At 33.4% G+C, this 70,748-nt stretch overlaps 7 protein-coding genes across 17 annotated transcripts; 4 read left to right on the top strand and 3 right to left on the bottom strand.

Annotated features, from left to right (window-relative positions):
- Positions 1-10,709: 10,709 nt before the first annotated feature.
- Positions 10,710-16,896, top strand: LOC120085889 (TOM1-like protein 9). Of its 2 annotated transcripts, XM_039042155.1 has the most exons (9): positions 10,710-11,181; positions 12,441-12,519; positions 12,668-12,766; positions 13,086-13,199; positions 13,357-13,517; positions 14,069-14,150; positions 14,499-14,584; positions 14,992-15,177; positions 15,759-16,896. In XM_039042155.1, exons 1-9 carry the CDS (start codon positions 11,081-11,083, stop codon positions 16,669-16,671), a joined length of 1,821 nt encoding a protein of 606 aa, XP_038898083.1. In that variant the 5' UTR covers positions 10,710-11,080; the 3' UTR covers positions 16,672-16,896. The 2 variants fall into 2 exon arrangements, with proteins under 2 accessions (XP_038898083.1, XP_038898084.1); XM_039042156.1 differs by lacking the exon at positions 13,086-13,199.
- A 178-nt stretch (positions 16,897-17,074) lies between these two features.
- On the bottom strand, positions 17,075-21,185 carry LOC120085890 (putative esterase YitV). Its single transcript, XM_039042157.1, has 13 exons — positions 20,847-21,185; positions 20,428-20,504; positions 20,264-20,344; positions 19,908-20,036; positions 19,738-19,824; positions 19,289-19,342; positions 19,081-19,171; positions 18,919-18,989; positions 18,749-18,818; positions 18,464-18,516; positions 18,126-18,219; positions 17,686-17,783; positions 17,075-17,375 (listed from the first exon to the last, which is right to left on the bottom strand). Exons 1-13 carry the CDS (start codon positions 21,076-21,078, stop codon positions 17,274-17,276), a joined length of 1,239 nt encoding a protein of 412 aa, XP_038898085.1. The 5' UTR covers positions 21,079-21,185; the 3' UTR covers positions 17,075-17,273.
- Positions 21,186-35,616: 14,431 nt separating this feature from the next.
- LOC120086183 (protein EMBRYONIC FLOWER 1) lies at positions 35,617-43,393 on the top strand. Of its 7 annotated transcripts, none has more exons than XM_039042698.1 (9): positions 35,618-35,950; positions 36,285-36,336; positions 36,948-37,125; positions 37,730-37,893; positions 37,987-38,112; positions 38,190-38,300; positions 38,510-39,909; positions 40,926-42,669; positions 42,790-43,393. In XM_039042698.1, the coding sequence occupies exons 3-8, from the start codon at positions 36,980-36,982 to the stop codon at positions 42,642-42,644; spliced, it is 3,666 nt and encodes a 1,221-aa protein (XP_038898626.1). In that variant the 5' UTR covers positions 35,618-35,950; positions 36,285-36,336; positions 36,948-36,979; the 3' UTR covers positions 42,645-42,669; positions 42,790-43,393. The 7 variants fall into 7 exon arrangements, with proteins under 7 accessions (XP_038898630.1, XP_038898626.1, XP_038898627.1 ...); XM_039042699.1 differs by having other exon boundaries at positions 36,208-36,336; XM_039042702.1 differs by lacking the exon at positions 36,285-36,336 and having other exon boundaries at positions 35,617-35,950; positions 37,987-38,088; positions 38,525-39,909.
- A 7,835-nt stretch (positions 43,394-51,228) lies between these two features.
- Positions 51,229-52,552, bottom strand: LOC120085309 (U-box domain-containing protein 26). The gene has a single exon (XM_039041232.1). The coding sequence runs from the start codon at positions 52,399-52,401 to the stop codon at positions 51,424-51,426; it is 978 nt and encodes a 325-aa protein (XP_038897160.1). The 5' UTR covers positions 52,402-52,552; the 3' UTR covers positions 51,229-51,423.
- An 852-nt stretch (positions 52,553-53,404) lies between these two features.
- Positions 53,405-57,236, top strand: LOC120086169 (probable beta-1,4-xylosyltransferase IRX9H). Of its 4 annotated transcripts, none has more exons than XM_039042676.1 (5): positions 53,405-53,563; positions 53,708-53,803; positions 54,086-55,083; positions 55,815-56,064; positions 57,045-57,236. In XM_039042676.1, exons 3-5 carry the CDS (start codon positions 54,197-54,199, stop codon positions 57,213-57,215), a joined length of 1,308 nt encoding a protein of 435 aa, XP_038898604.1. In that variant the 5' UTR covers positions 53,405-53,563; positions 53,708-53,803; positions 54,086-54,196; the 3' UTR covers positions 57,216-57,236. The 4 variants fall into 4 exon arrangements, with proteins under 4 accessions (XP_038898604.1, XP_038898601.1, XP_038898603.1 ...); XM_039042675.1 differs by having other exon boundaries at positions 53,407-53,580; XM_039042674.1 differs by having other exon boundaries at positions 53,407-53,597.
- Positions 57,237-60,338: 3,102 nt separating this feature from the next.
- Positions 60,339-63,654, top strand: LOC120085390 (VAN3-binding protein). The gene is made up of 10 exons (XM_039041344.1): positions 60,339-60,524; positions 61,266-61,353; positions 61,475-61,743; positions 61,901-61,966; positions 62,130-62,198; positions 62,295-62,667; positions 62,755-62,922; positions 63,031-63,080; positions 63,251-63,308; positions 63,394-63,654. The coding sequence occupies exons 2-10, from the start codon at positions 61,323-61,325 to the stop codon at positions 63,591-63,593; spliced, it is 1,284 nt and encodes a 427-aa protein (XP_038897272.1). The 5' UTR covers positions 60,339-60,524; positions 61,266-61,322; the 3' UTR covers positions 63,594-63,654.
- A 55-nt stretch (positions 63,655-63,709) lies between these two features.
- LOC120085391 (protein JINGUBANG-like) lies at positions 63,710-64,784 on the bottom strand. The gene has a single exon (XM_039041345.1). It carries the CDS (start codon positions 64,765-64,767, stop codon positions 63,748-63,750), a length of 1,020 nt encoding a protein of 339 aa, XP_038897273.1. The 5' UTR covers positions 64,768-64,784; the 3' UTR covers positions 63,710-63,747.
- Between the last annotated feature and the right edge of the window lie 5,964 nt (positions 64,785-70,748).

Genomic DNA, 70,748 nt, shown 5'->3' with positions numbered 1-70,748 from the left:
CCTTCTCGAGCCAGTGAGAGGGTGGGGCCCCTTGTTCAAGATCTAGAATTAACACTTAAGGGAACAACATCTCTACTATCCCTAAAAGCGGGTAGGAGTGAATTCCATCTTGTACCCTATGTCCCCATCTATCTATCCGATCTTACCCCTGAAATGGGAGGTTATTGAGCCGGCACTGTTGAGCCAATCCTCACCTATGAAAATCTAAGGATAATCCTGAATAAACAGGAGTTCATAGTTAGCTCAAGATTAAGGTCAAGTTACCTAGGTCATCGCTTTGAAATAGTCAATCTTAAACAGTAAACAACGTTATAAATTAAGAGTGACCGATTTCATAGTTCGATCTTGTACAAACTCTTTTGCACGAGGACACCCCCACTCCTCATGTCCCAACATGAACGAATTATGATCACTTCGTTTGTAGCACTTTACAACTTTTTGTAACAACTACAGAGTAAGCCACATCCAATAGTATTACTAGAATAAGGTGTCCAACCTTATTCATATACTATAGATCATTTTGACTATTTACTCGAACCTCATTTACTTTTATGTCTCCACATAAAGTATAAGTACTCATCCAATAGTTAAGGGACTCTTAGGTTTATTGGATTTCTATTAAGCAAAACATCTATTCAATAACACCTTATTGAATTTTCAGAATAAGTTCCATTGTTTACATACCACGAGTTTTAGGACATAAAACTCAATAGGCTCATCGTATGACGACCTCATCATAATACCTCATGACTGACTGAATGACGGGGATATAAAAGTCGATCAGATTTTCTTTCAAAATATGACTTGTCAATTAAATTGTCAATACTTGTAATAAAAAAAGAACTTTGACTACTGTGTTAAGAAGCCAATGAATAGCTTGCTAACTATATGGTGTTCAGTGGAGGATTGCAAATGGAAGGTCTGTGCAAGAAATTGAAAGAAAGTGATTCCTTCAAAGTGATGAAAAATCCAAGTTAACATACATGTTCTATTGAAATGAGAATGGTAATCATCGACAAGCAAAAAGTGGGGTTATTAGACACTTAATCAAGTCCAAATACGAATAAGTTGGTCGAACATACCACCCGGGGGATATCATTGAGAACTTCCAATGAGATTTTGAGTGAATATAAGTTACAGACGGTTTATTGTGCTAGAGAGTATGGATTGGTGTTTGCACGAAGGTCACCGGAAGGATTATATGCTATTATTAGAGCATATGATGAGACACTTAAGCTTGCAGATCTGGGTACGATATTTGAGGTTGAAGTAGAGGACGAACAATACTTTAAGTATGTCTTCATGACATTTGGTCCATGTATTAGGGGTTTTTTGAATGCATCTGTCCAGCAATTGTTGTTGATGGGACCCATCTGCATGAGAAATATAAAGGTATGTTGTTAATAGCAACTTGTATTGATGACAATAACAACATATATCTTATCACCTTCAGTATTGTAGATGGTGAGAATGATGCATCATGGAATTGGTTCATGACTCATTTGAAGGCTTCAATTGGAGATATTTCGAATTTAGTGATTATATCAGATCGTCACATTGCAATTGTAAAGACTACCTCAAGTATATTCCTTGATGTATTTCATGTCCTATGTATATACCATATCTTTTGGGGTTGATGCCCTAAATCTCGTGGTCTTGTAGTTTGTATGTGTAATGTATACATAATTTTATTTATTTAATAAAATATGAGATATTTTATTCGACATTTAGTAGCTAACCCAAAAACTAATAAATTAACATCCAAGGTTATCAATTGTAGCTTAAACATGTATGTAGAGACATACATGTGGATCATGTTTAAATGATAACCTAAATGGTCTATAGTGGATGGATAAGATTGGGTACCTTATCATGGTGACACTATGAATACAAACCAATTTGTAGATATTACAATTGTTGCAAAGTGCTACAAATGATCTAATCTTGATCATTCATATGGAGATATGTGAGCGGGTGTATTCTATACAAAGGCATTTGTATAAGACCAGACCATGAAATGAATAATCTCATTATATAACGTTGTTCATAATAGAGACTTACATTTCACTAGGATGACCATATGTGGCATGACCTGAATCTTGAGTGAGTCGTGAACTCCTGCCTATGAAGGCAGTCCTTTAATATGTATGGGTGAGAGTGGCCATATCGCCGACTCAATAAGCCAACCATTTTAAGATTTTCCTTATAAGGGAGTTGGGAACACAACTACATAAGACAAAATTCATTCTTTCCCTAACGTCTGGGTAAGTAGATAAATTGCTCCCTTGAGGGTTGATTCCGAGACTTGAACAATGTGACGCCACATCCTCTCTTGGCCTGAGAGGGGTTTATTCATAGTTGGACTATGACTTATCGTTCATTAGAGAGATCAATGGTACTTAAGAAGTTAGATGTAACTACAGGGCCAAAACAGTAATTATAGCTCAGCTGTACTTACGAGCAATTTGTGAAAGGTCATCGCATTATTGACTGGTTAATTTCTGTATTGTGAAGAGTGCAGTTGGCGGTCTTTAATGGAGTGACTAGTAGTTAATGGATGTTGAATAATTTAATTAAAGATTTTAATTAATTATTTAAGTACCATTGAAGCTTCAATCTATAGGTTCATAAGGTCCCCTATGTAATTCAACATGGATTATTGAGAATTAATTTTGGATTAATTTGAATTGTTCAAATTAATTGAGGGAATTAATTACATGTGATATAATTAATATAATGTATTTGATACATTAAAATATAAAGTTTATTTAAGAGGAATTAAGTATTTGAATATGATTTAAATATTAATTATATGGATGCGATTCATATAATTAAATTTAATATAAATGTAATTTATATTAAATGTCATGCATTATTGAGAGAAATAAAAAAGTATAGGTTATATTGCATTTGATACAATATAAAAACTATAAGTTATGTATTTATTTGATATAACATATAGTTTAATATATATTATATGATAAGGTGGTTATCATATATATATAATAATAATAATTATTGGATAATTTGTTATTTAGTAAATTATTTTTATATTATTAAATTAATTTTTTTAATTAATTAATTTGAGAGGAGTTGTGGGTTCTGGCTATTTTGGATTGAGGAATTAAATTTGAGTCGAGGGGGGAGGAAGGTTTGAAATTGTTCACCAACAACTCAAACTCGCACACAGAACTCATCTGTTGTTTTCCATAAAAAAATTGATGAATAGATTATGGAAGAAGGAGACTCTCTCCTGTCTTTCAAAAAAACCAAATACCACAACCACCCACATTACGTGGGTGGAGAGAAAAGACAACTCCCTCCCTCATTTTTATCTAAAATAAATAAAAATGATATTTAGTATATATAAATATAAATATGATAACTAACTTATCATATATATATATATATATTAAATTATATGTTATATCAAATATAACATATAACCTATAGATTTAATATTGTATCACATACAATATAATCTATGTTTTTTTTTTTTTCTCTGTTATATGACATTTAATATAAATCATATTTTATTAAATTTAACAACTATGAATCTAATTCATATTAATAATATTTGAATCTTATTCAAATATTTATATCCTCTCAATTAATCATATATGTATCAAATACATTATAATAATTATATCACATATAATTATAAATAATTTAATTATATCATATATAATTAATTCCATCTACTAATTTAAACAGTTCAAATTAATCCAAAAACTGATTCTCAATTAAACCTATTGAGCTACCAAGGAACCTCATAGACTTGTAGCTTGAAGCTCAATAGTACATGAATAATTAATCAAACTCTTTAATTAAATTATTCACTATCCGTTAACTGTTATGCACTCTACTAAAAATCAAAATTGCATTCTTCGCACTATAGATATATTTCTGTGTCCATTAAATATAACCAAACAATAGTACAATGACCCTTCACAAATTGCTCGTAAGTACAGGTAGGCCAAAATTATCGTTTTGCCCCTATAATTACATCTAACTCCTTAAGTACCACTGATCTCTCTAATGAACAATAGATCATAGTCCAACTATGATTAAACCCCTCTTGGGCCAGGAGAGGGGGTGGCGCCACATTTTTCAAGTCTTGGAATCAGTCCTTCAGGGAGCAATTTATCTACTTACCTCGACCTCGGGGAAGGAGTGAATTCCTTCTTGTATAGTTGTGTTCCCAACTCCCCAATTAGACGAATCCCCAAAATGGTAGGCTTGTTGAGTCGGCGATCTAACCACTCTCACCAATACAAATTAAAGGACCACCCTCATAGGTATTAGTTCACAACTCCCTCAGGATTCAGGTCATGTTACCTATCGTCATCCTGGTGAAATGTAAGTCTCTATTATGAACAGTGTTATATAATGAGACTAAACATTTCGTGTTTTGATCTTATACAAACTTCTTTGTATAGAATATCCCCACTCACATGTCTATACATGAATGATCAGGATAATATCATTTGTAGCACTTTACAAAAATTATAACCTACAAAGCAGGTCATACTTGTAGTGTCACCAGGATAAGGTACCTAGCCTTATCCATCTACTATAGACCATTTAGGTTATCATTTAAATATGATCAACCTGTATATCTCTACATACATGTTTAAGTTACAAGATAACTTTGGATGATAACTTATTGGTTTGTGGTTAATGCAACAAAAATATGGAATAAAATATCATATATTTTATTAAATAGACAATGGGTCAAACACTACCTTCCTTGAGGAGGGTCATATAAGGGAGAATAGTCCACGAAGTAAAATTGTGTTGCGTGAAATTTCCAATGAAACTACTGAAACTTCAGCAAGAGTTGTTGAAGGGCCTGCTACATCAACAAGAGTTGTTGATGGTAGTTCATCTAGTAGGTCAAATCCACCTCAAGAGTTGAAGGAATTTCGACGTAGTGGGAGGGTTGTGAACCTACCTATTCGCTATGTGGGTTTCACTGAAATCCTGGCTATGGTAGGCGATGGCGAGGTTGAGGATTCGTTGTCTTATAAAAAAGCTTATAAAAAAGCAATGGAGGATGTTGATCGGGATGAATGGGTCAAAGCCATGGATCTCGAGATGGAGTCTATGTACTTCAACTCAGTATGGAATCTTGTAGATCAACCTAATGGGGTTAAACCTATAGGTTGTAAATGGATCTATAAGAGGAAACGGGGTACTGATAGGAAGGTGGAAACCTTCAAGGCTAGACTTGTGGCAAAGGGTTATACCTAAGAAGAGGGAGTTGACTATAAGGAGATTTTCTCACTTGTTGCCATGCTTAAGTCTATTTGCATCCTCTTATCCATCGCCTCATATTATGACTATGAGATATGGCAAATAGATGTCAAGACTGCCTTTCTGAATGGTAATCTTAAGGAGACCATTTATATGGTATAGCCTGCGGGATTCATTGCCCAAGGTCAGCAAAATATTTGCAAACTGAATCGGTCCATTTATGGGCTGAAACAGGCGTCTCGGTCGTGGAACATAAGGTTTGATGTTGCGATCAAATCTTACGACTTTGACCAAAACGTTGAAGAGCCTTGTGTCTACAAGAAAATCATCAACAGTTCAGTAGTTTTCCTAGTATTGTATGTAGACGATATCTTACTCATTGGAAATGATGTAGGTTTACTAACTTTAGTTAAGAATTGGCTAGGTACCCAATTCCAAATGAAAGATTTGGGAGAGACTTAGTTTGTTCTTAGTATTCAGATCTTTCGAGATCGAAAGAACAAAGTGCTAGCATTGTCTCAAGCATCGTACATTGACAAGATGTTGATCAAGTTCTCGATGCAGCTCCAAAAGGGGCCTACTGCCTTTCCGGCATGGAGTTACATTATCTAAGGAACAGTGTCCTAAGAAACCTCAATGGGTTGAGGAAATGAGACGGGTCCTCTATGCATCTGTCGTTGGCAGTTTGATATATGTGATATTATGTACTAGACCTGACATCTGTTACGTTGTAAGGATAGTCAGTAGATATCAGTCTAATCCAGGACAGGGTCACTGGACTGCTGTCAAGAATATCCCCAAGTATCTTTGGAGAATGAGGGACTACATGCTGGTGTATGGATTTAAGAATTTGATTCTTATTGGAAATCTACTTCAGGATCAGTGTTCACTCTTAACAGAGGGGCTGTAGTATGGCGAAGTACTAAGCAGGGGTGCATTGCTGACTCCACGATAGAGGCTACGTATGTAGTGGCTTGTGAAGCTGCTAAGGAGGCTGTTTGGCTCAAGAAGTTCCTAACTGATCTGGAAGTTGCTTCAGACGTCTAGGCCCATCACCTTTTATTGTGATAATAGTGTTATTGTGGCAAACTCCAGGGAGTCTAGGAGTCACAAGCACGACAAACATATGGAGCAGAAGTATCATCTCATCCGCGAGATTATACATCGAGGGGACATGATAGTCACGAAGATAGCTTCGGAGCACAAAGTTGCTGACCCGTTTACGAAGGCTCTCACATCTACAGTTTTTTAGGGTCACCTACAGAGCATAGATCTACAGGACCACCCGCAGCTGAACTAGGGCAAGTGGGAGATTTTGTACTGGGCCTTAGTGCCCTAATTTATTGTTTTGTACTTGTTTTTATCTTGTACATCCACTCGCTTTAAGACAAGTGGAAGATTGTTAGGGTTGATGCCCTAAATCTCGTAGGGTTCTTGTAAACACGTGTATGAATAAACATTTGTGATGTAATAATATAAGATATTTTCTTCACTATTGTCTATGAAATATGGGATATTTTAATTGCATTAACCACAAACCAATAAACTAAGACTCTTGGTTATCGTTGTAACTTAAGCATGTATGTGGAGACATACAAGTGGATCATACCTTAAGTTATAACTTAAATGGTTTGTAGTATATAGATAAAGTAGGGAAACCTTATCCTAGTGACACTTTGGATACGACCCACTTTGTAGATGTTACAAATGTTGTAAAGTGCTACAGATGGTCTAATCCTGATAATTCACATAGAGACATGCGAGCGGGGTATCATATATAAAGGAGTTTGTATAAGATTGGACCACGAAATGTTTAGTCTCGTTATATAACGCCGTTCATGATAGAGACTTTAATTTCACTAGGATGACCATAAGTAACATGACCTTAATCCTGAGTGAGTGGGAACTTCTGCCTATGAGGGCAGTCCTTTGATTTGCATGGGTGCGAGTAGACAGATTGCCGAATCAAACCTACCACTTTGGAGATTCATCTGATAGGGGCGCTGGGAACTCAGCTACACAAGAAGAAGTTCACTCCTTCTCCGAAGCAGAGGTAAGTAGATAGATTGCTCCCTTAAGGGTTGATTCTGGGGCTTAAACAATATAATGTCACACACTTTCTCATGGTCCGAGAAGTGTTAACTCATAGTAGGACTATGATGTACTGTTCATTAGAGGAATCAGTGGTACTTAAGGAGTTAGATGTAAGTGGTACTTAAGGGTTATCGTATTGTTGATTGGTTATATCCAATGGACACAGAAATATATCTGTAATGCGAAGAGTGCAATTGTCGATCTTTAATGGAATGCCCGACAGTTAACGGATGGTGGATATCATGATTAAAGAGTTTAGTCAGTTATTCACGTACTGTTGGAGCTTCAAGCTACAGGTCCATAAGGTTCCATTGGTAACTCAATGGATTCAAGTTGAGAATCGGTTTTTGGATTAGTTTGAAGTGTTCAAATTAACAAGAGAGAATTTGATTATATATGATATAATTAAATTGGTTCAATTATATGTGATATAATTGATTTGATATATTAGATACATTAATTGGAGAAATTTATATAAATATGATTTATATTAAATAAAGGAGAAAAGAACTATGGTCTAAATATGACATATGATGTGATATTAAAACTATAGATTATACATATAATATGATAAGTTAGTTATTATATTTATTTATAATAAAAACAATTATGAGATAATTGTTTTAGTTGGTTATTCCTTTTCTCCATTAACCGCAAGTGGGAGGTTAGTTTCAATTTTTAATAACTGAAGAATAAAATGAAAAAAAAAAATCATTTTTTGACTAATCGCTTCATAATCGCATTACTAATCGATCGAGCGAAAGAAAGCTATACGATAGCTCTTTCGAGAGATAAAACGATCGAGCGAGAGGTTACTAGACGAGAGCGAGAGATTGCTAGACAATTGCTCACGAGATTGCTAGACGATTGCTCACAAGATTGTTAGACGATTGCTTACGAGAGTGAGAGATTGCTAGACGATTGCTCACGAGAATGAGAGATTGCTAGACGATTGCTCACGAGAATGAGAGATTGCTAGACGATCTAGTACCCACTATCTATACGATAGACTAAACCTTTCTCTCACTTACTCGATCGTGTACTTAGATTGTACACATCCTCCTTTCCTCTACCAAATTCACATAGAGCCCATACCTCCTGGATTTTCACTCCGAGAATACCAAGGTTACCGAGTGGTAGTGTCGAGGGTTGTCATTTGAGGATCAGACAGTTCGTGATTGTGACGAGAGCAAGATTTTGCTAGACAATTGCGACGAGAACGAGAGTTTGCCAGATGATTGCTCCTCGTTTCTTTGCATTTGTGATCGTTGAGACTTTGCTGGGATACCTGACCAATGTAGATCGAGGGAATACATGAAGAATAGTTCTTCAATGGTATGTCTCTCGATTATCTTTGTTTTAGTAAGAAAGCATGCTATAATTTTCTCTATAATGCATAACTATTCTTGTATGTTTGTGAATGCATTTATTCTTTCACAATGGGCTTGGAAAGATCTTGCTTCCACTCACTGGTTCTCTTGAATAAGAGATCCTTCACTTCCCTTTTTTCTTCTTTTAAATGCATGCTAATCTTGATTGTTTATCCATTATGTTATTATTTTTATATCGTATTTTATTTATGTAAAATCGAAAACAAAATTGCAACACAATTACACGCTTCCGCTTGAGATTTTATTTCTTCTCTCTTTTCCTCTCTTAATGGAAAAGTTGCCCATTAAATACAAGATCTACGTCCAACAATGGACCAAAGGTAGTTGTCCTATATATTCTCATATGCTCTTTTGTCAATTTATTCTTAATAACCAGCGTAGTTTTGTTGACTTGGTAAGAAATTGTAGCAGGGAAATATTTCTCAGCAGCGAAGACCATTTAGCAACCTGTAACAAATGTATACATTACCATAGTAAGTAAACAATCGCCTAAAACAACTAAATAATCACATAATAAAAACTAAATGATCGCATAACAAAGAACTAAACAATTGCGCAACTGAAAATTAAACGATCGCATAACAAACAACTAAACGATCGTATAACAAATAACTAAACGATCGCATTATAAATACCTAAATGATTGCATAATAAATAACTATCAATCGCATTACAAAGAACTAAACAATCGTGTAAAGAAAACTAAACAATCGCACATCTTTGTCTAAACAATCGTTTACGTTTCTCTAACCGATCGTTTAAAAAATACTAAACGCTCACCTAGGATTATCTAAATGATTGATTAAGAACGAATTCACAATCATTTAACAAAAGTTGATAGATCGTTTAACAAAAGGTATGCGCAAACCCTAAACAACCGGCGAGAACCCTAAATGAATATCAGCATGCATTCAAGGAGAAGAGTCACATTTCTTTCAGAGATCGTCGATGGTGAAAAATGTGTAGAAATGACTGATGAAAAGTTGGCCAAACGCTCAGATAATGATAAGAGATGATGAGAGAAACTTGAGATCAAAATTGCACAGTGAGAGATGTAAGCAAAATGTGGGGTGAATGGTCCTTTGTAAAGTATTTGTAAAGGCAGTTTGAAGAGTTTTTTAAATTGGGGATAAAATTGATATTTCACATGGACAAAAAAAGTTAGTCATAAATAAGTTTTTAGGAAAAGGTTATTCATAAAAAAGTTTTTGAGATTTGGGTTATTTTGTGAAATTTTCCTTCAATCTCATATAATATTTGTCATGAAAATATTCTGATTTAGTCGATTCTATTTTTTTTTAATAAAAAAAGACCACAGTTGATTTTCAAAAGGAAATTTCATTAAGGATCTTCAAATTCATCCTAAGAAAATTATATTATTAAAAATTTGGTAACTATTTGTTTGTTGAGGAAGGGAAACAGTCAACAAATACATTTCTTTCATTCTTTCTTTCGGCATTTCTCTTTCTTAATGGTAGAAACAATAACGGTAATTAGTAGTAAATTAATATCAACAGGTCCAGGCAACCTCGAATTTCCAAAAACATCAGAATAATTAAGGTCGTAAATGTGTCGAAGTGTGAAAGACTAATAATAATAATAATAAAAGCAATCAAGAAAAATACTCAGGTATACCCATCTTTTTGCAATCTATCAATCAATATTTTTCCAACCACAATTTATCACGTAAAATTGTTGCAATCCCATCCAATCACATAGAAGAAAAAAATAAAAAAACGATTTTTTTTACTATGTAGACAAATTATAATTAATCTATTGAGTGGTCAAAATAAGTATCATAGCGTACGAGTAAGTTAATAATAACTACCAGGTTTATAATTCGAGACTTTTACTTTTAATTGTATTTAAAAAAAATTGAATTATTTGGTGGATTGTACAAAAAATAGATGTTTTCAAAATATTCTAAATATATTTTTGAGTTCAATATAGGTGCAGCGTACAAAAATTTGTGTGCAAACCAAAAAAAGTTATAGAAAATGTATGAATATAAAAAGGGGTGGCGGGTGATCAAAGTACGGCGGACTGCTCGGGCCGTTACAGAAGTAAATGCCAAAGAGCAGTTGATTAGTCGGCGTTGTATGAATCAGCAGAAGAAGAATAATCGCGGCACCGTCCATCTCCAAATCCAACAGTGACAGATAGTTACGAAGAGTGAGAGTTGGGACTTTGAAAGAACGATACTGATACGATACTATTCCACAATTTGAATATTTTTGGGAACTTGCAGAAGAACGAGTTTACGATTTATTGCCTTTTGGAGTAGAAATTTTTCTCTTCAATACAGGTGGATCGTTTTTGGGGTTGTCGTGGTCGTGAAGATGGTGAATCCGATGGTTGAACGTGCCACGAGCGATATGTTGATCGGTCCAGACTGGGCTGCGAACATGGAGATATGTGATATGATCAACAGAGATATTGGGTAGGCTTTGATTTCTTTACTCGATTACACTCCCTCTCTCCCCTGTTTTCAGTGTTTTTCTTCTTTTGTTGTCGTTTTGTAAATTCTTCTCGTATGTTGATGATTTCTTATGGATTTTTGAAGGATTTTATTGATTGGTTTCAAGCAGTTGTTGGAGTTTGTTTGCTGTGTCGGTAACTTGGGTAGAAATTATTAAATTTATTTTATTTTGGCTTTCTTAATTTTGAATTTGTCTCTGTTTATTTTATCGGGCTCTTCATATCCTAAAGTGGACAATATCATACGATTGTAGAAATAGATGAAGGTTCTATTAGAGTCATGCTCTAAACCTAGTTGTATGGGTGCGATTGTCACCGTTTTCAAAGAAAAGTAGTGAGTCTTGTGGATGAATTCCCTGATCAGACAAAAAGTGCTTGGAACGGCAAGCAAGTAATAACTCTGACGAGATTAAAGATGCAAGAGGTGGTCTATTCCAAAAAAAAAATTACTCATGGTTGTGCCCTATCTGACTTCGCAAATGGGTCTTGATAGAATAAGCTCTTGTAGATGATTGAGAGTGGATGAATGAGGAAAGACTCAACTCAAGGTGGTACTTTGTTTGAAGGTAGAATTGTTAGTCGTGCAAACAAAGTTCCACATTAGTTAGGAAAAAGAATGATCATGGATATATAAATGAGGACAACTATCTCTATTGGTGTGGGACTTTTTGGATGAAACCAAAAAAACCCGATGAAGATTTATGTTCAAAGTGGACAATATCATATTACTATAGAGATAGGTAGAGGATTTGTTGTCCTTATTAGAATTCATAATAAATATGTTACCGATGATTAAGATTGTTCTTATGCAACGGCTGACCCAGTCTGTATACGCTATTTTGAAGTTTTCTTGAATATGCTCCTAAATGGAAGCTTCAATTGATGGAAGAAGCTCCCACATTGGTGAGTTCTATGAAAAGCCTTTCTTCAGTTCAGTGAACGTACTAATAATAACGGTTTAGAAAAACTGAAGCAGAAGCACCCTTATGCAGAACGATCACCCAATTTAGTTGTTGAAATTTCTGCAAATATTTTCTCGATACGGTCATTTCATTTTGCTTCTATAATCAGACAATCATTTGTCTCTTGGAACATTGCGTATTGAAGTTTGGTACTTAGAGAAGTCTATATCTGTTGAAGGACCAAGGAAATTTATGTTGAAGCAGTATTCTTTTCATTATCGTTTAGTGTAAACTATTCAGTTTGTTGATGATTGACCAGGCAAACAAAAGGTGTTGTTAAAAGAATAAAGAAGCGCCTTGGAAGTAAGCACCCCAAAGTTCAGCTTCTTGTTTTAACAGTAAGAGAACACCCCTATCATTTTAATCACCAACATTTTTAATTAATTTATTGACATGATATGTTGGCACTACTTACCTTGCTCACAATCTGTCTTTGGGACAGCAAGTCTTGAATACATTTCACCTTTTGTATCTGCTTATATGCAGCTCTTGGAGACCATATTCAAGAATTGTGGAAACATTAGTCATGCACTTGTCGCCGAGAAGGAAATTCCCCATGATATGGTCAAAATTGTAAAGAAGAAGGTAAGAGAGGTGTAGTTTTACCTTATTTTTTGTTCTTTAGGGTGTGTTTGACCCAAGGAGTTGGGAAGTAGGACTAGGGAAGTAAGAGTTTGTGAACTCTACTCCTTGTTTGGTCCAGGGACTGGGTGGATCCCACTACTAAAAAACATCAATTTTATATCTTATCAACTACTTATACGGTGAGCCCAAGGAGTTCACAGCTCCCTAGATTTCACAACTCCTTGTTCCTCACTATTTTACTCCTTGTCCTGAAAATCCCCTTAGGGGTGAAAGAAAAGCGTTTAGCTTGGTTTCATGGTGTATATGATGCATGGTGTAGCCTGACCTTCGTGTCAAAGAGAAGATATTATTCCTGATAAATGCCTGGCAAGAGGCTTTAGGAGGACCAACAGGACGATATCCACAATATTATGCTGCTTATCAAGAACTATTGGTACGATTAATCAATGTTATCCATGATATTGTGTTGCGTATTGTTATGTGATAGTCCTTGGATTCTTGTTAATTTCATTGTTAAACCATAGAATCTGATTGATAAGGAGATAATCTTAATAAAAATTGACATTTTCTGAAAATTTGGTCCCTTACAGCGTGCTGGGGCAGTTTTCCCCCATAAATCTGAAAGGCCAGCGCCTGTACTCACATCTCCAGAAAGACAACAGGTGGAATTGTATAATCAGAATGCGGACAATCCTGATTATCAGCAAGATGCTCCAGGATCCTCAAGGGATGTTAAATTATCAGCCTTGAGGTACACTTTTTTAGATTGACTGTATGTCTGAACGGACTTCACTAGAAACTATTGAATGCTCTCATTCCCTTCCCTCTCGTTTGTTTAGCTACTTTCTCATAGTTAGTTACACAAGCTTCCCCTTGAATTCTCAGCTTAAAACTAACTCTCTTCATTACAACTTACAATTTCCCCACTTTGCCCCTTTTCACTTTCCTTACATAAGTTCAAAGTTTTAAGATGTATTGAAAAACGACAGTGGAATGAAAAGTGGATAGTTCGCTTCTACACTTACAGTTTTCTTGCTCCGGTGGAACTGTTTTCTAGGATTCTGAAACGGAGGCTTGATGATCTACTAGTTTTCATGTGTTAGAAATTTGAGTGGGTCATTGTTCTAATGTGTTGATTTGAGTGGGTCATTGTACTAATGTGTTCAATCTTGTTCTGGAGAAACTTGTAGTTACACCATTAAACTTTTGTTTAACATGATAGTTTACTTCGTTCTTTTGACATTTTCTCCCTATGCCTAGAATACTGTTTTGGGATCTTCTGTGACATGAATTCGTTTTCAGCTTGAGTGAGATCCAACTTGCACGGGGAGTAGTGGTTGTCCTTGCAGAAATGCTAAATGCATTAGATCCAGGAAACAAGGAGGTAAGTTATTGATTTGACAAAACGTTAGATTAATGTTGTAATGAAACCGTGTGCTAATGGTGGTTTTGAGTAATAATACGATAATGTAATTTCCCGGTTATAGGGAGCGAAGCTCCAACTGCCGGTTATTAAAAAAAAAAAAATCATAATGTAATTTGTGAATAATAAAGTTTCTAATGTTACCCTTGATAATAAACGATTCCCATATGTATATATTCAGCTTTTTATGCATTATAATTCCTTAATTGTTATGCCCCTTCGGGGACATCCGTAATTCCTTCCTTTATCAATTTTATTTTTTTGATGAATACTTATAACCAATTTGATTTGTGACTTCATTTCGTGTAGGATATTAAGCAGGATGTTGTTGTTGACTTGGTAGAGCAATGCCATGGTTACAAGCAGAGAGTAGTTCAACTCGTGAATTCAACTTCGTAAGACCCTTTTTGTTGGGTTTTATATCATGGTTTTTTCAGCTATATTATTGTATTGTCATTTTATTGTGGGCATATATTGGAACCGAAAGGTTGGTGTAGTTAGGTACCGTATTGGATGTGTGCTTGTTATGAGAATTCCTTGTATATTATGCTTTTGGCTTTGATGGCAAAAGTTGCTGGAAGTTAATATCACTGAAACCGTAGGTGAAAAAAAGGACTTCAGTATTGTTACTTTTTCTTTGTTTCTGGTGATATAGATTGTCCCTTGAAAATTATGGTTGTGTTATTTTCGTGTTCGTTAGAGGGGATACCCATATACAGAGCTCCTCTGTGTCATGAAATATGGTTCCCTTTCAATATATAGGTCATATGACGGTATATACTAATTTCATTTCTATATTTAGGGATGAATCATTGCTCTGCCAAGGATTGTCACTTAATGATGATTTACAACGTGTACTTTCCAAGCATGAAGCCATGGCTTCAAGAATGTCTGTTCAGAAAGGGGAACCCAAGCCCGAATTGGTTGGAGCACGTCATGATGATCATATTCCTCTTAATGACACTGGAAACCAACAACCTGAGAGGAAGTAATTATATTCTTTGATTTCTTAGCGTTGGTTCAGTATACATGCTGTTTGATTCTATTATTGTTTTTGAAGATTGCATGAAAGTTCTGAGTTATTTAAGATTGTTAGCTAGAGACTATCATGTTATTTTAAAATATAGGAAAGTAAGTCGAAAGCTTTAAGATGCTTCTATATTTGAAGCTATTTAAAATAAATAACCACTATCAATTAATAATACTATTAAGGAGGTATTTGGTCCAAGAAGTTGGGAGAGAGAGAGTTGAAGAGAATGCACTTCTGAACTTCACTCCTTGTTTGACTCAAGAAGTTTGTGGATCCCAATACTAAAAAAAAATTATCGATTTTATATCTTGTTAACTCTTTACATTGTACACCCTAGAAATCCATGACTCCATGGAATTCATAACTCCACTCATTTGAAAGTTTTCATCTTTTTCTTTTGAAAGTTCTCTGGACACATATTTTCAGATTAGTATTATTAGTTTAGAATCAAATTCATTTTAAGTTTAGACATTAAAACTGTTGAGCATATACTTCCGTACTATTTTATATATGACTTGCAACCAATGAATTTATTGCAGGTTGGCTTCCAATGCTACCGGCTCAAGCACACAAACAGTAAATCAGTCAATGAATGCATCTCCCACCATTGGTGGTACAGCTTCTCCAGCTAAGTTTGATCCCAAATTGGACCTACTGAGTGGTGACGACTACATTCCTCCTGTGGCGAACACTTCACTGGCTCTTGTTCCTTTGACCGAGCAGCAGCCAACTACTCCTTTATCTGAACAGAACGCCCTCGTCCCATTCGACCTGCATTATGATAGCAACCAAGCAACTAATGTTGCTGATACCCTGTCCGGCAATCCTGGAGACCAAAGCCATGCTTCTGTCTCAAACTTCCACCAGCACCATAACTTTCAAGGTTCTCAAAACAACGAGTCATTTCCACCACCACCTTGGGAAGCTCAGCCTGTGGATGATAATGGTTCGGTAGCAGGTGATGAGTATCCCCATCCGATGAAGGTGACTCAGGTTGTTTTCACGCATGTGCAGAATGGTCTGTATCCGCAAGGACTTCAACCAATCGCAAATAACCAAGTTGTAGGTGTGTATATCCAGCCAATTGTAGGCAGCCAGATTTCAGCACTTAATAGCCAGTTTACTATTAGCAATCAGCTGGATTCGGCCACTCGGACATTCGACGGAGGGCCTTACGGAGCAATGCTTTCGCAGCAGTATCCTTTGCAAATGTTTGGCAACCAATTCTCTGGCTATGGCCACATCCAGCCACAGGGGGCACAGTATCTGGAACAGCGTATGTATATTAGTAATGATAATGGCATAACAAATTCATCCTACCAGATTTCTGCCTTGTCTAGTATGACTCCCAACAGGCCTTCTAAGCCAGAGGACAATCTGTTTGGTGATCTCGTTGACTTGGCAAAGTTCAAGTCCATGAAACCTACTCCTGCAGCTGCTGGTAGCGACTGAATATTTATTTCACTTCCACTAAATCTCTTTGGCATTCTTTTTCCTTGGTTTCTCTCGATACAATTCTTTTCCTCATTGTTTGGTGCCAGGGGACGCCTGTATATATTGATGAACCTTTGGGCTTTCTTTGCGTTATGTTTAGGCCGTGTAAGAATTTTGTCATTGGAATTCAGTATGTTACGTTAATTTAAATTTTGGAATAAATGCTATGTTTTCCTTCTTTTCTTTCCTTTTTTTTTTCCCCTCGTGAAATTCATATCTACTTGTATAGTAGGTAGTAGGAATGTCGGACGAATACCTCCAATTCAAAAAAATTGATCAAACCCCTTTAGAACATTTACCATTGCAATTCAAACTCCCACTGAGTTTCGACCCAACTAGAGCATGACATGTCAGGAACTTGTTTGGTACCAAGTAAAATAACAGATTTTTCAAGTTAAGAAATAGAATAGTTACTCGTACAGGAAGAACATTATCTTTACAAATGCATCATAGATCCAATGGGATGAGGGGTGAGAAAAGTCAACTATTCTTACTTGAACAGAATTTGTTCAATAGATCGTACAACTGTCTCTTTGAGTTCTGCGGGGCGAGAAAAGACATTACTCTTTGATATTCTGGCATAAGAACCTATCAAACCAATCACTTGCTTCTTTTACCATCTCTGATGTCATTTGGTGGCCAATCTCAGGTTGTGGGATGAACTACACAACATTAAATATTATAAGTCAGATAAAATAAAAGTCCACTCTGTTAGGAAGTCCCTTGGGGGAGAAACACTTATTTTTCTTAAAGATAATTTGCTAACAAATGATCCCGCAACTATCTTTTAAAAGTTGTCTGTATACTTATTTTTTTAATTGATATCACCAATAACCAATTTTCCTTGATAAATTAAATTGTTCTTCCTTATAAGTTACTTGTAAGCGACAATTTTAAATGCATAATAACCATTCTCTTAAAGGATTCTAAAATTAATTAAACAAATAAAAGAAGGTAGAAAGTTATATGTACCTTGAAATTTTCTGGACAACCAAACTTCTGATAAGCTGTCTGGGTTCTTGATACGGGAGCATCCAAACCGGCAATTGGACATCGAGGATCCTCTGCACCTATTGTTTTTCAAATCCAAACTGCATATTAACTATATTCGAACACCAAACTGCACATTAACTATATTTGAACAGACTACTAGGATGCAATTCAATGTTAAACTTCAAGGTTTTGGCGTATCAATCTCTAGAAAATTAAAGATAGCCACCTATTTTATAAGTGAATTTCAGCATCTATAAGGAGATAGCCTCCTGTTTACTGACATGATGCCATTACTGGATCCTTACAAATACAGCATAAGTGTTATGTTTGAACTGCATATCCGAATCTTTCAATTCCTCTAAATTTGAGTTTGGTTTGTGATTAAAATCATGTAAGTATAGGCAGTATATGAACATTACCATTTAATAACAACAAAGGACGTGGTGCAATAGCTGGAACTGAATAAATTGAGTCAAATTGGGAATCTAAACCAGGAGCAATCCTATTCCAGACCTGAATAAAACAGTAGGAAATAATTACGGTAATTCAACTTCCAATGTGCGTTAAAAAGCTGGTTATTGGCAGATAAAGTAAGTATAAGTTCAAGCCTTCAGAAAAAGAAAGGAAGAAAAGAAACAAATAGTTGGTAATAAGCACAATATAGAAGTCGGTTTGAATTGATCATAATTCATAAATTGCATTCAGAACACCGAATTCTAGATCAAAAGTTACTAAACCAAGAACTTGGAAAACAAACCTTCTTCACCACTTCTTTATTGATTTCATTCATGCCTAATTCAATTCGTGCTTCTGCAGACAAGATACAAAGACTGGTCATGTGTATTTATGAAGTTGTTCATGTTTTCAAATTATCTCAACTTAAAAAATGCTCACACAAGAGGTTACAGCTATATAATGATCTTGCTAGTATCATTCAACAATAATTAATTACTTGTCTTTAAATTATTTAATGTTTTCTTCTTTCTAGCTTCTGTTTCATGTGTAACAACTACTTGTCACCTAATCGCCACATCCACCTTACCCTCAAAAACAGGCTTTATACTCTCAACTCGTGCCTGCCACTTATCATTATCCACGGCCCATCGAAAACACTGCAATCATATCACAATATATCAATTGGCCCCCCTTTCTCCTTTCCAAAATGGAATGTACTAACACAAGATCCAGCGTGACATCATTTGGATTAACTACCTGCACACCAATTATGGGGACAACCACAGAATAGCGAGTATCAGCAGCAGCAGCAAACCATGCATGCATTCCTGCAATGAAAATGTTAAGATCAGGTAAGTCTTATATAACAAAGAAAAAGCATGTTCCAATTTGGTCCTTATTATTTTACTTTTAACTGACCTCCAAGTGATTCTCCAGTAATTCCTATTCTACATGGGTCAATGTCCTCCCTTTTCGTCAGATAATCTGCCAATTTTATCAAGTCCCATACCTGCAAGTGATATAATCTATTAGTTATTTGTAAACCAAAGTCACTCAGTTAGTCTAACTGAAGTTATATTCATTCATGATCCAAACAATTCAGCTGCCAAATGAAATGAGGAGCTACCGTGTCAAATATGAATGGCATGGTATCACCTCTTTTCCATGAAGAAATAAGAGCCTGCACCAAATTATGACATCAGGTTAGGATTTAACTCTGCAAAAGAAAAGGGAACTTTGCTGTAGGACTAGAGAAGAGCTAAAATGCCATGTACATTTTTTTTTTCCTGCAAATGGCAAAATATTATGGGTTGATTGACAATCTCAAAAGCACAGGTATATTTTTCTCAAGAGAATAAACATCTTTTAAATAAACATAATTATTGGTGTATCACTTCCTTGGCAACCAGATTGACTTGAGATTCCGGTAAATTTAAGACCTTGGGTTCACAGTTCCACTAATTGGTGATAACTGATAAGCCAGTCAAGTGGCGTGCACATTTTTAATTTTTAGGTCAGAGAAAAAAGACAGCTCAATTGGCTAAATGGGAGAAACTTAAACAATAATCAGCATACATCACGGTAGGTGGTTTTGTTCTTGGCCCTTTCACCATGGTAACGAGAATCAATGGCAATAGCTACATATCCCCTCGATGCATAAGCCTGAAAGAAGCAAGAATATATTGTAAGATCTAGTTCTCAACTTGGTGACAACAACAAAAGCCAGGAGCAAAGAAACCCAATACCTCAAGCAATGGTCTCAACCACTCTTTGCACTTGTTTGTACTGTGCAGAAAAACAATTGCCGGTCTTTTTTGCTGTCTGCTATCCTTCATGCTTATAATCAATACGGGCAACTGCCCTTGCTCTCCTTCCTATAAATGATTAGTGGAAAACTACATTATTTGTTTTGTCCAAAAAAAGTACATGTGGACTAAAAAGCAAGAAATTGTTCTTTTTGCAAGATATGCCAGCAGATCTTTTGCTGAATACATGTTTTGCATAGTAGAAAAGTTATGGGTCTGATTCAACTTCTCCTAATATACCGTTAAATCATGTCCTGCACATAAGTTAATGTGAAAAGTATAAAAGCATAGCTTGCCTCCGTCGTCAGATGAAGATTTTCCTCGTGAAGCAAGTCCTTCAAATTGCTAAAAGTTGCCTTTGGACAAGAAGCCATCGCCTTTAAACAGGTAAAACAAATCAAAATGGGTAGACTACTACTTAAACAAAGATAAAAGAACGAAGAAATAATACTACGTCGACCTCACTGAAGGTTGGCGGGTTGGCCTCCTGAATCAGAGGGTTAAGAACAGGCTTCGCATGCTTCACATTCAGCGGAACTGAGAAATTCAATTAGACATCATATATTCATAATTTCAGTTGTACTGGCTACCAAGTATCACGACAAGAAAAGACAATACACCCACTGACTGAAAAGATGAACTAGACAAACAGAAAAATGGTACTGGAATGAAAACTTGCTAATTTTCACGAAAAGGCATAACTTTTGAAAAGATGTCAAAAGCAAGAAATATGTCAGCAAATAGACGGCGACCATTGAAATCAAGCAAGAATTTCAGAAACAAATTCACAAACTTCTGAGCTACCAAGAACAGACATCAAAATTTTCGAAGTAACTAAAACGGAGAATAGAGAAATGGCGTTCGAATTCAATTTCGGACCTTCTCCAGATCGTCTGCTACGCAGAACGCTGAGGAATTCGGCCCGAAACTTGTCGGCGTCAACGATAGCTTCTTCCATTTGATTAGCTTCCTTTTGGTAGCTTCCCCTGGCTGCAACCCGGTACGAGGATTTAAAGGCATAGGAATTTCTCCGGTTCCATGGCACAGTTGCTGTGTGGCAAAGGCATGTGAGGGAAGGTCGGAGTAGCACGTGAGATCTAAGAATTGCCATTAATAATATAGTTGGGAATTGAAGTGGAGGCAAGCCAAGACGGCCCACATCGTTTTTCCGAAGGCTGACGCAGAATTGCCGCTTTTCCTAGTTTCCGTTTCCTTTTTCTTTTCTAAGCCAAGACGGCCCATATCGACCTTTTTTAATCATGCCTCAATTGCATTACTTATTATTATTATTATTATTATTTGAGCCTAGAAAGTATCGATTTTAAGTCTTATTAATTAAAAAAATGTGAATTCACAATTCAATTTCATAATTCTTTGCAGTTTACAAGTCGTAGACTTGTCTCAAATATTCATGAGAAATGACTCTTGACTTATTTTTGACTTAAAATTCTCTTTTATCCCTCCTCCACGCTTCATCACCAACTAACGAAGGAATCTAATGATTCACATATAATCAAGGAAACTTGTTTAAAGTGGCCGACATATAATTTTTTTAAAAAAAAATTATTAATCCTTATTTACAGTTAATACATATGTAAAACAGATTAATTATTATATTATAGGTATAATTTTTTTTTTATTTCAAGGTGTAAAATATTTAGGTATTGCCTTGTTGCCCAACACAAACCTTTGGGTTGCATATGCAGGGGAGAGATAACAGATGGCTCTGGACAGGAACTGTGTGATTTGACTACCTCAGATCAAAACCTGTAACAATTGAATAAGTTTTAGGTGAAAGTGATCAAGATCCACAAATTGAGCTGTAGGCCGAATTTTCTGAACATAGTAAAAGAAGAGAAGTAGTTCAATAGACAAATTCAAACACTTGAAAAGACGTGTAGAGATTGAAGAGGGCGCATAAACCATAAAGTACTTAATTGTTCTGTCTTTTAGTAAATAGACGCATAAAGCACACTTTGGAGCATAAAGTAAGTAATGCCTTTTGAAAAAGGGTGGAGGGGATTTTATTTGGTTTTATAAGGCTGGGACACAGGACCCAACCTCCCCAAGTAAATTGGCTGCATTAGCTGCCTTTTAAATGTAACATGCATGCCACCATGATCTTTATAAGCCCTGGTATCTGGATATTGTCCACGAGTAAAAGCAGACTGTCAAATATCTATAGTAAACTGTGCAAAAGTTAAGCAGAAATCACTTATTACTAAAAGGAAAAATCGGTACCGTACACCTCGAATCTTGTGATTCACGGAACTGCATGCTGACAATCTTTAATTTGGTACAAATGCATATTACGTTCTAGGGTTGTACGAGCTGCGTCATATCATGTCTAGCAGCTTCATTGTCAACATTTTTGGGAAGAAAGCAATTCCCTAGCAAATTAAAATTCCGGAACCAATCAACTCCAGTACCTAAGTCTAACACCAAAATATATATATACACACACATATATATCAGTTTTCACAATATGCCTATTTCACCAAGTTAAATCTGATAAAAGTGACTCTTAAAACTTCAAAGAAGTGTGAAAGCAATACAGTTTAGTACTTATGGTAAAGGTTCTGCATGACTACAACACCCTAACTCTGTTAGGGCCAATATGTTGGGAATGCAACCAAAATTACATATTTGTTAAATAAGGAGATGATTGTGAGTTTATAAAAAATGACAACTATCTTTAATAGTTTGAGGCTTTTTGGGATGAAACTAAAGGTAAAGTCACGAGGGTTTATGTGATCATACCATTGTGAAGATAGTTGAAAGGTTGTTATTCCTAACATAATGAACCATCTAATAGTATGATATTGTTTACTTTGGATATAGTCGAATAATCCCACATGACCATGTTACTTTGGTTTCTCAACGTGAGACTTCATACCCCATAGAAATAATATACAGTTGTTCTCATTAATAGAATGATTCTCAAAATATATGAGCAAAGAAAAAGTGTGGAGTAACGGTACCACTAACTTGGTTCCTCTAATCAGACACGGTCAAATGTAAGGGTATCTTGTCCAAGTCGTTCGCTTCCAGAGAACCTTTTTTCTTTCCTCTAAGATTAAATGATGTAGTAGCACCTAATTTAGACACCGCAAGCCTATACAGTTTTAGGTGTTTTTTTCTTTCTTCTTTTCCTTTCTTTTTTTTTTTAAAGTCGGTTTTAGGCGCTTGAATTAGGGTCTTTGGTGACAATCATCGACGGTCTTCTACATAAGGCACAAATGGGGTACTCCTCCTGAGAGTCCGAGGCCGCTTGTGCTCCACATGGGCCACATTAAAAGCATTACTTCATAGATCTTCTACGGTACATGATTAAGTTTTACTCAGAGGGCACAGCTTCTGAGCTCTGATATCATGAACTTTTGGGAGATGATATTATTATTATTACAGAAAAAAGACAAAAGGAGGACAAAACTTCCTTGGACCAGTAATAGGGTAATGGTATTCTCTAGAAGATAACGAGTCCTATAATTACAATGGGCCTTAAAAAGTTATATTCTCTTCGTTTCTTTCTTTTTAGTCTTTGTTGAGGGCAGGATATATATGCTGTTGGTTAGATTGTGCTCTTGTTCTTAAGGTTTCAATTTTACCATCAATATAATCTTTTCTTTAAAAAAATCCCATAAAACCTCTTCATTAACAATCTGCATTAAAATGTCTAATTGAAAGTAAAAGATTGGAGTTAAATTTTCAATTTTCACAACACTAGGGACAAAATTGAACCCAACTACATAATGGGCAATTTTTTTATAATTCATTTGGTCTCAGTTTTTCCAAACAATTCAAAAGTTCCATCATAATGATAAGTACTCTCACATGTCCAAAGGCCAACTATTTAAATCTCAAATTTTTACATTTGTTGAAAAGATAAAAATAAAATAAAAAGAGAGATCAGAGAGAATCAGCTTAATTCTCCTAGGATTAACAGATGGGTAGAGGGGAAAAGGGTTGACTTCAAAAATCTAAATGAAAAAAGCAAAGATCATTTGATGCTTTAAACTATTTCCAATATTCCTTAAATAAAGTTGGTTTATGTCTGGCCCCTGCTTATTTTTTAAAAAAATCTAATGCTATATAAATGTAAATCAGATTAATTATCACACCCCACTGTAGAAAAAATGTCAAAATTTTAACATAATTTTGACCATGTAGTAGCTATATTTTTTTCCCATTGTTATTATTGTTATTGTTTTTTTTTTCTTACTGAGGAAGAAGGGAAGCAAACTTACTGGGCCATATGAGTGAATCAGATATTGAATCGCTTTCAGTCCTCATAATTTATTTTACTCCTCGGCGACCATATTTAATATATACTACATATAGAAACCCGAACCAGCTGTGAAAAGAAACAAATTAAATTGAGTTGATAGTCGATACATAAACATAATGTTAAATTATACTCGAAAGAAAATCCCTTGTACACATCCACCTTTATTTGAACAGTTTGTGTTTAATAATTCTTCCAACTTAATTTTATGTTTCATAGTTTCTTCACATTTTCCCTACTAATTCACCCATCTAGTGTTTACAAAATTGAAACTTCTAAATTTATCTTACTCGATTTTTTTTTTTTTTTTACCATATGTGAGATTGGGGATCACACCTCAAATCTCACGATTGGTAATACAAGTTCGTATCAATTGAATTAGGTTCATGTTGATAGTCACAATTCAGATTTTTTTACTAATAAATCCATTAAATTATAAGATAATTGCAATAGGTAACACTTTTATGGTTAATAATTAAATGTATAACGACATTTTTAAAGAATTGTAAATATATTAAAATCCATCAGCGATAAACTTTATCGTCAATACAATGATAGATTCTATCGCAAATAAACTCCTAACAGTGATATAACTTATTACTAATAAACTCAAAGACCTAGATCTAAATTATCTACGAATTCTTTTTATTGTGTTATATCGGCTAATATTTTGGATCTAGTTGTCATTTATAATTGTCCGTAAATTATATATCACTAAAGTGATATGATATTGTCCACCTTAAACATGAATTCTCATGACTACATTTTCAAACAAGGTAAAATTACTATACTGCCCTTGAGATTTCAAAATCACAATCCATTCTCTTCACTATCTCCATTCCAGTCGTTTGGCTCTTTCCATTTCCGTTCAATTTCTACCATTTCTTACTTTTCCTTTCCATTTGTAGATAATTTTGGATATTCAATCAGAGTTGGATTTACCACCCCCCCCCCCCCCCCTTTTTTCCTCATTGTTAGTTTATTCGAGATGTTGAAAAATGATTGTTTTAAATCAATGTTTGAGATCTGCCATATTTAGCATGTAAGCGTATTTTTTAGGTTTTGAGATATGTGATTTGTGTGATATTTCATCTATTTGAGAAACCTTTTTGCATTAGAACATCATTTTCGATATTATTTGAACGATTTTGACCCAAAAAGTTAATTTTTTTCCAAAAAAATCGAACCTTTATTTTATGGAAAACGATTCCTACCTGACTGGGCTTCATGCGAGCCTAATCGGGGCTTGGATCGGGAACTGAGCATAAGGGCGGGACCGAGAGCAGGACTGGGAAAGGGCATAGGGGTAGGACTGGGAAAGGGCGTAGGCGTCAATTCCCGGGCGGGTCATGTAAACTTTTTTCATGCAAAATATATGTAATTCTTGATCGGGTCCATGCATGTAGGCACCAATTCCCTGCCAAACCGGATTCATGAACATTCAAGATACACGTAATTCCCAGGCGAGCCCATGCATGTAGGCACCAATTCCCAGTCGGCTCATGCAAACTTTTTTCATGCAAAATACACGTAATTCTCGATCGGGTCCATGCATGTAGCCTTCCGATTCCCGGTCAGACCGAGTTCATGAACATTCAAGATACATGTAATTCTCGCTCGGGTCCATGCATGTAGGCACCAATTCCCAGCCGGGTCATGTAAACTTTTTTTCATGCAAAATACACATAATACTTGTCCGGGCTCTGACCGGGTCGCCCCACAACCCCATACCCAGTTCTATCCCATGAAGCCCGCCCAGGTATTTTCAAACTCATTTCAAATATACTCAGTAAAGATTCGGTGAAGCTTGGCCGGGTATCTTAAAAAAATAGTTTTTCTGTCCTTTTTTTTTTTCAAATACCCTCGTTCGCTTCTGGTTCCTATCCTATGAAGCCCATCCAGGTAATTTCAACCTATTTTCTTCGTACCCGATGAGGACTCGGTGAATCCTGACCTGGTATCTTAAAAAAAAGGTTTTTTTTTTGTCTTTTTTATCTTTTTTTTTAAAAAAAAAAATTCAAATATGCTTCTATATGACATTAGAAAAAAAGAAACAAGCAAGCAAATATCAATATAAGCAAATGAATTCTAACATGAAAGAAATTATTGGACTATTGAATATAAAATGAAATATATACCTTCTCACGGAGTACAAAATCACAATTTCGTGAAATACAAGTTTTGGACTTGACAAAAAACTTTTCGTTCTAGAGATGATTTGGTGAAGAGAACTTTTTGTGAATCACAATTACATGAAGATAATTTTTTGTGAATAGAATTCTTTTTTGTTGGTTGTAAAACAATTTGGTGAATTGATTTTGGTGGAGAATTTTTTGTGAACTAATTTTAGTTGTACAACAATTTTTTTTTTTTTTTTTGTAGGTTGGTTGTTGAATTTAAAATTAATTTAGTAAGTTGATTGTTGAAATTTAAGAGTGATAATTTAATAAAGGGACATAAGAGTAATTGTACATAAAAAATTTCTCATATTTGCATCATTTTCATCATCAAGATAAAAAAAACTTGTTTTTAAAAAGGTCAAATATACAAAGTGAAACCCCAAAAGGATCATTTTTGTCCTTTTTTTACACAAAGTCAAATATCCCTCATTTTTTTTTTACAATATGTAAGGTGGGGGAATTGAATCTCAAACTTCAAGTTTGATAATACAAACACTATGCTAATTTAGTTATGTTGACTTTATTCATAATTTTTCTTCATCTAATTATTGTGAGACTTTTATCACATTTTTTTTTCAATAATGTACCACTCAATCAACGTCATTTGATTCGCCCAGCTCCTACCTAGTCAATTACTCTTTTCTAAATTAGATTGTATCTAACGGTACTTTCTAGGTAGTTCCTAATAAATCTCCACCAGGACTATATTTTTAATTACATATTTTCAGAGTAGTGTAGTTGGCATTATGGAACCAAAAAAAAAAGTCGTTCTATTAGACACTTTGATAATTCACAATTTAAGCTCTTCATACCGACAATGAACTTGATTAATTAGCATGTCAACCTACTAAAAGATATCATAAAGAAAAGGAAATTACTAGAGGAAAAACTATCCCCCATGCAACGGCAGCCATCAAGAATCTTATTTCAAGGGTGGGGAATTGATGAAAGGGCCGCAACATTATGAATGCTCTTCCGATTGAGCTACACTACAACCGACAACCGAATAAAAACAATTTGAAGCCTCACTCATTGTGTGGCCAGAAATGCCAAAGTCGTTCTTGTGCTTCCAAATGAGATTGCAACTGATTACGCCACACGGATGTGATATTTTGTTTGATAATCCGTCCTGGATTGCAGCTGGAGAAAAAACAGATGGCGAATGCCGACCGCTCTGTTTGAAATATAACTAGTACCCTAATTCGTCGTTATGCAATCTACTTCTTTCACCAAGTTTGGGGAAAATTATGGAAATCGTTTATTAGTCTTACGAACTGATTCTAGAAAGCCAAATATTATGGAATTAATTTTCAAAACGACGATTAATCTTAACACCAGAACTCCAGCCCTAAAAAGAAATCAAGATTCAATAAGCTACAAAGACGCTCTCTGAGAGCTGATTGTAAACAAAACAATGGTAATTTGTACGGACAAGGAGAAAGTGGTGAAGATTATAAGAGTAGAGAGATCGTACCTCCGGAATACTGAACTCGTAAGGGGGAGCAAAGTCGACGAAGATTGAGAGCGCTTCGTCTTTGACGCGCTCTGTGTCGGTGCATTTGAAAATTGAATTCCCCAACTGCGATATGTGATGATTGACACAAACCCCACCGATCTATCTCTATCCGACGGCGCGATCGATATGAGAATGATCGGACGGGTGAAATTGAAAATCGAAGTGATCTAGGGAATTGAGTGAATCGGAGAGCATGGGCCAGGTACCGTCTGATGCGGATGGGTTTTAGGTTTCGTCCATCAAGCGGTGATTTGGGGCTCCAATTTGGCGCGAATGGGGTCGGACAAGTATCGGCGGTTCGCGCCAGCCAGACACAGACATACGTGGGAATATCTCATTACCTAACTCATTTTTTTCTTTTCTTTTTTCTTAAGTATGTGAAAAAATTAAATTGTCGGGTAAAGCTAATTTCTGAAAAAGAAAAAAATAATAAAAGAAATAAAAGAAGGAGAAGAAAGCTAATTAATTTAGCAAACAAACGGTCAATTCGCTGTACAATATGGGAAAGAGAGAAAGAGATCGTAATGCCTTCCTCCATGGTTCGTAACATAAAAAAGAAAATTAAAAATTAAAAATTATGTGTAACATGTGAAATAAAATAATATATAATATAATGACATGTTAAAGTATTAAATAAAAATAAAACAATCGTAAAAATTCGCAAAATAATAATTTGTTGCGATAAAATATGAAGTTAAATTATAAAATTAGTTCTAAATTTGTCTCAAGTTGGTCAATAAACTTTTAAAATGATCTAATAGATCTATAAAATTTTAATTTTTTGTCATAGTAGATTCATTATTTTTTTAAATAATGTCTAATAAACTTTATTAAACTTTTAAATTTGAGTCAAATTGATATTAATTTTATTTTGTGTCAAAAAACAGGTCATCGTATTGTTTTTCAATGAAACACATTACCATATAGGAAACAATAAATCACAATATATAATTAGAAAATCATAAAGAGAAATAGAATAAAGTAATAGAATGCTGAAATTTCTCATGTCAATGGCAAAGTGAAGGCACTAGTAGAAATCAAAATGGGCAGCAGCATTAAGCACAATACTAAAAAGGGAGTGTTCTGTCAAAGACAGTTTTGAGCTAAGCAAGACAGCGTTTCTTGGCATTTGCGAACTCCCAAATGGGGCAAAATCCCACCATCTTTTTTTAGAAAAATATTAGGTACATCATCTTTTCTTATAGTTCGTCCAATCGGTGTAACTATAGTCTACGAGTTGCCATGTGAGTTTTTTCTTTTATTTTAACTATTTTTTAATTAAAATTTATTGCAAAGAGATAAATACAGTCAATAATATATCAAACTATTTCTCTTTTTCAATATATACGATTTTTTTCTTACTTCATCCTAGATTTTTGTAATGAAATTTTCTCATCATCGTCGAAAGTTGAAATTTTTCACCATGATGTTATCTTCCTAACTCAACCCCATTTGGTACAAACATAATCTTTGAGTAAGATTGACATTGAATTGTCACCGAACTAGGACCAAATAGTTCCTACATATTGTAATTTATTCAAGTGTTGTCGTATCATTACTTTCACCGTTATAACCATAAAATTTGTTAAATCACTTAACCTAAAAAAGCTCCAACTAATAAATTGTAGTAAATATTATATCAATATTTCACCACTCTCTTTATTTATGGGTTATAAAATTTGTAAAAGTAAATGAGATTAAAACATTTTACAATACATAAACTACTCTAAAACAAGCCAAATTACAATCAACCTAAAGTGTTTAAGCTTATGGCTTATATATTCTGTTGGTTTTATTTAGTTTTTGAATTTGACTTATAGCTGATTTTTGAAGTATTGCATTTTAATTTACATTTCTAGAATTATTAACGACGACCGAGAATAGAGTAACAGAAGCAACGTTGAAAAGTAAGTGCTATCGTACTTTTGTTAGATCTACGTGATATACTGACATCACATATTTTAAATTTTCAACGCATTTAACAAGGAACAAAGAGAACTTTTTTTGTGTTGTTTAATTGACTGACCACTACTCAAAAGTCATATCTTTTTTAGAAAGAAAGACTAAGACTGTTTCACTGAAAATTATATAGTATTACTTTGTGTATTAAGGTAATGTTTTTATTTTTATTTTTTTTCTGGAAAATGGGTCTATCCGTTAATATAATATTGGTTAAACTATTAATTTAATCCATGACTTTTAAATGTGTCTAATTTGATCCCAAAATTTTAAAATCTATTTACAATATTTTTAATTAATATCTCATTTGATAACCATATGATATTATATTTTTTGTGTTTTAAAATTGAACCTAATTCCCTTTAGTTCCTTACAATGATTTCCATATTTAAAAAAAAAAAAAAATGAGTTCTTAATCAAATTCCAAATGTCAAAAACTATTTTTTTTTTTTTTTTTTTTAAGTTTTCAAACTGACTTGGTTTTTTAAAATATAGGTCAAAAGTAGATGGCAAAATAATAAATTTAGAAGTGAAATGTATGTTATAAGCTTAATTTTCAAAAATTCAAAACTAAAATATGGAAAATAAAGGGTTATTAAATAAGGCATAAACTTTCCATTTTGTGCAATGATTGACTTCTTGGTATTTTTAAAAGTGTCTAAAATTTTAAACTTTCAATATCACAGATAATAAATAGTTAATTTTTCAATTGTATAGCACCTAATAGGGTCATTTGCTTATTTGGTGTATTTTTAGAAAATTTACAAATTTATTTGATGTAAAATTTAAAATTTAAAAATTCATTAGATATAGAATCGATGTCTAATAAATCAAATTCGTTTTTAAAAATTTTATTATGTGAGGGAACTACTAAATAATTTTAAATTAAGTTTGAAGATTTATTAAACATATTAAAATTTCAAAGACTAGATATATGCAAATTTCAAAATTCATGAAAATCTTGTAATTTCTTTTAATATTGTGTTTTGATCCACCTGTGTCTATTGATAATTTTTTTATTTCTTCTTTTTACTTTAAAGAAACAAATTAAAATATTAGTTTTTCTTTTACTATAACTAACATTATTTAAAGAAAGTACGATATTGAAAAGAAAAATAAACTTTAATTTGAAAAAAAAAAAGGACTAAAAACTAAATAGTCATGCATGAGGAGGACTTAAAAAGGTGGTTTCTCGGAAAACGAGTTTTTATTTTCAAAATTTGGTTAAAACTTGAAAAAGCGTAAGTATTTTCTAAAATGTAAAATAAAACAAATAAACTATTGGTATAAATTCTTATTTGCATTAAAATACAATTTCATCCCATCTACTTCCTGTTGTGTTTTTCTTTTGTCCAACGTAATCTTTTCTCTTTTCAGTATGATTGGATCTCTAACATACATTTATTTGCAACATAATGTGAGGGAGATTGACACATGAAAAACATATCTCCATACAAGTCAGTTTACACTCAAGTCAATCTTATACAAACATAATTTAATACGATATTTGTTAACCATCACGAGATTTATGACAACTTCTCCACTTCTATTATACCAAAATGAATTATAAAAGTTGTCAAAATTTATTTATTCATAAGCTCAACTCTTATTTCCAAAATTTCATGAATGAAAATTGATTATCCTAAAGCTTTAACTTAGCTTAAAATTTATACTCAAATTAATCATGTGGAATTCTTTTCCTTTTTTTTTCTTTTTTTTTTAGTGAGTACCTGTGGAAATCTTTATGCATATGATCAATTGTGAGATTGACATGGCCATTGGGGCCACATGGCGAAAATTGATTCCAAAATTGTTGGAAGATTTGTTTTAGTTTCATTATATTTTGGAAATTAAATTGAACTCGTAATATTTGTTTCAACCATTATTATAGTTAATATAAATAAAATTTAATTACCAAACAAAGCCTAAATAAATCGAATGAAATATATATCCTACCCAAATTCGAATTGATTTATCTAACAAAGGCGTGGATTGAAGAGATACTATATTGAATAGAGACAATATAATGCGATGCAAATAAAAACGTCTTTCATTTTTAAGGGAGGTACTATGTTTATAGTTGGAACTTGAAGTATAGTTTTTATTTTACTTTATTTTATTTTCAAGTTATTTTTTTAGTATAACAATTGTGAAGATGGAGGATCAAACCTCTCACCTCTAAACGAAAGGTCACAAACAATCACTGAGTTAAGCTCATTTTCGCATTTTACTTTAAAATTTGTTTGTTAGAAATAAGCTTAACTTATGCTATAAAAACGTAACTTTTATAAGTTTTAAATAAAACTATCATCAAATAGTTGTCTATTCTTCCATGTGATCTCAAAATGTGGCTGTTAATAGCTTAGTTTGTTGGGTTATGGATAGGTCTCAATCTCATGAAATTTAGTGGGATGATTTTCTTAATTGACTATGTCTTTTAGCAGAGACAAATTTATTATCGTAATTATTTGGATATTTGTGCTTCTCAAAAGGTAAATTTTTTCCATACATTACACCTAGGATATGTTCAACCTCCAACTTTAAGAATAAAATACATATCAATAATCGTTCGATTAATGATCTCTTAGGCTTTTAATACACTCTTTAAACGTCCCATTATTAATCTTTTCTACTCTAATTTGCAAGCTCCGACCAAAAGGGTACATTTGCCCTCTTAATGTCTTCAAAAAGTCGTATTCAATCAATTTAACGATTTTAACCGTTTAATGATTGTGTGAAGAAAAAAATCGCACCTAATTACATATCCCATAATCTTACCAATAAAATTATGTAAAATAATTCGTCCGCGAACGTGTTTAATAGAAATTTATTTTCTTGTGTGTGCTTCCACAAAAAAAAAAAAAAAAAAGAAAAAAAGAAAAAAAGAAAAAAAAATCCAGTTATATAAATAATTTGTGTTGATACAAATATATAAAATATTGTATGAGTTAGGTTTATTATTATTTTGAAAAAAAATCAATTTGATTTTGAACTAAATTAAATTGGTAATAATGGGTCTAAATAATTGGAGTATTGTTTGTATTTTCAAGCAAGAGGCTAATATATCTAATTTAGTACTCATCTTTTTACCTATTTCCACATCATTAAAAAAAAAATTTACAAAACTTAAAACACGTTTACGTAGATATTAGACATTGGATAGATTGAATCCATCCCACCTAACTAATATTTATTTAAGTTTGACAAATTTGATACCTCAAATATTTAGGTTTTAGTACGTTAAACAAAGTATCGATATTGTACCTAACTCATCTTAATTATCTTTGAACTCATAAATACAAAAAAATTATGTTAACTCTAAACACACCGTCCATACGAATTTTAATTTTTCTTTTCATATAAATCATCCCAATAAAAAAAAAAGTTTAAGATAATCAAGAAAGAAAACCTAATAAAAATATGAAGTACAGAAATGAATAAAATTAAAAAGAAAAACAGGGTAATTTGAAAAGTCCAATGTCAATATAGGAAACTAAATCGAGAAATCTGGAGCTAAACAATATAATTAGCAACAATCGGAAATTGTGATCGACTATAAATTCCAATTAAGTACATATATCTATATATATATATATATATATATATATAAAATCAACATCCATCGAGTAATTTTGATGTGACAATGAGAAAAGACATATAGAAAAGAATAGTAGGTAGATAAATAGAACTATATTCTTAATATATACGAGCTTAATTTGTGGAGCAAAAATAGAAATTAGAATAAAAATATGATATTTTGATATTTTGATATTTTTTGGGAAATAAACAGTGGTGGGTCAATATATATGGTGGCCTGGGAGTCCGGTTTGAGCTGGCTTTGGCATACATGGGGTGTAAGCAGCAGGTGATATTTAATTATGAAGGGGATTGTAAACAGGATCTCCAACTGATTCACTGGCCCATGCAAATATATATTGGAATCAATACACATTGGTAATTCATGGCAACACGACATTTCACCTTTTTAGGTTTTCTCCTCACTTTTATATTGTCCCCTATACATATATATATGTGTGTATTATCTAAATATCTTCTTCCCCCCTCCCTTTTTTCATTTCAATAATTATATTGCAATTTTTAGAACTTGTTTCTTCCTTTACTTTAACGATGTTATATTATGTTATGTCACATTACGTGAACGCAATGTTTGAATCATATAATTTCGATAAAAGATAAATATTATTTTAAAAAAATTCGAATTAATTACTTTCTATTGATCTTTTTATTAGACACTGATATTTGAATCCTTTAAAGAGATGCAATTTTAATGGACCTAGATGTAGATGTGTTCAAGTAAATTAAATTTGGGACCTTAGAGATCTCATTTTTGTAATTCCCTTTTGCTTTCTAAATTAAAATAGTTTAAAATTTTCCAAAAATAATTATGCATTTTTTTTTCCAACTTTGTCTATGACAATAATGTCAATAAATCAATTTTTAACTTTTGAATTCATGAAACTCTCTTTTTCCAATAATTTTTCTGGTTCCCCATGAAAAATTGTGCCCAGTTTTTAATCTAATTATAGGACAATGAATTTTGTGCTGGATTTATATAAAATTCATCGGTAGTGGTTCAATTAATAAAATTACAAAGTTTGAAAGATAATAATACTATAAAAAAAATAACTGAATACAAGAAAAATAAAAATTATCTTTAAAAATAAATATAATCCAAAGATATTACAATATGGTTCATAAATACACATAAATTTACCTACATGTATAAAAACATATTCACTCAATTAAAATGATGAAATACAATTTTTTAAATTTATAAACATCAATATTTACTTATTATGGTTTATATTATTCAGATTATGAATGAACAAATAAGGGGAAAACTAAGGATATAATAAAACCTAAAAAACTGAAAATTTAATTTAGAAAAATTGAATGGTTAAAAAAAATTATCGCACATCATAATGATTAAACTCAAATGTTAACAAAAAAAAAAAAAAATGTTAAATTACAAATTTGATTTCTCTATAATTTAATAAAATTTATACAAATAGTCCAATTTTTAAAACTATGGATACTAAATTATAACCTTTCTCTAATTTAATCACAAAAGATTTAATAAGTAATAAGAAACCAAATTTAAGATAAAAAGATACAAAGAAGAGATACAAAGATTTAAGATACAAAGATTTAAGATAAAAAATAATAAGAAGAAGAGAGAAAAAGATCTAAGGGGAAAAAGGGGAGAGAGAGGAAAAAAACGAGCAGAGTGGTTTAGAAAATTTTAGGGTTTCGAATGAGATAGTAGTCCTGGTCCTAGTCGAACTTCTAGGCAGGTTGCGTGGAATGTACGCACCAGTTAGAATGCGTTTAAGTGGGAAGGCATCTTTTGCCTTTGGTGACACGACAGGCACAAATGGACTAACTCCATTCGTCAAGTAAGCGTGCGTGTAAGCTACGCGTGGTGAAATGGTTGTTTTTTGTTTTTTAACTCGCTAGGGTTTCCCCTTTCGGTTCATTCACGCCCAAAGCCTGATATACCCCTTCAGATAACAATCCACATGAATCTGCCACGTGTCGACCTGTAGTTACCTCCACGAGTACCCACCCTTTTTTCTTTAATTTTTAAATATTAACATCACTCTCTCTAAATAAATAGGTCGCGGATGTTATGTACATGTGGAATGTGGATGGCATGGGCATGGATGATTTTAATACGCACAATCCAAACCTCCTTTCAAGGACTGAGAAATTATTATTAAACTCCAAAAAAAAAAAAAAAAAAAAGAAAAGAAAAAGAAAAAAGAAAAATCCACTCCACTATCTATAGATCTCTCTTTCTCTCTCTCTCTCTCAACTATCGAAACTTCCCTTTCTCTCTCTAGGGTTTTCGGAGCTTCGCACTCGAATTCTTCTCGATCAGCTTCGAATCTCATCTTACAGCTTTGATCTGTGTCTTCGTCTCTAAATGCTCTTTCTACCAGTACAGTTTCATCGACTGGCCGTGAAGAATCGTTCTCTTGTTAATTCATCGTCGTTCCGATTGTCAGTTGGCTGAACCTAGGTACGTTCTTGACTCCATTTAATTTTCCTTCTTCTTCTGTGTGAAATTTTCGATTTCTTTCCTTTTTATCGCTTCAGATTCTCTTCAGCTTATTTTCAGCTGTTTTCTTCTTATTTTAGCTCATTTTTTTCTTCTCTATTTACCCCGAAATATTTGGTTGTTGTTTACTTTTTCTTTTCTCCTTTAAATTTTCTTATATGACTGATTTTTCGAAAGTGAATTGTCTAAGTATCCGGCATTTTATATGATACTTTCAGTTATTTGATTGTCACTGGGTCAACTGTTTGTCTGTCTCGAATTTCTGAGCTGAATAAAAACCCTAAATATTTATCAGCGAACCAATTCGCATCCTTCGCCTCTTCCATTGCTGTTAGATTTCTCGGATGGTGAGTATTTTTGGTGGTTTTGTTAAATCCATTTTCCTTATGTCATCTACTGTACCTCCGCTATTTTCAGGTAATTGATCTCGGTAAACCCTAGACTACGCTTTTCGTACTATAGTACTGAATTTTGTTTTTATTTGAATTATATGTGAGCGGAGCTGGTTATTGATATAATTTATCGTTTGTAATATGTGAAATTATGGTTTGTAGACATCCTTGCTTGTTATCTAAAATAATTATTTAGGGTTTAAGGTTCGTTACTCTTGAATTATCTGTGCTAATAATTTGCAAGTGTTCATTATTTTATGTGAAATGTTATGTGTCTTAGATTAATGTTTGCTTCATCACGAGTTGTTTCTCTTGAATTATACATTTTTCTTTGTTAGGAATTGTTATTTTATGTGAGAAATAAGCACACATGATTATTATTTTTATGTAACTTCTGTAAGGCTTGTGTATTCTTTGTTATTAACTTTTTATTGTCTTTAAAAACCTTTGATAGATCTGATTGTATATTTTATACGTATAAAAAATTTGATGCTTATCATTTTATGATACTTTCACCAATTAGCTCTGCTGCTTGTATATATGTTCACAAATTGATCATTGTACAGCTTTAAACCGGTAGCATACCAGAAGTCTTCTAATGGACGAGGAGCATCACCAGAAGAATGATTCAAGTATCATTTTGAGGACTACAGTCCCATTCATTGAGATTGACTCTTTATTTATAGATCTTTCCAGTTGTATTGATAAACCTGATGCTGGAAACTGTGATCATTTCTCCATTCGGTATGATCTTTACCCTATCAAGTTTAAACATATTTTTGTCTTCCTCTTTTCAATTAGGTTATATGGCTTTGTTTGAAAACTGAGACTGGGTTAACTAGAGCTTGGTTCATGCCCGTGTCGTTGAGATCAATATTCATGCTTATGCCTCTTCTAGTGCACTTATATACACACAAATGGACGATTTTCACAGCTTGGTTTTCATGCTAGTCTTATTGTCCACGCACAAATGAAAACATATCTACTTTCTTTCTATTGTTTTGTCCAATTTGGAAATTTAGTTCGAAGCTTCACTGAAAATGCAACTATACATAGCAACTAGAACCCTCATCACATGGTTGCTTTTTAATATTGCTATCCAGGCAAGACCAAATGTGCAAAATGATATTTAGCATTTGAGCTCACCTAGTTTAACATGTTCGTTCAACATGAATTTCAAACAGGAGCCTAGAGTTAGGTTAAAGAAAAGATTTCTCGATGAAGTGAAGGTTCAATATCCTGCAAATCCAGTGTTTTTTGTTACATTGCGCCATGAATTAGTTTCCTCAAAACATGTTCTCAACATCAATGTAAAACTCCTTTTCCTCATCAATTGCCTTTTGTTCAGTGGATATGCATCTCAAATGCGCGAAAAAGATTGGAAAAAATGCTGGCCATTTGATTTAGATGGTGACTATGAGTCTGCAGAGACAATATCCTTGCTTCCACCTTTTCATGTTCCGCAGTTCAGGTGGTGGCGATGTCAAAATTGCAGGAAGGAGACTCCTGCAGGTGGTGCTAAAAAGGATCTAATAGCTGACTGTTGCCATGGCATTTCTATCATCACCAATGTCTTAATTTTCCATTTTTGCTGTATTCTGTCAGGTTTTGAGAAATCTTCGAATGTAGAAACGCCTGATGCAAGAGAGGCAGTGGCTAATGTCTCTACGAATGTGTGCAACCTCAATCATCCTCCATCTTTCATGAGTGAGAAAGAAAAGAAAGCTGAAGGCATTCTTTGTTCTGACTTTTCCATTTTAATGCCCTACTTTTTCAGGCTCTTGATTAATTTATTTGTTTCTTTCCAGGAGATGAGGTTGACTCTGGATGGATCTTGAATACAGAAACTCCCATATCGACTAGTGTAGTGCCAGAAGTAGAGACAAATCTAATGTTAGAACATAACAGAAGTGATCCAGGTAAATTATGATGCCATTGAAGAAACCTGCTTGGAGAACATAGCTGAAATTATAGTTCTTAGATAAGCAACCGCACATGTGGTCATATAGGGGAAAAATTCCACTGGCATATCTTTATAAAAGCATATCTGTTCATTTATATTGCTTCTCATAGTTGCATGATACATATTTGCTTGCTCCCATAATTTTATATTTTATTTGTAAAACAGTAACTCTTAATCCAGAGCATAGGGAATCTGTTGACAACTGCAAGCTACTCTGTGGGAATGAAGTTGCTGAGGTTGAGCTTGGTCTTCGAAACCTCAAAGTGATTGATGAAAATCTTGAAGTCTTTGATGATGAGAAACAAATTTCTGCACACAATGAACAAACTGAGGTAACTCTTTTGTCATCAGGAGTCAAGGTGTTTGATCAGGCATGTAATGTCGAGAGACAGAGGGATCCTGCAAATGCGTATCCAGCAGAACTTGATGGAAGTTATGCCACAGCATCTGAGCGTACTGAAATTTCAGTAGAAAATGATACGCAAGACCATCATATAGATAAGTCAGGCAGTTTGCACCGCCGAAAGTTCCGGAAGGTGCGCCTACTGACTGAGTTGCTGAATGAACATGAAAATATAAAAACTAATCACATCGATACAGAAGAGTCCCCATCCCATGGGAATTCAGCAAAATCTGAAGGGTTAAAAGAGCCTTCTGTTTCCCAATGTCCAGTGGCTGCCAAAAAGAATGTCAGGTGTTCGAGTCAGAATTTAAAAGGTAAACTGCCTCTGAATGAAGATTGCCTTGCTGCAGAGAGTTCCTCTTCATACAACGTGGATAACAAGATTCAGGCATTGAAGGGAGATGTGGAAACAACAAATTCTTTTCATGCTAGTGAATCTGAAAATGCATTAGTCGGAACCGGTTTACGAAATAAGAAAAGTTTCTTGAACAAGTGTAGGAATGATGTGAAATCTCTTCATGGTAAGAAGAACAAAAAGATCCAAATCGAAGCATGCTCTCCTCTTAATATTCCACCAGGAAGTGGTGACAATACGTCTGACATTTCCCTTAAACACAACGAGTTTTCTGGCCATGCAATGGATCCATTTCTTTTATTTGGTTCAAGAATTGAGCCAATTTCTAGTTTGTCTAAGAGGAAAAGCAAGATCACTGTAATTGATGACAGGCAGGGAATTACCTGGACCAATAGCATGCCAAGAAGAGATTCAGCCTCAAAAGAAGTGGAACTCGGGAACAATGAGCCCGTGGTTGTTTCTTGTCCATCAGTGCTGGATAAACATAGTGGAGGTTTGCATCTTTCCCTCACTAGCAATTTAGCCAATGCAAGAAATGAAAAAAAATCCATTTTTGGGACTGAGGATGGCTCGCATTCGTTGTTATCTTGGCAAGGAACAGCAAGTGTAGTTAGGATCAAAGATGCCAAAGCCAAGAAACTTAAAGACTCAAATGTTCCTTTTAATTATTCAGATAATTTTTCTCGGCAAGTAGGACATGGTGGAGTCAATAGTAAGACAACCACTAGCAGAATGCATTTCTCAAATGGGAAACAAAATTCAAATTCTCAAGTTAATGATGATAGCTGGTCTCAGTTGCAGGCAATGGTATTAGTTCTGCCATACTGTGTTGTTTTTGTAGCCTATATATGAAACAATTTTATGATGCACTCATGATGCCTGAGTATTTTTTTTTTTTTTTTTTTCTAGATTACTTGCGTTCTGCATGGTTCATCTGTTTGACATAGCTTCATAAATAAAATGTTTCATGGCTTTCAATGGAATCATTCACTGATGCAAACATTAAGTGTTTTGCATAATGGCTTAAGGACTTCAGCTGGATGAACTTATATAGTTGTTAATATATGAAAAGTTCAAGTGTCAAGGTTACAGATCATATCTGGTTGAAACTTTTGAATTTTTCTCATTTTCTTAATGTTTTATTTACCATTTTCTCACGAGAAGTTGGAAGTGGAGAGTGGCAACCTATTACATTTCTTGAAATTTCACTCCCCTCCTGGCCTTTTCCAAGAGCAAAGTCTCTGAAGATCTGTTGCTTCCTGTTTCACTTATTTCAGCTATATATTTCCACCACTATTCTCTCATCCCTGCTCTATTATTGTATTTCCAGGGAACTTTGAGTTTTAAGTCTCAAACGTGTCTGCTGCTTTATTCTAAAGCTTTCAGATTCCATCTCTGTTTATTCCTCTTCCTGCTCAATCCTCCGATGTGTTGATTTTTATGAATGGAAAACTTGCAAAGTTTTCACAAGTAGCTAGGTCTTAAACTGTGTGCTCAAGATGGAAATCTTGTTTGTTTATATTTCATGGAACTTGCAACTTATAATTGCATCAACACATTTAAGAAAAATTCTAAGTCTTTCGTACATGCATCACTCCCAAATTTTAATAATAAGTCACTGAAGATTGCATATGGAACCATGAATCTTGTAAAATTTATGCATGACAAATCTACTATTATTATGTTCCTTAGATTCTCTTTTTACTTTATTTACTGTAAAATTACTTGTATATCTTTTATTCTTTTATTTCCGATCTCCCTACATATTTTGTCAAATTATGATTTCAGGTTTTGATACTTAACTAGTCTCTTTGGTTTTGTAGGATAATTCCGGGGTACACAAAGTTGAAAAGAGTGTTCGGGAGCACTTGGCAGCTCAGATGAAACAGAGTGAGCATTCGGTTGGTAAGATATCTGAGCAAAGAGCTTTAGATGACATTCCAATGGAAATTGTTGAGCTCATGGCTAAAAATCAGTATGAAAGGTGCCTTGATAATACTGGAAATAGTAAATCCGTATCAAAGACAAGTTCAAAGAAAGCTCAGATTATGAATTTCAGTAATAATGCATGTGGCAATAGTGGCTCGTTGCAGGAGAAAATTAGTCCCAAGTGGAAGGTTAGGAATGGGAGAAATAACTTGCACACGGCAGGAGATAATGTGGGATACGGCAAACAAAATTCAGATAATTACTTTTCTCACACTGAGGGAGGACATTTTAACATAGATCACCTACGTCAGACTATTATCCCTGCAGAATATTCTACATTTGGACATTCTCAAAATAAGTCATCAAATCCCGTCAAATTTTTGGCAAGAAGTACTGGTGAGAATGCATGTTCTCAATATCGCCAATATACTGGTGGTCTGGAAGATCAGGAGTCCTCTCATTACAGGGCGCAATCTTTCAGGGTAAATGACGTTCACCATCCTGTTTCACAAAACAATGTAGACGTAGCTCATCTATGGAACGAAGCCATGCCAAATCATCATTCATATATACCTACCACTCCTAGAAAGATTGCATCTCAGTCAACTAGTGTGAATGCTAGTAAAAACTATCCTGAATCAAGTAGCAAAGGGGCTATGAATCGAGGGCATAATCTTAAATTTTCTAATCCAAAAGTTACCAATATTGAAAAAGATGATGGTAATTATGGTTTGGAAAATTTCAGCGGGACCCGTGCTAAGTACCCATTTCATTGCGATTCTAATGGCATTGAGCTTCCTCGAAACCTGAGGGGGTCGTTGGATTTGTATTCTAATGAAACCATGTCAGCAATGCATTTACTCAGCCTTATGGATGCAGGAATGCAGCGCAGTGAAATGCATGACAACCCAAAATTTTCCAGGAAACCTTTTCCCCCCGATCCCAAAGCTAAGGATATTTCTGGGATGGATGTTGGTTTGCACAAGGCATTTGATACCATCAATTATTCATCTGATTATTATGGTGAAATCCACCCCTTAAAGAAGTCTCACGATTATTACCATCGTGCTTCAGTGGGCGGTGCATCAATTTCTCCTTCCTCGGGAAATGAAAGTCGTGAAATAGTTTCTGATTTAACAGGATTACAATGTAAACAGAAAGAGAGAACCAAGTGCTCCACTTCAACATGGAACAGAGTTCAAAAATCACAGAAGAGTGTACTTACAAGTGGTCAAGGCTCCAATGAAGGAGTTTTTCCCATTCATACCTTGCAAAAGAAATCTGGTGGTCCTTCTAGTTCTTTGGTGTCTATGAGTGGATATCATAGACTAGAAAATCCTGGACAATGTATAATAGAGCGCCATGGTACTAAAAGAATGTTGGAGCATTCGAAAGTCAGTTCTGAGTTTGGAATCTGCAGCATTAATAAAAATCCTGCTGAATTTAGCATACCAGATGCGGGAAATGTATACATGATAGGGGCTGAAGATTTACAGTTTTCAAAAAGGATTTCTGAAAATACATCTGATTTGAATAACATGGATGGGCGCAAACGCAAAAGGAATATGAAGCATGCTGTTGTAAAACAACATGCATTACATTATAGCATGTGAGATCATCGTCAAGAAAATCAAGCTGGTAATACTCTAAAATCTCTCGTCTTTTGAGATGCATCAAAATATATTTTTTTGTCCATGCCATTGGTCATATATGCATCTTTTGAAGTCATCTAATTGCATTTTCTTCATTTTTCAGCAGGATTTTAAGTTTTAAATGGTTCATTTTCATTACTTGGGAACGTTATAGATGTCTTGCCGGTTAAAATATTGGTAAAAAGTGTAGAATATGAACTGCCGTTGCACCCAAGGATATTTGTGGCTTGGGTTACTTCCCTGCATTATTGTGTTCACCCTCTTTCTGGCACTCTCCAACAAAGACTGGCTGCGGATGCGCATCTTCGATATAAGCTAAGGCCTGTACATAAGACTACGTGAAATCGTGAATCTTGAGATTCATCAGTACATTTATTGTATATGCAATTTTGGTTTGATGTACGTTGTTATACTTCATTCACAAATCATAAGGTTATGTATATACACTGAGTTCTCTACTTTTTGGTTTTCGGAAGAGGGTAAGTTCCGTCAGTTTTATGCACTGATGAGGTAGCAGTGTGAGAAGGAATAACAGAGAATTAGCTAGATTTTTCTCTTTAGAATATTTGAAGAAAATTCGAGGCTCGTTGGATTGTTTCTGTTGGAAAAATACTAATATTTGTAGCTTTAGTGTGAACTATATATTGTACTGTGATGTTGTGGGAGTGAACTTGAAATAAGAAAGAAAGAAAGGGAAAAAAAAAAAAAAAGAGTACTGCTTCTCTTTGTAGAAAGACAATGATGGGTGGAGCACAGTGTTTATTTATTGTCCTTAATTTGTTCCCTTTCTTTTCTTGTCAGTTTAACAGAACTATGTGTACGATAGACTTAACTAGTTAGATTATATATATATTGTAATTGTTTTAAATAACAAAATGATTATAAATATTTTTTAGTATTAAAAAAAATCATTGTATACTAGTGATATACAATGATAAACATCTATTCATGCGAGTGATTGACACAAGTAGATGTATGTTTATTAGTGCCTATCACACTTATAAACATTAACATTTTTCTATATTTTTTTTTTTTTATATATAAGGTGATGTGACACTAGCACAAAGTTACTTCAACTTGATTTCTTCATACAATTTTATGAATTTGTTTGAAATGATTTTTTAAGTGTAAAAAGATCTTTTTCTTTAGTTAAAAAACTTTATTTTAAACAATGAAATCATGTCAAACCAGCTTTCAATCAGAATGTTGAATGTTTCTTATATTGAAGGTCGTTTCTTTTCTTATAGATTGATGACTGTTTCAAGTATTTAAGTTTTGAGTTGATGGTCTTTTCCCTAACTATGGAGTATCGTGATTCTGAGACATGTATGCATCCATCAAGTAGTGTGCATGGTTGGCCACTTGATGAAATAACGCCTCATTCATGGATTCTTATATACAAATAAAATCATTAATTGTCAAGGTCCTTCAGGTTTCAACCTCGTTCATCATGAGGCTAATCTCCTAAATAAAATATCAATTTATATCTTTAAATTTTGGATTATATCAATTAAAACCCTAAATTAATAGTTGTATTAAATTTGAACTCCAAATTGTGTATCAGTTTACACTTTTTATTACATTCCACTTGGAAGAACATCGTGTGAGACTTACCAATTATATCAATTAAACTTCTAAACTTTCATAAGTGTATCTATTCATAATCTCATTTATAGATCCATTCTAATTGTCAGTTTAGTTAAATCAATATTGAAGAATTCTACATATCTGTGAGAATTGATGCATGGATGTTTTCAAAATTAATCATAATGGAAAGCCTAAATTGATTTACTCACAAAAATTTAAGAGTTCAATAGATAAAAATTATAAGTTTTATATGATATTTTCCAAACGAAATTTGAAGGAAGATGTAAATCGATGCAATACTCAACACCATCAGTTGAATATAAATTGCTATTTTTCTTTTGAAAAAAAATAGTAAATTGAACTTCTTTGTGGGTATAAACTTTTTATTTATAGTTCAAGGCAAATACATCTATCAAAGAATTGAAGTGGATTCTATCCTACCAATTTACATATGCATGTGGTGTTATCATAGTTGGTACCAAATCAAGATATTTTATTTCAAATGATAGATAACAATTAATTACAAACCTGGATCTCTTCCAACAAGACACTCGATGAACATATGACTTACAATGTTATCATTAACAAAGATCACTATGAGACATGACTAATGGCAGGTATAAGCTCTAAAAATCAACAAAAGTTTCAGCATATTATACAACAAAAACACAAAAAATTATCTATTGCTGTCTTAAAGCACATACGCACTTGCCAGCTAGAAGCTGACCACATACGAAAAAAAAAAAAAAAAATCAATGCTTCTTCTTGTGTGTTTTCCAGAGGGTTTCTTCTATTTATACCCAATGGTATACTAAAATGGTTATGACAAAAACATGACCTCTGAAATAGTACTTTCTGGGTCGGGAGTCGGTTTTGATTTAATTTAACTTTTGACTCGGTTTCTAGTTGACAGAAAAAAGCCTCAGAGACATGGCATTGGCAGATAAAGAAAGAGATGGTCTTAATGGGAAATATGTGACGAAGGAAAGAAAACAAAAGGTCTATGTTTTGGTTCCTCCGAACTTTGATTATCCAAATCCGGAAACCATCAGAAATAACAACTGCCTTTACAGCTAAACTTCTAATTTCATAATCAAAATGGAATTTTTTTCTATAAACTAGTATGATAAATTCTTGTTGGTTCAACCTAATAATCTTTGGGGTTTTTTAACTTAAATTTTATGTACCAACTCTCTAATCTCTATATCGCCACATTGTTTTTGGGTATTTATTATCATTGACGACCAAAAATGGGGTTTCAAAATCTGTATTCTTCTCATTTATCAACTGACTTTTTTTTTTCTTTGAAACAAACAGAAACGAAAAAATATAAAGACCGATAAAAGAATAAAATATTGTCTAAAAAATAATTACAAAAAGTCTTCGAAATCGAAATTCAAGGAGAAACATAGAACCTCACTAAAGTCCCTTCCCACACTTCAAAACCCTTTATTGTTTCTCTTGTCCCAAAAGATCCCACAACAAAATACACACCTCCACAATCCACAAAAACGACTTCTCTTTGAAAGTTGGGTGGAAGAAGAATTCCCCAATCATTAGACGACCATCCCTTTAGCGAGCTAGCACAAAATCAAACTCATGAATTAAGCAATTCTACATAGATCTCACAAACAGATACTCTAGAGAAGGTGATATATGTTTTTTTCTTCACTTTCTGACGAAGGATACAACAAAAATGACCTATCAACAAGGAATCTTTCTCAAATATCTATCCATCGTATTCACACAGCTCAACTTTAGAGTTTCTACAATTGAGTTGGCAAAAGGAAAGTACACTTTTGTTAATATATTTGTTATGTTAGATTCATCAATATCTCTCTCGAGCATTACCCTTTACAAAATTTAAAATAAATTAGAAATAGAAGTGGAGAATGTGTTCGATCCAAGAGAACAGTAATCTCCAATATTTCAGTATACAGATGAGCCCATGGCTCACCTTTGCAAGATTCTATTGTCCTTTTCAAATTACTTCCAAGTGCAATATAACCTGTAGGGCATATAAGAATTGGAACCAAACCAATTAGTACCCAAAAGCTGATCTTAGAAAGTATGTAAATATGATAATAGTTAAAGGAAAGAAAGTGCATTAAAAAAGATAAAGATTTAAGAAATAATAGTGACATAGTCCATTTATAGGGTATATGAATAGAGGAAAAGAAAAAGAGAGAGCAGAACTAAATAATTGGCCCTCAAAAAAAAAAAAAGAAGGATTCTCCTAGTTAAGGGAAGGTTGGGCAAAAAATGTGGTTTCCAAATTGAAAAAGTGGTTTTTCAATGGAGTGTAACTGCCCTAAAAAGGTAGGGCTAAATTTAATGTAGGGTCATGATTAAGGTAAAATTATAAGGTGGGAGGGTCTAAAATGAAAGGGTTTTAATTATTTTGGCAAGTAAGGGAAGTGGAAAGATCAGAAAAGATATATTTTATATAATTTGAATTTGACAGAATGGGCATTTCAAAATAAATAAATAAATAAATAAATATATATATATATATATATCAATCAAAACAAAAAAGAGTACAAAGGAACTGCCAAATGGTCAGCCTCTCTTAGCTCAAACACAGCAAAGCATCACTACATACACTTACATCCTCACCCTTCACAGCCCCACACATTGCTGCTTTGCCAGCTTTACCAAAAATTACCCTAAAACTTTTAACAACATTTTCTTTTTTTTCTTTTCAAATGTTTATATATATATATATATATATTTATATTTTAAGGATATGTTTAAGAGTGATTTCGAAATGGTTAAAATATTTTTTTTCTCATGTTCAAAATTATTTTGAAACTCAATTTATTATATAATTTTACACTTGAATGTAACTTTCATATCATTAAAATTAATATTGAATGATTAAAAACATTTTCCTATAGTGATTTTGAAAATAACAATATACCCTAATATTAATCGCTAAATCCCCGTCAACTTAGATTATTTAATTGGTTTTTTTTAGTTCATGTGGAGTGGTGTTGTACTGAACTAATTTTTGCAGCAAAAAAGATATATTTGAGAGGCTTTCCTCTACTTCTTTTTTTATTTTTTATTTTACTTTTTTATTATCAATATAAGTAGCAAATATTTTTTTAAAACATGGCAAAAAAGAATTTTCTTTTCTGTAAATATATATATATATATATATGTGTGTGTTTTATCAATGAATGGATGTAAACCTATGCTTTGAACTTAAATCTTCATTCTTTAAGAACTACTCAAAATATCTTATATAAATATTAATAATCATTTCCTTCTTTCAAGCTATGTGAAATTTTGATTGAACGTTCTAATAAAGAGTAATAAAATGTAACAATTATTTTACCACTATACCTTTATAATAATTTTAAAAAAAGTATTTAACTACAATTTTGCTCGGTGTTGGAGTATTGGCAGCTTTTTGAACGAAGAAGATTAAAAAGAAATTTAATTGTTTTGTCCAAAGTACATGTTTTAACTAGACGAATTATATTATGCTATGGTTGGCAAAAAAGAATGTTATCTAAAGGTACATTTCCATTCCTATCCTAACACATGCATTAACCTTTAACCCTATATTTTATTCCAGTGTGTAAAAAATAGGAACGGTACCAATTTTATTTATTATAAATCCTACGTTAGTAATATACATTAAAAAAAATTATAAATATTAATTTATATCTTTAAATTTTACAGGGTTGTAAAATTTAAATAATAATTCTTGTAATTATCACAATTTATACTCTTCATTAGATTCCATTTAGAAAAACCTTGTGTGAAATTTATAAATATATCAATTAAAACTTCAAATTTTCATAAAATCAATTTAGACTATTAAACATAGAGACTAAAAATTTGGAGTATAGAGACTAAAAATTGAACAAACTTTAAAGTATTTAGATTAAAATAATATTTTAAAAAAATTATAGTTAAGTCAACGGTAAATATGTAATATAATATACATAAATTTTAGTATAGTTTGAAGACTCTTTCTTAATATTGGATTTACAAATTAACTCAATAAGTAAGCTATTATTGATATACATTCTCAATAATCTCTCGTTCATATTATATCTAAAATTTGAACTTGTTTTTTTTTTTTATTTTTATATCATAATTTGTATTTTGAACAAATAAAAGACATGTTTGGTTCTGAACTGGAAACCATGAACTTTGATTTATTCATATGTATTTAATTATTAAAACTTGGAGGGTAAAAAGTGATGAATTTTATATGATACTAACATTAATTTTGTCGTATATTTAAGTACTTATTTATCATATTGAAACAATGGGCGAACATGTGTGCATGCAGAGTGTGTCTCCAACACCTTTCCAAATCTTTCAAAAATTATATATAAATATCTCTGAAAATGCAGACTATGATACCACAAATATGCTTTACATTGTTTCAAAGTCTTAAAAGTATACAGATTTTACATTTATTTTTTAGTATCCAACATCCATAATACATACACAGTTTACCATTTTTATATAACTTCTTATTATTAATTAATGGGTTATTTTCTCTCTATAATTATCACCCAACATTTGCCAAAAGAGCAATACTTTAGTGGCTTCTCCTTCCTCTACAAAATCATTTTTAGTATGTTTTTTAAAAAATAAATTATCACATGATAAATTTTAATTGAATGCAGCAATGACGGTACAAATTACAATTAGATTATACAAAAATTCAAAATTCAAAAAGAAAAATAGTATTTTGAGCATAACAAATCTTTTTCAAACGAGGTGATCAATATCTTTATTGGTTGAATTTAAGTTACGGAATTTGAAATTTTGTTATAAACATTGTGGGGTTAGAATACACTAATTACATTCGAGAATTATTGATTAAATGGGGGTGTGGGATTATTTTATTATTATTATTATTTTGGATAAAGGCTGTGATGTGGGATTAATAGTGTATAAATCACCATGGGTGAAAAATATAACTTTTTAAACAAAATCAATATCGATATATATATATATGTACACATAAAAATTTGATAATTTAAAATATGTTTAATATATAATTTCTTCCATGGTTTTAGATGATTATCAAAGGTATATTTTAAGAAAGTTTAATACATAAAAATTAATCACGTTACAAAATGGATTAATTTAAAACCAACGTTTGAAGAAACGTTTAGAAATTTTAGATTTGTCTAAAATTACTTTTAAGCGATTATGTGGAAATCTTTAATTAAAAAAAGAAATGTATTTGTAATTGATATAACAATTTTTTTTTTAATAAAGTCAAATAAAAAAACACAATGAGACGTTTCAGTGCAGTTCGTGATCCCACTTTTAGTATTTTTTAAAAAAAAACCTTTTTAAATGATAAATTATAAAAACATATTCATTAAAATTTTGTTTCTAAAAAGTGCTTAAATTAAAAGATAATGAAAAAAAAAATACCTTACAGATTTTTATTTGCTTATTGTTTTTGTTTTTGTTTTAGAGATTATATGCTTATCTTTTTAAATAAAGTTAAAAAAGACCACAATTTTTCTTTTTTAAAAAAGCTAAAAAAAATCTAATCATTCTAATTAGCCTTTTCTGTTATTGTAATAAGAAGTAATAGCACTAATCAACTAAAACTATTTTCAGAAGCATCCAAAAAATTTATGGACCAAATAAACATAAAATTTATCCTTTATATATCGACCATAGTATATATTCCTCTTACATATTCTTATCTACACAATAAATGTAATCAACTAATTGAAAACGTTTGAATCTCACACATTTGATCTAACTATTAATCCCCCCATTTTGCAATTATGTTATAGACCACTCATACTTAAACTCTTAAACAAGGTAAATAAAGTACATTTGCGTATATACTTTTGCATTTATAAGAAAATTTTCACATATATAATAAATGTTAAACTATTTATAAAAGTAGTAAAAAAAAGCTACGATAGATATTGATAGAAATCTATCAGTTTATAAATACTGATAGACTTCTATCAACCTCTATTAAAGAAGATTAAAATTTGTTATTTTACATAAATAATTTTTTCTTATTTTTCTACTTTTGAAAATCCCCCTATTTTATATGATTTCTAAAAGACTATACAATTATTTTTATCTCGTATAAGAGGGCGAGATATGTTATTTATATACTAAAATCTTTAACTTTTTATTAAAAAGGATAAAAAAAATTAAGTATTGATACTTAACTAGATATATTTTTTAAAATGGTAACACCATACCTTATGGATTATACTGTATAATTATAACTAATAAGTAATTTATCATCTTCTCAATAGGAAAAAAAAAAGCAATTGATCTATAAGAATTTTGAACGGCCATTTTTTGATGTGGTTATAAAAGCATAATGAAATGGGAATCAGAAGATAATATTAAGAGATAACCTTAAACCTAGTGTTAACTTTTGGCTGTAATGAAAAAAGAAGGATTTTTTTTTTTAATACTTATGTTTCAAAATGTTGCAATTTTATTTTTGAGATTTGTGTTTTGTGTCAATTTAATTCCTAGGTTTCAAGATTTTATATTTTTAATTTTTAATTTTTATTAAATATTCACTTTTAATTATTGACTTTATTGTCTCTTAATTAATTAAAAATAATTATGAAGTAAAATTTTAATTTTGATTTTAAAAATGATAAAAAAAATAGTGAAACTTAATTTAGTTATAATTATTTGAATTATTTTAAATATATTAATATACATTAAGACAAAAGACGAAAAATAAGTATTTATTAAAAAATAAAAATAAAAATTAAAAGTATAAATTTTGAAATTTAAGAATCAAATTAAAATAAAATTCGAATGTTAAGGGTAAAATTGTAACATTTTCAAAATTTAGAGACTGAATTAAAATCAACCTCAAAATTTAAAGATTAAAAGTGTAATATTTTAAAATTTAGGACAAACCTATAGTTTTTTCAAAAAAAAAAAAAAAAAAATTGCAATGTAATAAACAACACAGAAGTTGAGATGAGGCGCTAATTGATACCATGCAAATGAAATATGAGTTTATGACACACTAACGAGCAAATTATTAATAAAATACCCATAAAGTATATTATTTATCTAACCAAAAACCACTAACTGTATTTGTCGTCTCGAATTATGGATTGGTTAACACTTCAAACATTAACGATCAACTCCGACCGACCACCGTCGCCTAATCTACGGCTTCGGTGGAGCAACCGTCTTGCTGCTCTTGCAGTGTCTTGAGAAGCCTCGCCCCTTTTCTTCTCCCCCTCACACTACTATCCCCCTGCAGCGCCAAAACAACAGCACGCGCCACCTCCTCCGGCGGCGCTGTCACCGCGGACTTGGCTTCCGACGAGACCTCATTGTCGAAAATAACCCCAAGCACACTTATGGCCGATTCCTTCCCTCTGGCCGCCATTCTTCCCATCATCGTAACCATCGCCGGCACCGAAAGCGCGTGGGCCCTCACCTCCGCCGCTCCTTCAGCCACCGTACACATAAGTTCAAGCGATGCAAGTGCCCGCTCGGCCGCCGCGTCTTCCATCTCCGGGAGAGACTCTATCACCGCGCCGACCGCCCCTGCCTCCACCGCAATGTGACGGTTACCTTCTGCCAAGCAGAGGGCCAACAGAATTTTGGTGGCGGGTTTGGAACCGGTTTTTATGTTGAAACTTTCGATTAAACCGCGCATCAATTCGGGAGTGCAATCCGGGTCTAGAGATGGGTTGGGAACCAAAGAGCGTTCGAGGAGTTGGAGAGCGGCGAGGCGGTCGGAATATGAAGCAGAACAGAGCTGGAGCTCTGCAACCTGGAGGATTTCTTTTAGGGCTGCTGCGGAGATGGGTGGTGGGAGAGGATCGGAAGGGGGAATGGAGAAACTAGAAGGTGGGTCTGAAATAGAAGGTTGTTGGGTAAAAATAGGTGAATGTGGAAGTGGGAATCTCCATTGGGTGAAGCTTTGGGAAGCAGAGGAGGAAGAGGATTCGGAATCGGGAAGCGGAGTACGGCGGGAGTGCGGTGGCGGTGGGGGTTGGTCGGAAGCGGAGGGAAAGGAAGGAAGGGCAGGGGAATGGGAAGCGGTGGGGCTCAAGACAGAGCGAGTGCAGTGGCGGAAGAATCCGCAAGAGAAGAGCTGAGTCTTAAGCTTTGGTTGGTGAGTTCTCATGGCGTTTTCAAAGTTCCTGAAAACAGAGAATCAACGAATGAAGCTACGCATTGCTTTGAAATGGTTTTATGTTTGTTTGTGTGTGTGAACTGTAACGGAAGTGTCATGGTTGATGGTACAAACATAAGATGCAGAATTTGGCAGGACTGGCTGCTAATCCGACGAATGCCCTTCAATTATTGTTTCTGTGTATTTATTAATAAAATCTTATCTATATTATTCAAATACACGTAAACCAATGGAAATAATTTCTTCTTTCTTCTTTACCTTTTTCTTTGCTTAGGTAAGAAATTGAACCATTAATTATTTTTCAAAGTGATTTATCACCACAATACTTAGGTTCACAGCAAAGTATAAAGTTGTCACACAAGTATATAAAATATTACATGAAAAATCCATATAATAACTTTTTTTTTTGTTTAATTTAATTAGCTAGTGTTTAGGGTAAATACTATTTGTTTGTGTATTTTATAGATTTCGGGTAGATATTAAATAGAAAATTGAAAGCAAAATTAACTCTAAGAACCTATTAGATAAAAAAGTAAAGAAGTTCCTGATAATTTGATTTATTGAATTGAACAATACGTGAGGTGGAGATTTAAATATTTGATTTATTAGTTGAAGATATAAGATATAATATTTTAATTAATTGAATCACGATTATGTTGTAAATAGTGTTGTAAGTGAAATTATGAAAAAAAACACAAAGAAAGAATATTGATGGATGAAGATTATTGATATTTTAAAGAAAAAAAGTGTTATGAGCTCATAAAAATAGCAAGAAACTATTAAATGAGAAATAACACGTGTTAAGTAAGTAATAAACCATCATGTTATCCCTATAAAAAAAAGAGGGAAAATATAATATCTGTTTCTACTAATCTGTGTATTTATAGAAATACCACTTGTATAGCACAAAAAGGGGGAAATATAAAATCAGTTTCTAATTAATTTCAAAAAGTTAGCGAATGAATTAAAAACCATTGGTTTCTGAGGATTGAGGCTTCATATTTCCAAATCTATTGCCCATGTTTGACTTGGAGTCATGTGTGCCTATGCTATGCCTCTCATTTTATGTCCACTACCGTCCCTGACGCCAACACACAGCTCAGAAAAGAAAATTATTTCTTTTATTCATCGTCTGAATCTCCATATGAGAGAGGTGAGAGAGTATTTTTGGTACGAACTCCAACTGGGTACTGTACTACACTTTACTAACCTCCCACTAAACACTCTCAGATTTCAAATCCATCTCTACTCTCACCAAATTTTGAATGTTTAAATCCAAAAACTTTGTGTGTAACAGAGGACTGCGTTTTCCAACCGAGATTTATGGACACTGCCCCAGTTGCAAATGAGCAGGAACTAATCGCCATTTCACTGTGAAACATCTTTGTTTCAGGTATTCAAACTTGGGTTTTGGGTCTTATTTATTTCCTTTCTGGATTTTGGAACCTGTTGCAATCATGATGTTGGCTTCCTAGGTTATTGGTTCATAGTTTGTGTCTGGTCTGGATTGGATTTGCTTTTATTAATATTTGAAGTCTCCAGTAATTTGGGGAAAGTTGGATGGATGGATCAAATTCTCCTTCATGACATTGCGAGCTCAATAGGATGAGCTGCAATGGGTATTTTTTTTCGTTATGATACTTTATTGAGTAATGTTTATTGACTCTTTACTCAGAGTTAAGCTCGGTGTAGATTTGGAGCTCTGCTTTGTAATGGCGGATTTCTGGTAACACTAGTTGAATTGGGAAGCTGGGGTTTTAACTTTTAAGTAAGAGTTTTCATTTTCATGGCTTCTATTAGAAGAACCTTATCCCCAGTTCCTCGACCTGGAACTTCAATGAATGGAGAAGCGTGTTCAGTAGGTTCTCCCCTGTCCAGGTCTTCACTATCTCCTCAAAACTACCCTCAGTCTACTGGACTGCACTATTCCCTGTTTAATACATTGGAGACCCAAGCTGCCATTCTTGGTATCTACTCTCCAAGGTCTTCTAGACCAATCGACAAATTGAAACCAAAGGTTCAGGTTTGGAGGAGGGCGATGTTCCATTTCTTCATGTGTTTTTTCGTTGGATTTCTTGCTGGATTGGTACCATTTGCATCTACCAACTTATCCATGAATGTCATGTCAAAATATCAAGCTTTCCAGTTTGATAGAATCTCCACTGATGGAAAATCACAGCCTCAGAATAGTTCTAGCAGCACCATCTCTGTTCCATTGGAAAGTGAAGACATGAAGAGCAACCCAATCCTATCAGAAGTGCCATTGTATAATAATATTTCTTATGATAATTTGATTAACCATCTAATTACTCAAGAATTAGAGCCTCGAAAGCTACTGATAATTGTGACGCCGACGTCTGCTCATCCACTACAATACTATTATCTTAATCGTTTGGCTCAAACACTAAAGTTGGTCCGGCCGCCTCTTCTATGGATAGTTGTTGAAATGTCCTCTCAATCTGATGAAACAGCTGATGTATTGAGGAGTACTGGGATTATGTTTAGGCATATTGCTTGCATTAAAAACTTAACTGATATAAGAGATGGAAGAGTTCATCAAAGAAATCTAGCCCTGTCTCACATTGAAACCCACCGCCTTGACGGAATCGTTTACTTTGCAGATGAGAATAACTTCTATTTGGTTGATCTATTCGAGAAAATGAGGGAGATCAGGTACTTTTGCTGTAATATATAATTCATACATGTTACCGATCTGTTATTTCTTAGTGCTTATAAAATATTTGCCTTGTTGGAGTATGCACCAATGAGGATGGACCGAATGTTACCATGGATCTTAGTATTTCATTTTTTCCTTTTAAATTTTGATTTAGTTAAGTTGGGAGATCTTGGTGCAAGGCAGATATAGATAATAATAAGAAATAATTAGATCCCCCATCAAATCTGTGATTGCTTTTTGAATATTTTGGTACTGTTAAGGTACCGATTTATTATATCTTGGATAATGAATATTTTCATTCTATCAATGAAATTTTTTCTTATCCAAAAACAAATGTACCGATTCATTAGATTAATGTTTATAATGAAACATGAGCAGCTGGTCAGATGCCTGCGTACCTATGAATAGCATGTTTTTCGAGCACCTTAGTTTGCTGTCTAAAAGCATGAATTCGTAATCTCATTTTCCTGAAGATCATTATAGAAATAAAGAGGAAACAAAATTGTACTTTAGCTCAAAAAGTGTGAAGTCAACATTACTATTCTCTTTCTCTGCACACACAGGAAGATATTCTCTGTTGGTACCGGTTTCAAACTGTTTATATCTTCTCTTAAACATCTTTTTTCTTTGGTTAGGCTATGTGAGTCTTTGCATCATCAATATCTGCATCTGTTATCTCATGAATGCCCCTACAATTAGTTTATTTATTTCAAATTTTCATTTGTAGACGGTTCGGAACTTGGCCGGTGGCGAAATTATTAGGGGGTACACATAGATCCATTCTGGAAGGCCCCGTTTGTAATGGAAGTCTTGTAATTGGATGGCACATTTATGAATCAAGTATGAGACTTCGCAGATTTCATGCTGAACTATCAGGCTTTGCTTTTAATAGCACCATTCTATGGGATCCAGAGAGGTGGCATCGACGCATTTTTGAACCTGTGAGGCAGCTTGATACCATCAGAGATGGTCTCCAAGTTAGTCTTTATTCCTCTTCATTTATAATCCACTTCAATTGCTAGCTAGTGAATGATGGTGGTACTGAATTTTGTAACACTTTTGACTTGAAAACCATTACGAGAATTATAATGGAACATCAGCTAAAGAATGGGGGGAAATACTTCCATAGACCATGGTAGAAGAAGGACTTGAAGTTCTTCATAGTTTGCAGTCCACTGTTCATCTATGAGTTATGACTATATACTTTTGAGCCTTTGCAACGCAGAAATTCACAGAATTTATTAACAATTAAAACATTAGAAAAATAGTATTTGACGTTCTGTTTTCTCTAGTCTGTGATAGATTTACGGCCTCCACTTGGAGTGCCCAATGTAGATTGTTTTGTAACTTCACGTTAGACACAATCAACTTAGATTGGAAGGTTTTTTTTTTTGTAATCAGCTTTGAGAGAGGGGATGCCTTATCCCCTTGCCGCTGGAATCATCTATCAGTTGTTTTGTTTGGACTTTTGCCGCTGGAATGATATTGTCTTCTTTCTCAACAAAAAAGGGGAAAAAAAATCTGTGATAGATTTTGCTAACTAATTGACTCATTGAATACTTATACAACTGAGGTGTATTTCTTTCTTCATGTTTAGCATCATTATTTGGAAATATAGATTTGAGATATATTTGATCAAGATATCCACTGTAAATTCCTTTTTTTTCCCTTTTAATTACAATTTTTGTAATGAGAGACTGCTATATATTTAATAAACCAACAACCTAAAGGCAGAAGGAATGTGGGATTCATAAGCCTAAAAGGAGTCATATAAAAGGCCTCCAATCTAAAGATATGAAGATAGAAGGAACATTACAAAAGGAATTATGTAAAGCACTAAGTGGAGATTGTACTGATCCCCCAACTTTCTTTACTAATAAATATTCTGATCAAAGACAATCCATAATTTTCTTATATGTAGCACCTAAAATACTAGCACCTGGATCTGTTCTTTCAGGCAAGCGACTTCATCGAACAAATTGTGGAAGATGAAAGCCAAATGGAAGGTTTACTAGAAGACTGCTCTAGAATCATGGTCTGGAACGTTAATTTTAAACCGTCAAGTGCAGTTTATCCTAAAAAATGGTTCATGATGAATAATCTGGATGTCACCGCTTCACTTTCATGAGATTCAAGATCTGGAAGGAAGGTGAGTACTTGAATCTTTATCTTTTCAATGATGGTTATTGTTCTGTGATAACTTGTAAGTTGTAATGAATGACTTTTTCTATTTAACTGAGTGGAAAACCTGACATTAAGAGACCCCATTGGATCTTCAAGTGTAATGAGTCGAGTCTAGTGGGACCATTTTAATTTCTTTACACAAACTCATCTTTTTGGCCTTTTTTTGGACTTCCTAAAGATGTAAAAGTTTTGTTCTATGGTCTGGAATTCAAAACTAATATGAGTTAACTTTTGATGGTATATCCTCATGTCATCCAGAAAAAAAACTACATTGTCATGGCACCTTGATCAGCTCAGATGGCCTTCACCATTGTCCAGGATAATTTTCAAATTGTTTCTCCTGCGTCTGGATTGTTTGGCATCTTTGGTGAGAGATATGAACAGTGCACTTCCCGCTAGCATTTTTCAAATATATCGACTGAACATTCACTTTTATGTAGCTAATGCAAGCTTTTACTTTGTCCAAATGGCAAAGCTTATGGAGGGAAGTCTTGTTGTAGTACAATTCAAATATTGGTCTCCTTTTCTTTTAAAGGACATTTGATGATTTGATATTTTGTACAGAATGACCCAGCTGCTTTTTCTTCCCATTGATAGGGATAGGTGCTGAGACTGTAATTGGCAAACCATCCTTAACATTCAGAGAGAGCGCTTGAAGAGGACTGACTTTGAGTTTATTTTTTTTATCATTGCAAAAGTTAAAGCAATTTTGAATGGCTTTTTTAAGGCGTCAAACTAGATTGCTTTGGCTTGCTACTGTTCACTCCCGGATTATTCAATTTGATTTGATGGGTTCTTATTTTGATAATTTTGTTCATAATAATGAAAATGCAGATGTTTGTATACAAAACCATATCGAACAATTCTGATTGATTGAAATTTGCCTTCTCAGAAATGGGAGGTTCTTAACACTCATAAGTACTGTAACCAAACTAGATTCTTTCTCTTGCTCTCTTTTGTGGCAAACAAGAATAGGCAAGGATTTGCCTTGCTCAGCAATCCTATGAAATTCTCCACCACAAACTTAGTTCCTTCTTCCTTAGTTCAATCTCCAAAGCATAGCATAAAGTGCAGGTCACTCCATCCCTATTCCTTTCCTCAACTTCCAACTTTTAACCATTACCACACTGGCTTCCAAAAGATTGCAGGAGCCTAACCGATCCGATGGTTCCTAATTTGGATCTGATAGCTCTTGCTTGTCTCTACGGTTCCTTCATTGCTCTCATTCTCCTCATCATCATCTTCTTCCTCTTGGTTGTGCTGTTTCTATCATCTTCCCTTGCTCTGCTTTCAGTATTTGTGGGGGACTTGTATGATGCTTACTCAGTTCTGTGTCTGTTTTATGGAGAAGTGAAAGCTGAAATTGAATTGGGTGTGTGTTTAATGGTGTATAGGGTAATGGGGTTTGGTGTTAATGTTTTGGGTATAAAATCTCTTTTCCGACAGCAAAATCTACGATTCAACATAAGACATCCACAGATGAAGGTAAAAGAAAAATGGAGATTTGGGTTTGGCATGCTTGACAAGCTATGAATGTTGTTCACCACTACTTGTAACATCTCTCTTCGCAGTAATAATGATCCTCGTGCTTTACCTGACTCTGCCTTCTGTTGCCATCATCGTCTTTTCCCTTTCTCAAATTATGGAGCTAACGACATGCTGCCACTACATCAATTTCTTTCTTCCATGTTCAAATTCTTTTCTTTTGATGTACATCCAATTATTTTGTTAGGATAGGTAAAATAAAAGGCCATTAAAAAAAAAAAAGAAAATCTTGTACCTAATTAATTTTTACATTTTTTTTTCGTTTTTAATTTCTGGCCAGATATAAATGTATATAATTTCTTTATACTCAATAAAGGTTGGCATGAGGATCAAATCTTCAATTTTGAGGAAGATAATGGGTGTCCTACATGTTGAAGTATGTGTAAGTTGACATACATTTTTATAATTGATATTAACTATTTTTAGATATAGATATAATGATGCTACTTTAGAGGGTTTCTATTAGTTACTATTTTACTCTTGAATTTGAACTTTTCACATACAGATAAATTTGAGTGTTAAGCATGAGTTAAAACAATAGTAAATTCTTTTACGAAGTCGAGGCTTTTGAATCTTTACTCTTTTACGAAGTCAAGATTTTTAAATTTTTATCGTGTTGTGTGAAATTTATAAATTGTTGAGGGATGTCCAAGGCAAGGCCTAGAACTCACAAGTGGGTCCAAGTCCAAAGGATACTTGGAAAGAGCATAGGGGGAGTGGGCGTTCCAAAAGAGAAATGTCGGTGCCTTGGAGTTTGCACCAACGAATTGAATAAAAAAATATATACCAATCGAATAATAAACAAGTCAAGGCTTGAGTGGAACCCTTACACACTCGAGTGCCAAAAACGTCTCTGACACCTTTTACTATCATATGCAATCATGGACATGTGTCAGAGGATCCCATGGTAGAAATAACCTAATTCAACCACCATAAAGAGAAGAGTAAGTAATCAATAAAAGAGAGATTCCATCTTATTCATTTTCATGCTTAGTTGAATTAGCAATTATGCACCACATAGGTGTGATGATCTCTTGCGTAGGTTAACTCGGACAAGATTGAGACCTGACCAAAGGAAAGTGGGTTGGAGGTCAAGTCCACCAGGCACCTGTGACGCATCCTAAACGAATGAGATCCTATTGCCAACCTGAAAGATTTTATATATTATTTTTATAAAAAAGAAGTAGAATGAGTCACTATTCTAACTCAACATGTGAGATGAAATATTTGAACTTCTGGTTTTGAACCTATATTGTGCTCAAGTTGACAAATACGGGTGTGTTTGGATGATTATTGACAGAGTCATGGGTATGGATCTTCCTTATGAATTTGTCATCAATTTGATATTGGGTATTATCTTTAAATTAAAAAAAGGTATAAATTGGAGTGACATTGCAATCAAATGGGATTAAAAAAAATTGCGGAAGGATTAAATAATAAAATGAATGCGTGTTGTTGAGTGCCTGAGATTCAGGAGGCACTAGGGATAGTGCACTATATACCGCTTTTATGATTATACATAACAGCAATTATGAAAGTTGCAAAGTGCATAGATGGCGGCTCCCTTGGTGGGTCTCATGTTTTTGCTTACTTTCATTTTGGGTTACAGAGGGACGCCATCCTTGGGATTATCATTATGATTATCATAATTATTGATCATCATTATCAAATATTATCGATTCCCCGTGGCTCTTAGATAAGCCAGAAGGTACGGCGTTGCAAATCATATAAACCTTTTAACAATTTTAAATGTTGCACACTTTAAAAGCTTTGTTAAAGTAGTATATTGTATTGGTATATGGTATAAACGTATATCAATCAATCATCAGATGTTTATCTGCAGTAAAAATTTCAGGCCCCTGAGAAAAAAAACAAGACATGGCTCTCTTTTTCTAGGAGCTATCGCTGGCTATTTTTCAAAATGCAGGCTAACTGTTCGACATAAGTTCATAGGCCTCTTACTTTATTTTTTGAGTGAATTAAAGTGAATTAAAGTATGGTATGGTTGAGATCGTTGTGAAAAGTTTATTATAAAGGAAGAATTGATATGGGAATAAAAACAAATGCCATAGCTTTTAGCAAAATATGGTGACATTCTTTTTACTACTTGCTTAGTTCTATTCAGAGTTCAGAGTAAATTCAATGGATGCAGATACAGATTTTTACTTTACTTTCTGATAAAGTCATGAAGGACAGAGATGAGAACCATAGCAATCATGTAGGCGGCCGCTGAGTTTAAGTGGAAAATGAAAGCAGCGAAAACAAATACACCATCGACCTTGTAATGGGGTCTTTTCTTTTTATATTTTTTCTATGGAATTCGTGTCCTCTGTTTGGCTTTCACTTTCCTCAATAAAGTAAAAGAATCTTGAAACTCGGGACAATAACATTACCTTCATTTCATCATTCTCTGTTAAATACCCCAAATAAACTTCCCTCCTTTCCTCAGGAGCCGGGTCTCTGTCTCTTTCAGTAAATGAGCATCTGAAGACTGAAGGAAAAAGTCATGCTCATCTCTCTTAACTCAGACAATGAAAGTAAGGCCATGCATAGTCACTTCTCTTGACATTACTGTAAATCATAATTTTGGCTAAATGTTATAAGGAGCCAAACTAGAGTAGTGATTAATTGTCTGTGTGTGTGTTGAAATGGTTTCAGTGAGCTCATGTTTAGCTAAATGTTCATCAACCCGGCTTGAGAACATAGATGAAAATGGCCCTGCAAATTGGTTACCAGGTTCAAGTGTTCTACCTGAAACTCCAATCGAGTCCATGGAGTATCTTGGCAGATCTTGGAGCCTTTCTGCCAAAGAGCTCACCAAGGCACTTTCCACTGCCCATGATGCACCAAGTCATCTTCAAAGTTCTATGGTTGGCCTTCTTAGTGCTGAAGCACATGATTCAAATTCCACGGTCTTGAGGGAACCAGTGAGATACCTTTTCCACCCTTCTTTTCTTTAGTCGTATCTTTTATATTTAAAGTACCTCCTATATCTTGCAAAAAGCCAAACTGATCCCCCTCCTTTTTCTTTTATGTTAATCCTGATTGGAACTTTATGTGTTGGCTGTGTTCTTAATGTTTCAGCTACTTCGACACTTACCCAGTGGAGATAGTCCTCCAGCTTCACCAAGAGGAAGTGACGAAATGAAGGTACTTTATCTTGAATCTGTCTGAAGCAAACATTCAATTCAAGCACACACACCAGAGGAAATATAAATTCTGCAAACAAATTAGTTTTTGCTACATCATTTGTAATATTGTACAGAGTCTCTCTCAAATTCAGTGAATTGCACATGCATCTTTTTATGAGCAGGAACTATTGTTACTTCACCAAGCATTGAACCCAGAATTCTTTTCCAACCAGCAACTTTTTGGAAATGGGGTATGTCTCTCACTCTTCCTTCAGAACACACACACGTACATGGGAAAGAAGAAGCAAAGTATATCATATTCATCATTTCCTTTTCCTTTGATGCAGCTATACAAGAGCATATTACGAGGCAATAAAACATTGGGGAGGTGGATGAAGGATCAAAAGGAGAGGAAGAAGCAGGAAATCAGAACACAGAATGCTCAATTACATGCAGCTGTATCTGTCGCAGGTGTTGCTGCTTCAGTTGCAGCATTTATTGCATCACTGGTTTCACGGGAAACATCATCTGGTAATCAGAAATGGCCTTTAAAGACATCAGCAGCCATAGCTTCTGCAGCTGCTCTAGTTGCATCTCATTGCATAGAGATGGCAGAGGAAATGGGAGCTAGCCATGAACATATCTTGAATGTAGTTAACTCTGCAATCAATGCTAGAACTAATGGAGATATCATGACACTAACAGCAGGAGCAGCTACAGGTTACTAAGAAAACTTCATAAGCAGCTAATATTCAGAACTGGTGTAGTAAAATGCATAATAATCACAACATTTGTTCACTACCGCAGCTTTAAGAGGAGCTGCAACCCTCAGGACAAGGCTTGAGAAAGGGTTGGGAGCAACAAACTTTGGGGTGGGTGAGGATAAGGTTGAAGAAGAAGGGAAGGAATCAAACATCTTGATAGCAATCAACTATGTTTCCAGAGGAGGAGAGCTTCTCAAACGCACAAGGAAAGGTATTGGTTAAAACGAAAGATAAAAGATAATTGGTACAGTTAGTATGCATTTTTAGCATGAATAGTGTCACAAATGATCAAATTCTGATAGAAACATGGTGGTGACAGGGGTTCTCCACTGGAAGCAAGTTTCTTTCAACATAAATTCAAATTGGCAGGTAAGACAAGAAGCGTGTCAAATGGCTGGAGTGATGAAGTTCTGAGATTGATATTTGTATTTCACAATTAACAATGCATCAAGTTTCTTTCTTTATATTCTGTTAATGTTCTCTTGCATCGACGTTCTTGGAATTGGAAATAAGTATTCAGAAGTAGAATATGTCTACAGGTTGTGGCAAAATTGAAAAGCAGGTATATGGCAGGAACATTTACGAAAAACAAAAAATGTAAGACAAAGCTTCATTCAAATAACAGACCATCTCTTCAGTTCCCTACACAACTTCTCTATTGATGAACCATGTCCTGTTTCAGGTGTAATCTCGGGTGTGAACTGTGACGTTGCGGCGTGGCCTGGACGGGAAAGGGAAATGGATGGCGAGCAGCAGAGGGCTTACTTTGGGATTGTAACAACAGATAGAACAATAGAGTTTGAATGCAGTGGGAAAGGAGAAAAACAAATGTGGATTGAGGGGATACAATATATGATGAACATTCGTGCTTACATGAAATGATTCGGACCCTAAAATTTAGGCTTACTTTTCAAACATTTAAATAAAATGAAACTGCTTTATATATCGTCTATTGTTGTGTTCTTCGGTTGGTGACTTTTAGCCAAGAATCTTACAAAGATCATAGCAATTAAATTTACAATTTTGAATGAGGAAGTCAGAAATATTTAGGTTGAAGCTTTTTCTGAACCCAAGAAGGAGACAAGACAGGGCTCATCTCATAGAGCTTCTTCATCTTCAAGTTCTCATCCTCCTCCTCCTCCTCATACTCCAGTAATTCCTTTTGGTATTGATCATTATGACCCAAATACACCTTCACTCTCCACACCTTAAAAGTCTGATCCAAACTCCCACTATAAACCAAAACATTCGTCTCCATCTTGTTCATTAATCTGTTCTCCATTACTCTGTTTTCCATGGTCTCCATCTTGTTCATTACTCTGTTTTGCACGGTCTCCAAGGTTCCTGCCAGGCATCTGACAGGCCCTCTATGGCCATCCAGCACTGCCAAGCACTCATGAGACCAACCCCCTTCCTCCCTCCTCCATATCCTGACGGTGGTGTCCTCAGAGCCACTCATAACCAGCATCTCCACCACCGCCAGACACAGAACCCCAAATCGGTGGCCTTGCAGGAACCCCCCATGGTTATATCTATAAGAAACCTTCTCCTTTTCCCAAAAGTTAATGGTCCCATCGGAGGATCCGGAGTAGAGGAAAGTGGCGTCGTGGTGTATGCTCAAAACGACGGCGTTTACAGGGGAAGCCTGGAACTTGAGTGTCATCGTAAGGGTGTGGGAGTTTTCTGGGAATAGCCTTCGCCAAATCTTGACAGTTGCGTCTGAGGAGCAAGTGAAGAGGCAGCCGTCGTTTTGGTTGACGGTTAAGGAGTTGACTTTGTGTTCATGGGCGAGAAAAGAGTCAACGCATTTGCGGTCAGAGATTCGCCAGACTTTGACGGTTTTGTCGTGAGAGGCGGTGTAGAGGAGGTCTTGTGAGAGGTAATATGCAATGCAAGATATGGTGTCTTTGTGGCTGCTTGCTTCTCTTTTGGTTTTGGACAATGACAGCAAAGAGCTTTTCTTTGGAATACAACAAACCTTTTTCCAACTCAATTTTTCTGAAACTGTGAAATTCCATACTCGGATTCTTAGGTCTCTATGTGACGTGAACAACATGTTTCCTGCCACTTTATCCGTATTTCCACTTTTTCATTAGTTCAGTATCAAAACGAGTATGGTAAAAAACTTCAATAAAACAAATACTTTCGAATATTAAGTATACTCCTCCAAGGATGAGGACTTTATAAACATAAATCACAAATTTTCAAGGATAAAACTGATTTAATTGAATTAAAATTGTACCATAGCATACGAAAGTAACTAAATAGTTAAAATAACACATGAATCTACCTATTTTCACTAAATTATGTTAATTTAGGGTCGTGTTATAATAATTATTATTTTTTTATATAAAAAATTAATCTTATAAACATTATTATTGGTAAAAAAAATCAGAAGAACCTTGTTTAAATTTGATTAAGAATTCAACTACTCCAATAAAAAAAGGGAAATAACATAGTAAAGAAATGGGGAAACAAACATAAATTTTAGAAATATAAAGTTTAAATAAAATTGTTATCAAATGGACTATATTTTATTGTTTAAATTTGTAAGAGACTAAATTATGACAATAAAATAAATTTCCTTTTATTTAAAAAATACCCTCATTTTTTCAAAAATGTTTCAAGCCTATCCTTGGAGTAAGAATTTTAGACAAAATTTGGAAAATGAAAATGTTTGTGGTGATCTTCCAAATCTTTTTTTATTACTACCATATACAACGTTTTGAAATTTTAATGGATTTCTACTTCTCAAGCGTAAGTTTTGCAACTTTTGAAGCATATGAGTATTTTTTAAACAAATTGCAAAGTCTAGTGTTAGAATATTCAATGTTTAATGTAATAGCATTTTATATTATGTTACTTTAATTTAGGTTATTTTTCTATTCTATAAAAGCTCAATGAGCCTCTAGGTTTTATAGTATTTATTGTTATTTTCAATAGCATTGCAGTGAGGAAAACCCTAATCAAAGAGAGCCTTCATTTCTCTCTATCTATCTTCTCTCTAACACTTATGATTCCGGAATTATTATTATTTTTTTTTTTTTGTGCATATTAACTCATTTGTATAACGACTCCAACAAAATGTTAGATCAAATCGAACCTAGTTCAATTAACATACGAGTGTTTTAATAAACACTAATTATGTAATTCGAATTCTTCTAGCCTCGATTGTACTAAAAAACCAAAAAAAAGAGAAAAAAAAATCAGTAAGTATAGTATGATGGGGGCTTTGGCTTTTAGGTATGGGTATATGGAGAAATTGGTGATGAGGGAAGACAAATTGAATATTAACAAGTATTACCGGAAGTTGCAATGGCATTGACTCCACCGGCGGGGGCCTTGAAATAGGCAGGGTCCATACAGTCAGGCTGCTTCCAAGCACGAATACGGCAGGTACCAGAGGCAGTAAACACCACGCCCTTTGAAATTGCAATGCAATATATATTCCCTTCCCCACGACGCAGCGACGCTATGCAATGATAATGCAAATTATGAGCTGGGGACAAACTCCAAGGCGATTCCGGACTCCGCGGCTGAGGGATTTTTATTGCCTTATTATCGTTTTGTTTCTCATTCTCCACCATTATGCTGTGTAAATTACACGACTTGTTGCGGTGGAGACTGCCCATGGCATTGCCAAATTGCGGCATCCGTGCATGACCCATGAAATAATAATAATATATTATGGAATGAAGCAGCGCACAGTTGAACGCACATGTGGGTGCCTCTACCTAAGCCTGGGCAAACCAGGAGTTGATGTTTAAATTCAATTTTGTTACTAATTAATTTCACACTTTATGGAGACTTTATTCCATCAAAGTTGCCACACCGTGAGTCCATAGTTTCTGTTTTCTACAACTGTTACATGTTATTATTAGCAAAAACAAAAAAAAAAAAATACTTTAAATCTATATGGAATAGATTAATCTATGATCATTCATGTCAAATTGTCAAGAATAACATACCGGACTCCAATGAAAATTTGATGATAAATATAAAATAAAGTGGCTATTGTCTTCCTCAACCAAAACTCCAATTGTCCTTGGTGAGATCTCTCTCTAGATGAGATTCAAAAAAAATTTAGTGCATATTGTTTTGGTATATTAGGGATCCTAACCCCGAGATCTCTTTATATAATATTCAATTAAGGTTCCTATTAAACCCTAATTAACTAAGAATGGACTCTTCTACCTATTAACTCAATTAGGAATTTAAGACTTTAATTAATTATATCACATAATAGGTCACAATCTAATAAAATAACTAATTTGATAAAATATTAATAGCTTATACTTTAATTATACATATTATTATTTAAATACGTCTCATAGTTATTGGACGGAAGAAAAAATGTCAAAATATTATAAAGAGAGATAAAAAGATAAGTTTGTCACTTATTGGAACATGCCAATAATGGTAATTAACATGACATTCTCTCAAGGAATCCACATTGAGAAAACCAAAGGACTTCACACTCTTAAAAAGATAGAGATGAGTTACTCCTCTTATAGGTAATTGATTTTGAGATGGAATCCACATTGTCTAACACCTTCTTTTCTTAGAACTTGGACGTTTGATTCCCACCCCAATAGTTGTTGTACTAAAAGAAATATGATTCAAACATTGAGTTTGGCTGAAAAAAATGTGTAACTCTTATAGTTGATAGAAAAGTACCTTAAGTTTATCTATAGTTGTGTAGGCATCTAAGTTTCCCGTTATATTTTTATTTTTTAATATTCACCAACTTTCCACGTATATTTAACTGATGTTATTTGGAATGAAAAAAAAAAGATCAAAATAAAAAGAGATGAAAGAAAAGTCTGTCACGTGTTAAACTATGATTGGATCATTAATTTGAGTATAAAAAATGTGTAAACTCGACTAGCATACAAGAAAATTTTCCCAAATGTATATATCAATTTGTTATAAGGTAGAGATTTTTAGAATCACACATTCAACCGTTTACATCATGACAAGAAAGATTTCGGCGTGATCAGCACAATGTGATTAGCAACAGTTTTTTATCGTTTGACGTGTATGAGAGAAAAGTATCTCAAATTTACATCTAATTAATATACTGATCTCACAAACATTAATATACGCTGTTGTATTGATGGATAAGACCAGGTTTATAAGCCCTAGCTGCATGTTTTATATAATATGTTTGATTGTCGAGCATCTTGTTCTTGTACCTAGAAAATTGTAGAGCATCAAAATGGGATGAAAATAATTATTGCTGGTTTTTTTTTTTTTTTTTTTTTTTTTTTTTTTTTGAATAGGATAACAATTTAAGTTTGAAAATGGGTTTGGTTTGAATAATAAAATGTATTGAATTTCGTGCTTTCAAGGCAGTTAATGGTGCATAATTATTGTTGCTGTTCATATTTGTTTTCATGTACCGTCCCCTGACTTTTGTTCATCAAGTGGGTGTATATCACACATTGCCATTGTCCAAGGGGCCGGTAATAATTCACTTTTGATTGTTCTTAGTTTAGTAAAAAAAAATTGTAATGAAAAATGCGAAAATTTTAGTCGATAGCATAGGAAATCACCTGAAATATAACTAGCTAGCAAATTCTCAGTATAGAGAGAAAATATCAATAATTTCATGATATGAAAAGCTTTGAATAGTCCCTATTTATATTCTCAAACATGAAAGATTATTTCTACAACCCTAAATACTTAATTGAAAATTTAATAAGAGTAATAAACTAAATCTATACTATATTAAAAGGGACAATAAGGGGAGAATTTTTATCTTCCCTTTTTGCCCTTACATCTCTTAAAAATTCCTATTTTACCCTCATTTAATATGTTCTATTTTACGTACAATATCAAACCTTTTGAATTCGACACATTTCTTCACATTATAACTACAAAATTTTTAATAATAAATATAACCTTTTCTACTTTTATTTGGCTCTATCTCTTCATTTTCATAATGTTGTCGAAAGAATTTTAGAACTAAGTTTTCGTCCTCCATTTCATGATGACCTCGATCCTCCTTCGTATCACGGTTGCATTGGTTGTTTTTTTTCAATGGATTTCTATTGTCATCAACACCCAAGACTCTCACATTGAAGTCATCAAGGTGAGTTTCTTCGCCGTCTACCGAAAAAATAAAATACACAACTCAATTAATATCAAGAAGTTGTAGAAGGATAACAAAAGTAATAGAATTTGTTCTGAGATTTACTTGGTCATTGAGATATGATATCGATGTTTATATATATAAATGATTAAAATAAATATATTTGACTAAATATATAGGTTGTGAATCTCGTTAGGTTGTTTTTCTTAAATATTTTCTAAATATTTTCTTATTTCGTTCCCCCAATATTTTTTCTTCTTTTCGATTTTTGATTCTTGGTTTAGTGGCACCAGACACATTCGGCCACATCAATCTCTCCCTCTTCCACTACCGTTTTTCTGGCCGGTATAAAATTAAATAATGTTGAGGGGAAGGAGTTGCAATTTCTAACTTGAGGTAAGTAATATATATAAATTTATTATTATTATTATTTTTATGTGAAAATTATTAATGATTACTATTTTTTCCATCCCTTCATTTTGAAACTTTCGAAAAAATTACATCTTTATAAAAACACACAATTCCAGCAAATTAAACATCTCTTTCATAATATTCATCCTCATGGTTCAAATTCCCCACTTTACTAAAACATCTCTTCTACAAGTAAGATAATGATTAATTTCTACAATTTTGTTGTCTTTTTATATGAAATTTAAGGGGACGACTCAGAGAAATTACGATAATTTTTTTTTCAATTTGCTAAATAGGTCTTCTCCAAATTGACCAATTATTTAAGATATAGTGTAGAATTTTATTGAAAAAGAAGAAGTAAAAATAAACAAGAATTGGGTCTTTTGAGAAGAAATGAAAATGAGTTTGAATGGAGAAAAGGGGACGAATAAGAGATGTGAAAGTAAAGAATAAGATTCAGGAGGGAGTATTAACCATTGCGAATTGACCTCATAGCAATACTATAGAAGACGTGAAAGTAAAGGATGTCACAATACCACGATGTTACAATTTTATTCATTACTGTATGTTCCATTATTTGTGAGAAATTATAGGAAACTTTTTAATTTTCAAGTTGTCAAATGGATCTTCTCCTAATTGGTAAATTATTTAGTCTATTTTAATATTTTTTCCTTTTGGTAGCTCATAATTATAATGAATATCACAAAAATTCATAAATTTGTCTCATTTTAAATTATAAGGTTAATGTTGAGCATGTAATCTTTTTGTTAATTAGTTTAGAAATTTTATATTATTGTTATTTTATTATTTTATTAGATTTTTTATTAGATTTCTAAACTATTAAAATCTTAAATATCTTATTTATATATTTGAACCAAAATGTTTACTTGGTTTTCATGTGTTTGAATTTAATATTTTTTTTGTTCATTATGTTAGGAGAACTACCCATGACAACAACATAAAACAACATAATCAAATTGATAGATTCAAAAGATCTAAACTAAATGTCATACATCATACATATCTATAACTTTTTATCTTAATTTATTCTCAAATTTACTCTAATAATAAGAATTGTACTATTTTTATTGGAAGAAAATAAATTCGGTTAAATCACACAAGCATACTAACAAAACCAACAATTATCAAAATTTTTGTTTCAAGTATTTCAAATATTCAAAAAAATGTTCAACTCATTTTATATTATTGTGAAGTAACCTAAAATAAGATATATATAATTTTGATCATTAATTATTTTATTTTAATTCTATATTTGTTATTTAAATTTAATAAAATCTAAGTTTATTTCTTCTTGACATTTCATAAACAAATTTGATGATCTAAAAATTTTTAACCACGTATTTTATAGCTAGTAAGTTAAAAGTTGAACATTAAATAAAACTAACTAATGAAAACAATCAAACTAAATATAAAAGCATTAGGGCTTGAATAAAAACGCTTAAGAAATATGTTGTTCATTTTTTTTTTTTGAAACAATGTTGTTGATTAATATTGAAAGAAAAACGACAAGT

This window comes from Benincasa hispida, chromosome 9, assembly GCF_009727055.1.
Source record: "Benincasa hispida cultivar B227 chromosome 9, ASM972705v1, whole genome shotgun sequence".
Lineage (NCBI taxonomy): Eukaryota > Viridiplantae > Streptophyta > Magnoliopsida > Cucurbitales > Cucurbitaceae > Benincasa > Benincasa hispida.
The sequence above is the reverse complement of the archived record's forward strand: the minus strand, read 5'-3'. Positions and strand labels throughout refer to the sequence as shown.

What these genes read in the sequence shown, in the direction of transcription:
- LOC120085391 (XM_039041345.1), bottom strand. Translation starts at nt 64,767, where the DNA reads ATGTTGTTCACGTCACATAGAGACCTAAGAATCCGAGTATGGAATTTC.
- LOC120086183 (XM_039042697.1), top strand. Translation starts at nt 36,980, where the DNA reads ATGGACGAGGAGCATCACCAGAAGAATGATTCAAGTATCATTTTGAGG. An exon ending in CAGGAAGGAGACTCCTGCAG is followed by an intron (nt 37,894 to 37,986) that starts GTGGTGCTAAAA and finishes GTATTCTGTCAG; the next exon opens with GTTTTGAGAAATCTTCGAAT. An exon ending in GAAAGAAAAGAAAGCTGAAG is followed by an intron (nt 38,113 to 38,189) that starts GCATTCTTTGTT and finishes GTTTCTTTCCAG; the next exon opens with GAGATGAGGTTGACTCTGGA.
- LOC120085889 (XM_039042155.1), top strand. Translation starts at nt 11,081, where the DNA reads ATGGTGAATCCGATGGTTGAACGTGCCACGAGCGATATGTTGATCGGT. An exon ending in ATGATCAACAGAGATATTGG is followed by an intron (nt 11,182 to 12,440) that starts GTAGGCTTTGAT and finishes ATGATTGACCAG; the next exon opens with GCAAACAAAAGGTGTTGTTA. An exon ending in TAGATCCAGGAAACAAGGAG is followed by an intron (nt 14,151 to 14,498) that starts GTAAGTTATTGA and finishes CATTTCGTGTAG; the next exon opens with GATATTAAGCAGGATGTTGT.
- LOC120085309 (XM_039041232.1), bottom strand. Translation starts at nt 52,401, where the DNA reads ATGAGAACTCACCAACCAAAGCTTAAGACTCAGCTCTTCTCTTGCGGA.
- LOC120086169 (XM_039042676.1), top strand. Translation starts at nt 54,197, where the DNA reads ATGGCTTCTATTAGAAGAACCTTATCCCCAGTTCCTCGACCTGGAACT. An exon ending in GAGAAAATGAGGGAGATCAG is followed by an intron (nt 55,084 to 55,814) that starts GTACTTTTGCTG and finishes TTTCATTTGTAG; the next exon opens with ACGGTTCGGAACTTGGCCGG. An exon ending in CCATCAGAGATGGTCTCCAA is followed by an intron (nt 56,065 to 57,044) that starts GTTAGTCTTTAT and finishes CTGTTCTTTCAG; the next exon opens with GCAAGCGACTTCATCGAACA.
- LOC120085390 (XM_039041344.1), top strand. Translation starts at nt 61,323, where the DNA reads ATGCTCATCTCTCTTAACTCAGACAATGAAA. An exon ending in GAGGAAGTGACGAAATGAAG is followed by an intron (nt 61,967 to 62,129) that starts GTACTTTATCTT and finishes TTTTATGAGCAG; the next exon opens with GAACTATTGTTACTTCACCA. An exon ending in ACATAAATTCAAATTGGCAG is followed by an intron (nt 63,081 to 63,250) that starts GTAAGACAAGAA and finishes ATATGTCTACAG; the next exon opens with GTTGTGGCAAAATTGAAAAG.
- LOC120085890 (XM_039042157.1), bottom strand. Translation starts at nt 21,078, where the DNA reads ATGGCAATTCTTAGATCTCACGTGCTACTCCGACCTTCCCTCACATGC. An exon ending in TAGCAGACGATCTGGAGAAG is followed by an intron (nt 20,505 to 20,846) that starts GTCCGAAATTGA and finishes TGAATTTCTCAG; the next exon opens with TTCCGCTGAATGTGAAGCAT. An exon ending in TCCTTTGTTGTTATTAAATG is followed by an intron (nt 17,784 to 18,125) that starts GTAATGTTCATA and finishes GAAAAACAATAG; the next exon opens with GTGCAGAGGATCCTCGATGT.